General features: G+C 42.0%; 2 protein-coding genes across 2 annotated transcripts; both read right to left on the bottom strand.

Moving 5' to 3' along the window:
* Positions 1–17,442: 17,442 nt before the first annotated feature.
* On the bottom strand, positions 17,443–20,844 carry LOC306794291 (DNA-dependent protein kinase catalytic subunit-like; the record flags this gene model as incomplete). Its single annotated transcript, XM_079292330.1, has 11 exons — positions 17,443–17,703; positions 17,836–17,993; positions 18,077–18,107; positions 18,212–18,267; positions 18,370–18,469; positions 18,585–18,697; positions 18,821–18,929; positions 19,127–19,201; positions 19,453–19,557; positions 19,641–19,717; positions 20,682–20,844. 11 exons carry the CDS (start codon positions 20,842–20,844, stop codon positions 17,443–17,445), a joined length of 1,248 nt encoding a protein of 415 aa, XP_079148456.1.
* Positions 20,845–50,805: 29,961 nt separating this feature from the next.
* On the bottom strand, positions 50,806–55,644 carry LOC306794476 (DNA-dependent protein kinase catalytic subunit-like). The gene is made up of 11 exons (XM_079292552.1): positions 55,532–55,644; positions 54,489–54,565; positions 54,301–54,405; positions 53,975–54,049; positions 53,680–53,788; positions 53,444–53,556; positions 53,229–53,328; positions 53,071–53,126; positions 52,935–52,965; positions 52,694–52,851; positions 50,806–52,561 (listed from the first exon to the last, which is right to left on the bottom strand). The coding sequence occupies exons 1-11, from the start codon at positions 55,557–55,559 to the stop codon at positions 52,301–52,303; spliced, it is 1,113 nt and encodes a 370-aa protein (XP_079148678.1). The 5' UTR covers positions 55,560–55,644; the 3' UTR covers positions 50,806–52,300.
* Positions 55,645–72,089: the final 16,445 nt, after the last annotated feature.

Genomic DNA, 72,089 nt, shown 5'->3' with positions numbered 1-72,089 from the left:
GTTGTTGCGACAGTTAACACCGTTGTGTGGTACCTGCCACTACTTTTCGCGACAGTTTTCACTGTTTGCGACTGGTGCCACTAGCATCTTGTGGCAGCTGCCAGTGTTTCGGAGCGGATTCCGCCGTAGTTTAGCCTTTATTTGTCGTTATTTGACATTATATGACAATACATTAAGGTCATTGAAGGCATGACTGTTGGTAGTTGGAATTAGTTTCTTAAAAAAAGGCCGAATTATCATGGTATGGCCACTCGTTTTTGTCAACAAGCTAATTGCGGGCTAACTTCAGTTGATACCTGTTGGCCATGGCAACGATAAACACTTTCACGCTGCAGACTAAAGGAATGCAAATTATAAATATGGATGATATGCATTGTACTGTTTAGAATGATGGCAACCCATATAACGTGTGGGTTGTCACAAGTTTTGGGAAAGGTGACACGGCTGTTTGGTCGATGGTTTATTTTTTTTTAAATGTATTGAACAACAAACGATAACAATTTGACATATTGTCAATAATAACACAGCAAAATACAGACATTTAAACGAACATACATTGACAGTGTAAGGTTAGTGAGTGTTGTGAAAATAAAGCTATCTTTCACACTTAGAGCGGATTTAAGAATGAAACAGAAGCTCTCAAGAGGCGTATAGTTGTATCAAAAGCAATAGGTTTATTTATCAACAGTTATTCAGCCCAGCAATCAAACATGCATGGGTTAATAAGGCTTCACTCGCATTTGAGATCTGCCATAAGAACGCCTGAACACAGCAGCATGATAATTCATATAGTCACTTCTTATGGAAGCCCATTGGTCGAATTCAAAGATGCAGGCGTGGCACGTTTGTACGTGTATGACACCTGGGTGGAGGCCTGAACGTCCGTTCACATTGGCCCCTCCCAGAAGGCGTTTCTTCTGTCAGTGTGTGTGAGATTTTGAGGCGAGAGGACCTGGGAAAAGTGTGCTCTGCTGGGGCGTTGTCCCTGTATCTCACTGTCTATTGTTCCTTCCTTATCTCTCTAAAGATGGCGGCCTGTTCCTTGTGGCGCAGTTAAATCAGTAATCTCCCTCCTGCTTCTCCCTGGCCCTAGCGTGTACTGTGTGCATTGTATGAGTGGTTAATAGAGCTGCATAAGCTAATGGTTATTAAAACTACAAATATGCTAGTGATTAATTAAACTGTATATAAGCTAGTGGCTGATTAAGCTGTATATAAGCTAGCTGCTAATTAAAGCTGCATATAAGCTAATTTTATCAACAAATCCCTCTCTTGACGTCTGGAGGACGTCACTTTCTTAACCTTCCTACCCTGTTCACACGCTTGTGTCTGGCTCTGCCTCACCTGACCCTACCAGGCTGGTCTGCTCTTCCCATACTGGGTAAGCTCCATAAGGAGGGGGTGGTGGTGGTTCCTTGGAGAGGGCAGTGGTGATAAGACGGCCAACCAAAGAACGAATACAGGGTATTATACAACATCCACATGAGACCAGTATTGCAACGAACACTCCCGCTGACACTGCTATTGACAAGATCAGGTGCTTCCATTTTCCAAACATGTTTTCCAGCCAATCTCCAAATGGATTGTTTACACCTGATGCTTCCTGCATTTCTTTTGACAGTGCCTTCAGACTATTCAGTGCTTTTGTGACTGAACCGTCCGGCGCAGTGTTGTTGGGGATGATAGTGCAACACAGGTCTCCAAACATTGAGCAAACACCCCCTTTTTCAGCAAGCAACATGTCCAAAGCCATTCTGTTTTGCACAGCAATCAAAGAAGTTGGGGCCAGCTGCTCAGCCAGACCCTCTATTGCATCCCTAGTATGATTAGCCAAACGAAGAACATTGTAATGCACATAATTGATACGATCAACATTTTTATTCACTGTTATCCATGGAATTATACTCACGATACTCTCAAAACCTGCTGCAATTTGGTTTACCAATTTGTATTCATTAGGCACTCCTCTGGGCACTCCGATTGCATCTATGTAGGTTGGACCTTTGTCCAGACTGAACTCAGTTCCAGCTGCTCTTTTTGCTAAGATATGTCTGCGTCTGCGTTGGGTCAGGTTTTGTACTTTGTTTTGCTCCTGTAGTATTTTGTCTCCCACTAAGGTAAGTGGCATTGCTAGCCTCACCATAGCACACACTCCCATTGTAGATGCTGGTATGTTAGAGAATAAGCGCAGACCCCCACAGTAGTAGAATAGTCCTCCCCTAGCCCAAGAACCTATCGCTGAGCCTGGTCGTGTCATATTGCACCAGTCTTCTGGCACTCTGCCTAGGTTGGTTTGAGCTCTATCGTTGGTGAAATGGTAACAGACATATCTGGATCCTAGTCCTTTGTAAGCTTTGAAATAACCTACTGCAGTTTGGTTGTCAATTGGTGGAAATATGGATGCCAGAGTCGTGCAATTTGGTGGAGTAGCCATTTTAGTCATATTTGTCATGCACGCGTATCCTGTTGGGTCAGATTCAGGATATAGTGGTGCTGGTTCGGTGAACATAGCTGGTCTTGCTGCAGCACAAGCTACACAGCCACTCATTTTGTTTCTTATAGCATTATCAACAATCTAATTTAACCAAACATTGTCGTTTCCATGTCCTGTAGCTAATTGGATCACCTGTTGGTGGTTGCTGAAAAGTCAAATTACAAATTACAAAACAAATTACCCTGCATTTTGCGTCAGATCACCTCGGACCTCTGCTAGAGGTCTGGACGGCTCAGGTGCTGGGGCACAGTGTGACAGGTGGTGCCAAGGTGCTCCTGCTTTACCTATGACTTGGACCGAGTGTGAAGTAACCTCCTTCACTTCGTAAGGCCCTGTCCACCTGGGGTCAGTCCACTTTCTCTTATGAACTTTGACCCTGACCCAGTCACACACTCGGATGAGATTTTTTACCTCTTCCTGGTCAGCTGCACTGGTTCGCTGGACCTGTTTGGAGAGAGCCTCCGTGAGAATGATTAATGCAGTCATATATGCCTTCATTTCAACTTGCTGCACATCTAGGGCAGGAATATGACTACCGTCTCTTGGAGGACCAGGCATTTGCCTCCCTGTCATTAACTCATGTGGTGAAAGATGCGTCTCATTTCCTTGTGCGCTCCTCATTGCCATTAGAGCTAGTGGTAAAGCTTCAACCCATGTCAGCTTTGATGCTACACATGTCTTCGCTATTTTCGATTTTAGCGTCTGATTTGCCCTCTCTACCAGTCCTTGTGACTATGGATGATACACTGATCCATACCTATGTCTGATTCCTAGTCTGGCTTCCACTTCCTGCAAATGCTTATTACTGAAATGTGAACCATTATCGGACCTTATGCATCTAGGAACACCATAGCGAGGTATCAGTTGTGTTTGCAGCCACTTTATTACTGTCTGTGCGTCTTCTCTTTTAGTTGGGATTGCCTCCACCCACTTTGAGAATCTGTCCACCATTACCAAGATGTACCTTTTTCCTTGTACTCTGTTTTCATGTCCCATGTCAGTGAAGTCTATGCTGATGTCCTGGAAGCAGGCTGATGGTACAGGATAAGAGCCCATAGGTGTTTTGTACGGTTTCTTCACATTGTGATCCCCACAGGTGGTGCATTCGTCGCAGAAGAGGGACACCATACTTTCCATGTGTGGGTGCCACCACAGTGCTTGCATCCTTTGTAATGTTCCTTTCTTTCCTTCATGTGTTGGTCCATGTGCCTCTGGTATCAGTGAGACACACAATTCTGCCGGTGCTACCACTCTTCCATCATGGGATCTCCAAAGTCCACTTTCTCCTTTTGTTGCTCCTTTCCCTTGCCATACGGACCATTCGTATGGTCCAGCCTTCTTCTGTATGTCAATCAGTGTTTCTTCAGTGATTTCTGGCTCTTGTGTGGGTGTTTTCAGAACCATCTGTTTTGGTCTGTATCCTCCTTCTTCTTTAGCAGCTTCATCTGCCATGTCGTTTCTCGCACTTATTCTGTTCCTTGCTTTACCATCATGTCCTTTGCATTTCATGATTGCCACTCTTCTTGGTAGGCTCATAGCTTCCACCAGTGCCATGATTTCCTTCTTGTGTTTGATGGGTGCGTCCATTGATGTCGTGAATCCTCTTCTTCGCCACATGGGCCCATCAACGTGAGCTGCTCCATGTGCGTAAGCAGAATCTGTGAAGATGTTTTTACTGATTTTCCTTCTGCTATTTTAAGGCTTGTATGAGCGCTTCGACTTCTGCTAGCTGCGCAGATGCTGGTTGAGGTAGGATACCTGATGCTACTATTGAGTGTTCCATATCTTCGAATTGTCTCACCACAGCATAGGATGCTGTGTTTCCTTCATCTCCTTTGTAACAACATCCGTCCGTGTATAACCACATTTCTGCTCCTAGGATTGGTGTATTTCCTAAGTCTGGCCTTAGTTTGTTTTCAATGATTGCCCTTGCTTCGCAGCTGTGTGGTTGATCTCCTTGTTGTAGTGATGACGCCATATTGATACCTCCTGTTCCATAGACAATATGTGCTCTTGTGCATTCTTTTTGAATTTTCGATTTTCTTGCAGCTCCGAACGTGAATTCTTTGCTTAGGAGGAATGCAGCCACCCCATGATGTGTGTGGATTTTCAGAGGGTGGCACATGACAATGTGGGATGTTTTCTCGATCGCCTTTTTGCAATTGCCGCCATGTGTCTTGTACAGGTGGATTGGCCAATTTCAACTGGGTCCAGCTTTGATGAGTCTCTTTCTCCCCCTTTTTTCTGATACAAAACTGCATTTACCATCCCTCCTTTTTGTTCAGAAACATCTAGGTGGAAAGGGAGTGAATAGTCTGGAGCTTGAAGTGCCGATGCATGTGACAGAGTCTGCTTGAGAGTGGTGAACGCATCTTCTGCTTCTTGTGTCCAAACTAGTGGGGCTGAGGTGTTTCTAGTTCCTGGTTCCTTAAGCAGGCTTCTGAGACAGGTGGTGAGGTCCGCGTAGTCAGGAATGTGACTGCGAGAGTAGCCTGTTAGACCCAGGAATGACAGCATATGTCCCATGATGCTAGGTCTGTCATGATGAAGGATGCTTTCTCTGTGGGCTGTGGGCTGCGGGTCTGTGGGCTGCTTGATGAGAGAGTGCGACCCAGGAAAGTGACTTGTCTCCTACATGTTTGGACCTTGGTTTTCTTTTGAGGCTAATAGTTGCAGCAGTGTCTCTGTTGTTTCCAGGCATGTGGTGAAAGATATTGCTGTTCAGCTTGATTCTGGCTTCTTGGATCCTGATTGCCTCTCCCTCTCTGGTAATTTCCTCTTCTTCCACGTGGTGAGCCTTGTTGTTGTTGCTGACCACGCGAGCGGGAGTTTCGTGCGTAGTGACCTGGTTTTCCACAGTTGTAGCAGTAGAAAGTTCCTCCTTCCTGCTTCTTTTTGTCTTTAGCAGTCTTTTGAGCCACGTCAAGCTCTGCCATCTGTCTCTTCATTAGTGACACTTGAGTGCGTTCTTTGCCTGCCATGTCTGCAGTGTCTTCACTAATATGCAATATAAAACGTTTGGATTCAGTATTCCCAAATGTCCACCAGATGGAGCCAAAGCTCCTGTCCACTGTTCTTGTTGCAGTTCCTGAAGTGGCCACAGAAAGAGCCAAAACTCCTGTCAAATGTTCTTTTTTTTTTTGTTTCTCTCAGTTCGTGAAGTACCAACCGAGGGAGCCAAAGCTTCTCCCACATTTTCTTGTTCAGTTCAATTCAAATGGCCTGATGGAGCTCTGAACAGCTTCATTCACACTGGCTCACGTCCGAACCTGCCTTCTCTGGAACGTCAGTGTGTGTGAAATGTTGATCCACTTTATTATTATCACTTAAGGTGTAGAAAATGAAATCAGTACAGTTCTACACTTATTTCGAAGTCTCTGTGTGAATAGATAAAAAGAAAACTCTTCTCCTGCTTTAAGATGGCAGTTTTCTGCCCTAATCTGGTTGTTTAAGCAAGCGTTACTTTCAGGGCCACTGTATCTGTTCCTATCGTACGAACGGGTGACGGAATGCCCCATTCGGCGTTTTTGACCTACTTACAGTGACCTCACAACTCCGCAATATAAGCTTTACAAATATAGCGCATATTATTTAACAGTGTATGACTATATTTTATTTACAAATCCCCCTTTTCACCCCTGCTAGGTGTGAACTTCTATGTTTTTTGGAATTACTCATTCAATGGCTGTAACTCGATGTTTTAGGTCTCTATCTTCTGAATCGTCTGGATCAGAAGTTGGTGGATTAATATAACGGTCTTCCACGCGGTAGGCCCGGGTTCAAAACCAAATATGCTAGTGATTAATTAAACTGTATATAAGCTAGTGGCTGATTAAGCTGTATATAAGCTAGCTGTTAATTAAAGCTGCATATAAGCTAATTTTATCAACATGAGTTACAATACTTGTAAAGCACATGTAGAATAATTATTTCTCCTCAAAGCTCGAAAACACTTTAAAATTGTTTATCAATAAGCTCTGTGCAGAATTTGTCATAGTCCTTCTGTTTATCAAAAACAAAAGTGAAAAGCTCTGCTGGAGACTCTTCACTTGGGTCATCTTCGCAGTTGTGCAGCTCCTGGAGTGCTTCCTGTTGTTCCTTTTCATCCATGGAAAGGACAGCGGGAACTTTAAACCCTCCATCGAATTGTGTCTTGCGACACCAGTCAGCTGCAGCCAGGCTGTCTCTCAGAAGAACATTTACCTGCAGTAAAGAATAAAGTGTACTCAAAGTATTTATTGTATATTGGTGTTGTAACCAACGAATACTTCAAACTTATACAGCATTTACAGTACCTAATTAACAAATAGATGTTTTGTAACAACAAATGTTGTCTTTGTCAACATATGTGTCATTCAACATCTAAAAGTCAAATCTCTATTTAGAGAAATAAGCAACAAAGAACAAACAGTAATGCTGGATGGGTTCCATCGAGAGCCTTTCAAATTGAATGGCAGTATATAATAAGATTTACCTGTATGTATTTATTTATGTAAATTAATGCTGACAATAAATAGTTGCAAACCAATTCTAGCCAGAGCTTAATCCATGCACATAATTAAGTACCAATTGTATTAGATATCCTGTGAGTTCACAAAAGCTGCTTAATTTAAGTAGTGAAGTGATTCTATATCGGGCGACTGTGGCTAAGTGGATAGCAGGGCCGTCTTTCAATCAGAGGGTCGGCGGTTCAATCCCTGGCTCCGGTTCTGCTAGTCGCATGTCAATGTGTCCTTGAGCAAGACACTTAACCCCAAAATTGCTGTAATGACTTTAATGTAATATATTGTCTTATGATCATGCAACAGACAATACCTTCATGATGGATCTTATGTGAAAGGCTAAATGACATTCATTTATATTTACAGTTTTAGTATTTCATGCTAATCCATTTTTTTATTGTTTATCAGGCAGCCCAAAATCTATTATTTCTTATTTTTGGATTAAAGAATCTACTTCATTCATCTAATCGGTTTATATTCAGCTTAATTTTTATTCCTGTACATGCATGCAATACATAATATGAAGTTCTGATGTTTGTGAATGTGCTGCATGGTTTCCGCCATCAGGTGTCGCCCTTGAGCACATGAATCCGTTAAAAGTTATTTCAGCAAAAAATAGAATTTGTCTTGTGGATTACGGTAAATCAAATATACTCTGCTTTGTTGTTTAATGCAGAAATAAAGCCACTGTAAATCAAACTACGCACCAGCATCTGTGTCTCTGACTGCAAAGATTTTAACATTTCTTACCTCTTCTGTGCTTTCTCTGTCACTTGTTGACAACTCTGGAGCACTGAAAAAATATATATTATCTGTAAATGAACCACTCCCACATTCAGTCATTACAGTTATGTCAACTTCACATGCAAAACCACTCTTAGCCAGGATTGGCATAATGGTTTCGTGATGTTACACATATGCATGCTCACCCACAATTCAAACACAAGTCATGTGGTCTACCTTTTCTCTTTATATGTGTTCTCCAGCAGCACAGATTCTGCCTGGTATCTGCACATGTTGCTGGTCCTTTGCAACCACTGAATCACAACCTACAAAAATGTATCGATAATAATAATTATAAAGTATGTTAAATCAATTTGACAGTTTTTACCAAATGTTAAATGTCAGTCATTACATACATACATTTATATTTCATTTAAATTGATACTTACCTGTACCAGGTTACCCAATTAAGTTAGCACATTGATACTAAGTTATTCTTCCAGTTGTAGTTTTAGTTTATATTCTCCAAATGGTGTTCTCAAATGTCTATTGACACTTGTATCTCTCAGAGGCCTATGCCATTAATAACTCACTAATTTTCTGCTGTAAACGTAATTCTTAAACTACCGGTAATTGTTAATTTGGTACACATCCTCAATAGCTCACCTCTGGCAAAATGACCTCTGTGATGAATAGCTGCTTCTCAGCTACAGTTCCAGGCACTGACAGTAGTCTTTCCAGACGTTGGATAATCTGTTCTGTCTGGGAAAACAAGTAAATAAGAAACAAATAAAACACTTTTTGTATACCATCCTGAAAGAGGAGAACAAGAAAATGTCACGGTAACATTTCTCTATCAATCTATTCCTACCTTTTCCCCTCCTCTGCCTAAAATGCTGTGTGTACAAATAAGACAAAAAGAGCACACTCTACCTTCATGTCACTGAATAAAGTGAAATGTTCACTGTAATATTTTCGAAGGGCTGCATCCAATCCTCTGTTTCCACAGATACATTCTGTTGGAGAGAAAATGCCCACTCTACAGATTTCTTTCCAAGTCCTGAAATATAAGATGTATATGTAGTTGTAGATTCAGTGTTATGTATAATTAGTGAACACCATTTTATGTGAAAAACCTTTGTACAGCTCACTGGAGAAAATGTACGATGTATGTTATTACCTTTATTTCTTCATCCTTAAGAATTTCTTCTGCTTTAACAGACTCCAAGATGTTGTCTCTGTTTAAGACCGAAGCATTGCCTGAATTTGACGAAAATCTTTACATGTTGTAGTTTTACAACATACACCTTTAATTACCATGTATCAAATTTTACATTGGTTATACTGTATATATAACTAGCTTGTTGCCAGTATATACTGTAAATCGCTAAAGGCTATGAATGTTGTTTGGGTTATCGTATATTTATTTGTCATTAGTCTTTTTTACGTTGTCTATTTATTTATTTGTTAATTTTACAATGTTATTATGTGTTAACTCCAGTGATCCATGAATTATGTTAAATATATGACACCTTAATATAGAACATAAAACTGAAAATTATTGGAGACACTAAGGGAAATTCTTCCCTAATTTATATCAAACACAACTAAAACAATTGTCACTTTTATATCAATCAACGAATGAATGAGATGATTCTTACACATCTGGGACAATGTTGCATCCACAAAAGAAATCCTTTGATGTCCAGTCACCTTCCACACCAGCACACTCAAAATGCAGCCAATTTTTGCAAGTTGAGCATTGAACCCATTGGTAGTTCTTTATGTGGTCATGGAAACCCTATGAAAAAACAGAGGTGGGACAACTTCCAATATTCCACAATCATTTCATCAGGTTCGTCAATTGCAAATATTCCAAAATGTATTTTCCCTCGAATCATAAGTTACTTACATAAAACTGAACTTTTCACTGTGTTGTGTGTGAAGTGCTATATAAATAAAATAGAGTTGAGTTGCCACTCATGTTGCACATACCTGGTTGTCCCAGTTGCTCGCTGGAACAAACATGACTTTTTTTTGGGCAACAAGTACCAATTGAAGTTAGCCCGCAATTAGCTTGTTGACAAAAACGAGTGGCCATACCATGATAATTCTGCCTTTTTTTAAGAAACTAATTCCAACTACCAACAGTCATGCCTTCAATGACCTTAATGTATTGTCATATAATGTCAAATAACGACAAATAAAGGCTAAACTACGGCGGAATCCGCTCCGAAACACTGGCAGCTGCCACAAGATGCTAGTGGCACCAGTCGCAAACAGTGAAAACTGTCGCGAAAAGTAGTGGCAGGTACCACACAACGGTGTTAACTGTCGCAACAACTTGTTGCATACTGTATATATATCTATATACTGCGTATATATATATATCCAAGTCAATAGGTTATATGGATTGCTATCACTCTAAACAGTACAATGCATATCCATCAATATTTATAATTTGCATTCCTTTAGTCTGCAGCGTGAAAGTGTTTATCGTTGCCATGGGTAACAGGTTTCAACTGAAGTTAGCCCGCAATTAGCTTGTTGACAAAAACGAGTGGCCATACCATGATAATTCCGCCTTTTTTTAATAAACTACTTACAACTACCAACAGTCATGCCTTCAATGACCTTAATGTATTGTCATATAATGTCAAATAACGACAAATAAAGGCTAAACTACGGCGGAATCCGCTCCGAAACACTGGCAGCTGCCACAAGATGCTAGTGGCAGCTGCCACATACAGTGGCAATCACTTCCTGTTGCAGGCTCAGCTGCCACGGAAAGTCGTGGCAGCTGAGCTTGCAACAGGAAGTGCCTGTACTAGCTGCCGCTGCCACGATTTGAGCTTGCCCTTTCTCTAAATTCAACGACGCAGATCGGGAGCGAGTGAAGGCCTTTGAAAGTTACCGGAAAGATTAACGTGAGACATGAAACATCCTGTTTCTTCAGACGAACATCCGGTTTTCAGAATAAGATGCCAACAAAGTACACATATTGCATAATGGTAATTAGATTAAATTAATTATATTCACATTAAGTATTTGTAGTTAAAGGTAAAATACACCTAAACGTGATTTGAGGGTTGCTGGAAATGAATAATACCTGACTGACAGTCAATTAAGATATTTTACTCAGTAAAAACTGAACTGAATTTGTATCTTCAAAATGGCACATTTTGTTTATTTTCATGGTGATATAAAAATGTTTTTCTCAAATATTTCACACAATGACGAATGCATAAGTTCAGGACAAAAATGGGTAATATCACAATATTTGAGGTGCTACAAAAATATATTTTCTCAATAGTTCCATACAATGACTGATGTATATGTAATCAAGGCATCGTTGACTTAATAATTGTTAATAGTTGTTTAGAAAATTTAATAACAATAAATAACCACAACGAAATAAGAATAAAATTGAATATGATTGTCTGATTTATGTTTGTTTTTTGTTTAAACAAATCTAAGAAAACACTTTGAATCTGTAGGCCACTGCCTAATATTATTTCACAAGTTTCAAAAAGTGCCCCCAATCTTTTGAAAATGCCCCTGGATTTCAGTCAGTGGGGGCAAAAATTGCAACTTACAATTTACATGGATGTCTTATTTCAATTTAAATAAATAAAATAAAAAGATGACATCACAACTGTCATCTCTCTGACGGCAACATGAACACATCAGAAGGATCTACTGGTTGTCTTATTAGTGAAGGCTTTGTACAGGATGAGAGCTCATGTAACTGTAACCTTAAGTACAGGATCATGGTCAAATGGAGATATTACAAATGCACTAATGTCTTAATTCAAAGCTACGGTTGCTGAATGTTTGTCCATCGTTCTCTCCTCAGCTATTGGCTCTCTGTAACAAAACACGAACAGAATCAGCAAAATACTCATTCAGTGTATTCGTGTAGTTAATCTCAACATTTGTAACCTAACCGGTCTTAAAGTGATATTTCAGGTTCACAACCAGTCTACCTGAGCTCACGTTGGTCCGTTTATGTACATGATATGAAGTAGAAATAATCTGTAAAATCATCACAAACTCCGTAAGATATTACGGAGTAGTACCATCGAAAGTTGACGGGACAGACATTCTAATGAGACATCGCCACATGACTTATCGGATTATTTTAGCACACATGTGATGTTATAAGAGCTCTTATTTTGCTTTAACATTGGTATCGGTGACATTCGAGTGAGTTGAAACCCAGTACTTACATTTAAAAGTGAATCCTGCTACTTCTCCGGCTCCCGCATCAATCACCGCCATGTTGGATAAAATAACATTTTCATCGGCACGCAGTGCATCTTGGGATACGGTGGGCCGCGAAGGATACATCAGTTGTGTCCTCCGAATCTGGGGGCTGAAGGCCGCATTCGTCAGCTGCATTTGAAGGAGTCTTCGAAAACATGCGATATGGGACAGCCTAGTCGCAGCGCTGTGACGGAACTGGTCTACGAATGCCGCCTCCGAAGGATGCAGCCCCTGAACTGAGACACAGCTTGTGTTACTGTGTAAATGAGTCCAATGATCAGTGTTAAAGAAGCCCAGTCGTGTGGCTGTAAGCTCCTGAGGTGCTGCTCCCTCCGGACTCGCCTGGTTGACGCGCTCGCTGCAGGCTAAACTACCTGAGGTGTGGTGCATTCGACACATCACAGACCTTTGTATGATGATCTGTAGCTCATTTATTCTCGTCGTGGAAACAATTTACACGAAAGCCACTCTTTCCCACAATGCATTAAATGTGTAGCATATGCGGTCAAAACCGTTTGCCCTTCCGCGGTCAAACACCTGACAAACACAGCGATTTAGGGACTTACATACCTGAGCCCAGGACAGGAAATACAGCGCCACCCAATGCACAAAGAAAGAAATACAGTGGTATTTATGATCTCATATTTGGCTCTAACAATCAGTACAATAGGCCTGTACAGTAGACTGTGTCCCAAGACATTCAGTAATCACTAGTCCACCATGTGTTTAACATTTTGTAAAGCTGTCTGATTCTCTGGTTCTTGGGGACGACTGAGCCTCTCTGATAAATATAGACACAAATTAAAACCCTGCAGCACTTTAGAGCCCTATTTCACTGTTTGTCGTATTTGTAGACGAGCCGTGGACATTAGATAAGGACACTTGTATTTACAAATGAGAGAAAAACACTCCCACTACGTCTGTAGCGAGTGGAATACGGCTCTTAATAAAGTACTGCCATTCTTAAAGTAACCGTACATGAAATGGGGTATTGAACTGTTTTTTAACAGCAGGGTATTGCGACACTTCTTTAGTATCGGTATGATGTGTGACACTAGATCTCAGTAACATAATGTAATGATATCAGAGACATCAGTGTGACCTCACAGTTGTCTATAATGTTCTCCCTGCAGATGTTCAGCCGCTGTTGGTGATGAAGGAAGATATTCCCCCTGAGTGGAGCCCCAGCCTGGACCAGGAGGACCAAGAGCCCCTCCGCATAAAGGAGGAGCAGGAGGACCAAGAGCCCCTCCGCATAAAAGAGGAGCAGGAGGACCAAGAGCCCCTCCGCATAAAAGAGGAGCAGGAGGACCAAGAGCCCCTCCGCATAAAGGAGGAGCAGGAGGACCAAGAGCCCCTCCGCATAAAAGAGGAGCAGGAGGACCAAGAGCCCCTCCGCATAAAGGAGGAGCAGGAGGACCAAGGGCCCCTCTCCATAAAAGAGGAACCAGAGGAACTCTGGACCAGTCTGGAGGCAGAGCACCTCAAAGGGCTGGAGGAGGCAGATGTCACCAGGTTCCTATTCAATATTGTTCGTGTGAAGATTGAAGATGACGATGAGATACCTCAGTCTTCACAGCTTCATCATCGTCAAAAGGAGGATAACAGAGAGGCAGAGCCTCCAGCCAGCAGCTCAGCTACTGATGGAGAGGACTGTGGAGGATCAGGACCAGCCGGGAACCTAGATCCAGATCGTCTTGCACAACCGAATGCTAATGATGAAATGGTTTCTGACTCCTCTGAGATGGAAGTCCGTTTTGATGATTGGCAAAAGCCTTTGTTAGATTCTGGATCAAAAACAGAGAACAGTGATAGTGATTGGAAGGAGACCAGGGCACCAGATTCTGCTACACATGCTCTGAAAGTTAAGGAAACCATTGTTAGGGATGTAGTCTGTAACGCTGGCAAGAAATCCTTCAGCTTCTTCAAGTGTAGCAATAGATTTTTCGACAAGGGTTTTCATTCACAGAAAAAAATCCAAAAGGGAGGGAAACTATTTGGATGTGATGTTTGTGGGAAAAGATTTACAGAGCAGAGACGTCTGAAGACACACATGAGAGTTCACACAGGAGAGAAACCATTTGGATGTGATGATTGTGGGAAAAGATTTACAGAGCAGGGGTATCTGAAGACACACATGAGAGTTCACACAGGAGAGAAACCATTTGGATGTGATGTTTGTGGGAAAAGATTTACAGTGCAGGGGTATCTGAAGACACACATGAGAGTTCACACAGGAGAGAAACCATTTGGATGTGATGTTTGTGGGAAAAGATTTACAGTGCCGGTAAATCTGAAGACACACATGAGAGTTCACACAGGAGAGAAACTATTTGGATGTGATGATTGTGGGAAAAGATTTACAGTGCAGGGAAGTCTGAAGAAACACATGAGAGTTCACACAGGAGAGAAACCATTTGGATGTGATGATTGTGCGAAAAGATTTACAGAGCAGGGAAGTCTGAAGACACACATGAGAGTTCACACAGGAGAGAAACCATTTGGATGTGATGATTGTGGGAAAAGATTTACAGTGCAGGTAAGTCTGAAGAAACACATGAGAGTTCACACAGGAGAGAAACCATTTGGATGTGATGATTGTGGGAAAAGATTTACAGAGCAGGGAAGTCTGAAGAAACACATGAGAGTTCACACAGGAGAGAAACCATTTGGATGTGATGATTGTGGGAAAAGATTTACAGTGCAGGGAAAGCTAAAGAGTCACATGAGAGTTCACACAGGAGAGAAACCATTTGGATGTGATGTTTGTGGGAAAAGATTTACAGAGCAGGGAACTCTGAAGAAACACTCAAGAATCCACGCAGGATAAAATCTTCACTTTGCTGTGAAAGATGAATTACATAAATATGTTGTCTGGAACCACTGCAGTTTTCATTCTTATATTTTCGTCTTTGTTTGTAAATGAGAAGAAAGGGGAAGTGTTTCCAAACATTATATATATCTTAATTACATTCAAATCAATGATAACACACAGTAGGTCTGAGATGGTGGAAACTAAAACAGGAACCAAAGACTTTGTTCATCAGGGGCAATATATGTATTTGAATTGCAACATTTAGTTTAATGTCTAATCGATACATATTCAAACTGATTGTATTTTAAAAGTTTAATAGGTGTGTTAAAGAAGCCCAGTCGTGTGGCTGTAAGCTCCTGAGGTGCTGCTCCCTCCGGAGTCGCCTGGTTGACGCGCTCGCGGCAGCCTAAACTACCTGTGAGGTGTGGTGCATTCGACAGATCAGAGACCTTTGCTGTATGATCTGTAGCTCATTTATTTTCGTCGTGGAAACAATGCACACAAAAGCCACTCTTTCCCACACCGCAGTAAATGCGTAACGTATTGCGGTCAAAACCGTTTGCCCTTCCGGAGTCAAACACCTGACGAACACAGCAATTTCCGGACCTATATACCCGAGCCCAGGACAGAAATACAGCGCCACCCAATGTACAAAGAAAGAAATACAGTGGTATTTATAATGCCATATTTGGCTCTAACAAGGTGGAATAGGAGACCTTCTGTATTAGGCCATGTCCATACTACTCCGTTTTCGTTTGAAACCACATGTTTTGCTACGTTTACACTGAGCGCCCACACTACGCTGGCATTTTCAAGCACCGAAAACGGAGGAGTTTAAAAACGCCGGGATTGCTTATTCGTTTGGACGGTCTGAAACGGATACATTTGGAAACGATGACGCCCACACCCACGTTCGCTACTTGATTGGTTCTTAACAGTCATGACGTGTCCTTCCCTGATTCGTCACACACCTATCACGTGACCGATTCCCGGAAGTCAAACAACATTGATTACCGATCGACTACCAGGTTAATTTAACATGGACAACTGATTACAGGCGGTACTGACCTTGTTGTCTTTACTAGCAACTGTTCAGTTAAAGTCTGCATTATTACGGAGGAAGCAGCTACTATTGGAGCGATCAGTGAGCAGCGTGTCCAGCGGCGTTATAAGATCTACAGAGCGGACGTCTGAAGCCACAGTTGGCGGCTTTAGGGAGGGTGATGGACACAAAACGGAGGACTTTCCTGTCCTTATTAATGCTTATTTTGTTCTGCACAGCTGTTGTGAAGTCCGCAGATACAATGTAAAGGAACAAAAGCAGTAATTGCTCTCCAGTAGGACAGATACTTCAGCCACCAGCAGAGCTACGAGTGAGATCTACGGACAACAACAAAACCGAGAGGGAACGAGTGAGAGACGTGTGTTGACCACATTTATGGATCCATAAGCTAGTAAACTAATATGTGTAAGTGTTGATTTTGAAGTGAATTTGATGTGTGAGAAAGACCTGCAGCGCTGTAACTAACGTTAAGTCTGAAAATAAAACTTCTAAAACTTTCCACGAAATGTGTCTGTTTGAGTTCATAGAGAGATTTTAGAGAAGATCTTAAGTATCAAACACGACCTTTCATGATTAAAGACGAGTCATTACTCGGTCATATTTGTTTTAACTAAGCAACCAATCTACTTCCTGTTTACATAGACACCCACGTGCATGCCCAGTGTATGTGAAGAGTCACGTGATATTCGTTTTCAGTCGTTGGTATGGACAGAGATTTCGAAAACGGTGCTGAAACGTTGTGTGGACGGAGATCATTTTAGTTTTAAAACTCAGTTTTCAAATGTAGTGTGGATGTAGCCTTAAAGAAACTACATCAATGTTTGTTTTTTCTTTCTTTGTGTTACTGAAACTTTTGTAACATTTTATTTGACAGACTCATAACTTTTTGTATTTCCTAGAAATCTGATGAAATGTAATTCCTGTGATTCTTTAAACCAGTTTGTCTTTGGTGCAGAGCTTGTTACATTGTTTGGCTTTTGTTTTTGACTCTTTACTAAGCGTGTGTATTACGCTGGATCACATCACTCCAGTTATGATGTCTTTGCACTGGCTTCCTGTCCAACAAAGAATTGACTTTAAAATCCTGCTGTTGGTTTACAAAGCACTGAATGGTTTAGGGCCAAAATACATCTCTGATCTGCTGCTACCTTATGAACCATCCCGACCCCTCAGGTCGTCTGGGACTGGTCTACTTTCTGTTCCCAGAGTCAGAACTAAACATGAAGAAGAAGTGTTCCGTTTTTCTGCTCCACATATCTGGAACAAAGTCCCAGAAAGCTGCAGGTCTGCTGAGACCCTCAGCTCATTTAAATCAAGATTGAAGACTTTTCTGTTTGCTGCTGCCTTTAATTGAACCACATTCAATTCATATATTAATCAATTTCCTGCATTTCTGCATTTTACCACTGCATTTTATTTCTTGCATTGTTTTTTAATGTTTTAATGAATGTTCTTAATTGTTTTTAAATCTCCTTTTCTTTTGCCTTATGTTTTGATGCTTTTAATGGTTTTATGTGAAGCACTTTGAATTACCTTGTTGTTGAAATGTGCTATACAAATAAACTTGCCTTGCCTTGCCTTAGGCATCATGACTCTGACGCAGCAAAAACGCACGTCTGAAACGCATGTGCATACGTTTATTGTCAAATATGTTTTGGTTTCTACAGCTGTATTGAAAGCAAATAAAACGTACGGCGGCAAAGAATCCATATCCTCGTATAGCAATGGACAGCTCCTTATGTGTCGAGTCCATGGTTCTAATGATGCCGCAGAACTTCTGCATGAAGAACTTCAACTTGCTTTTGTGCTCCTCGATATTGTCCGCCACCAGCATTGCAACCTTAAAATAACAAAAAAACATGTGTTGGAATGACAACGAGTGTATCACAGGCGGTTTTATTCTCATCATGGTGCCGATAACCCGTCCCGACTTGTTTTCTTCGCCTGTGTGGAAAAGCCTCGGAGCTTTTACCTGTTTGAGGAAGGCCTCGAGTGCGTAGTAACTCGTCTTCTTCATCTCAGCGTTGATGTGTCCACAGAGCCTGGACATGACATCGAACAGAGCTCTGTAGTTGTCCATGAGGCAGCTGCTGAACTGGGACGCATGTCTGGCAAGTAATCTGAGGCCGGCTGTTCAAGAGACAAAGAGTCACAGACGCGTGAGTTTTCAGGGAGTTTCGTCTTCGTGTTGCTATGGAAATAACAGTCCTTACCAAATGTGACTGCGTAGCGTGTCATTGACATCTACAACAAAAGATGAGAAAACAAGCGTTTTTTTAAAATATATCAGTCAATTTCAATCGGGATGTTATATTTCGACAGTTGGACAGCAGAGACGGGATATTTACCTGGGGGCTGACGGCCTTCAGGGCGTACTGAAAAATGTCCTTAGACGTCGCTGGGTCTGCAAGTCAGAGACGCACACTAATCATGCACCATCACGCACGAATCATAGAAACGGCATGTTTGGTTGAAAATTGTGAAAGAAATAGATATAGCGTCCCACCTTCCTCCATTGTTTTAGTGAAGTTGACCATAAGAGCGGTGATTCCTCTCAAACATCCAGCTACAACAAAAAGGTTTGGTTCCTTTGTTGAAGAGGTCATCTGAAAGGAACAGATCGACAGACACAACTGATTACGGGAACGTTTGAAAATACAATAAGTGCAGAGGACAGCAGTTCTGCCCAAACACTCTGTGCCATCTCCCCTGTTGACACACCTGTTCTTTGAGCTCTCCTAGATAGGCTCTGTAGAGTTTGTCAGAGTTGTTGACCACCTCGCTGGGGTGAACCTCTGCGAGAACTCCCAGCAACTCGTAGATTTTGCCGAGGACTAAAACAAAAGATTTTTTTTAAATGCACGTAATTTACATTTTCATCTCCTGCATGAATTCCGGTCATCTCCATTCCAGCGTTAAACCAAACTTTGGCTTCGGGCCGTAAAACGAAGACTCACCTGAATCTGGCAGTTTGCTCCTCTGACAGAGCTCGCCGTAATATCTGTTGAATATATCACAGATTCGAAGCTCTGCCACCACACTGGAAGCCTTTGTTGTTTGGAGAACCTGAGGAGAGTAAGAACAAGAACAAGGTCCAGCCAGCAGATATATTCCATATTCACAAATATGTCAAACAGACTCTCGCAAGATCATATAAATAAGGAATTTTGTCAACAGTGGATCTTTTCTTTCGCTCAGTTCATGTTGCACAGCTAACACACTCGGCTGATGTCAAAGAACCCAGGAGGCCAAGAGAAACCAACCTTGATAAGGAGCTCCAGCACGAGAGTCCTACACTTGGCTGCTTTTTCCTTTGTATACACAGCCATGCATGTGTCCTGCACAAAGAAATGGAGAAAAACAACATGATTCATTTGAGGTATTACATGTACACAAACAAAAGTCAGTTTTATTTGTGGTACGTTTCACTTGTCTTGTGTTATACTGAGAGGTGTATGAAGAATACATATATAGAGGCTACTTTGCGTCAGTATCAGTATCAGTCGGACACTGAATTTACTTTGAGTGCACGGATGCAGCATTATGTGTAACGATTGTTCCTTTTCATGGTTCTAAAGGGGGAACTTACTCTTATGTCAGTGGCGTAAGTCTTCTCCCAACCTTTGACTCTTGGTGAGACCCTGTCCAAGAACTTCTCCAAAAAACCCAAGGTCTCAACTCGGGTGTCCCGGAACTGGAAAACAGATGTTTTCTGTCAACACGAGAACTTTTCAGTGTAGCGACGTCATTGTTCACTCGATGTTCCTAGATGCCTACCTCATCTGATGCCAGGGACTTCCTGAGGAAGCTGAGCAGTACACAGTCTTTTGAGAACAATAAGGACGTCTGTAAAGCTTCAAGACCAAAGATGCAAAGACGGAATCAGAAGGAAATGTTAATATTTGTTTTCGCAGTGTGTGTGTCACCAAACACAAAACTCTGCACATTTAGGAGCACTGTGAACTTTGATACATGAATACATCTGTGCAATCTTTAATTAAGCCTCTAATCATCAAATGTGTTATTCTGCCTCCAAACAACAACTAAACACCAACTGTGTTAGTAATGTGCTATAACTTTACTTCACACTTGATCAGTTTGAGGACCTAAAACAATAATCTAGATATCATGAAGAACACTTTAGTTGAATTGAAGTGAAGTGGAGAGCAAGCGAGAACACATGTTAGATAAACAGGGAGTGACTGTAGCTCTCACTGAGCGCAGAAGCTGATGCCAGGATGCTGAGTGGAGCCAAGAAAGAGAGATGGCCACGGTCATAGGTCGAGCATGCAGTATGAAAATATGGTCATAATGTTATGTTTTGCATGAGGTAAGAACTAACTGGTGAGTTCCCCTGAGGAAAAGGAGTCATGCATGGAGTCTGTGGCGTGCAGACTTTTGAATCCGTTGTTGCAAATCCACTTAAGTATTTTAATGCTGCCACACTTTATGCTTGGAGACTGTTTCACTCGTGTACTATTACAGACTTCCAATGGAGTAGCGTTAGGAGCGTTCACGCTTGGCTTATTGTCACGTGGTATTTATATTGCATTCTGACTGAGCGTTACCGCCCACCGCAGAGAGTTTTGGCGGAAGAGCCTGATGTGATGCAGGCAAGCAAAACAAAACAAAAGTAAATGCGCAATTATTGAAATAATTTATGCATTACGAATCAACAAGTAGCTTCTAAAGATCCACACACCACCTCACCCTACAAAGTGTTTAAGGCTCATGCACAGCAGAAGCATCGTCAACATTAAACTGCCAGATTGTTATTGGAGTTTGGCGCGGAGTATTTGACGGACTTTATGGTCTTACCAAGTTCGTTCTCGGTTGTTGTTAGCATGCACTCCTGTCCCAAGTCACCGATGATATCGTGACATCTCAAAGCTGCAGCTCGGGTGTCTTCGTCCGAGAGAGATTCGTGAAGTTTCAGAAGAAGCACTTGAATGCCTCCAGCAGGGTTCCTCTCGGAAGACATAACTGCAGCGCGGATCTAAGCTAACATTAGCATCCCATCAGCCACATTACTTTCTCTCATAAGTACAACAGTAAGTAGTCAGAAAGAGTACACTCTGGCAGACATGCTAGGGAAGAGCCATTACATTTCAAACAGTCACGCACATCAGGAAGAGTCAGGATGGGATGCATCTGTTTCAAAATAAAAGCTCCGATGGCGAAGGTCCCGTGAACTTCTGGTGAAATAAAGTATCCTCTAGTTCAGTGGACCCCAACCACCAGGCCGCGGACTGGTACCGTGCCGCACAGAAAGAATACATATTATATTATTTCCGTTTTATTGATTATCAACGTCTGAAAGAAGTTTTATTTTGAAAGATGACCGGATTCTCTCGCAATTTCATCCGTCTGTGGCTCTTGACATGTCAAGACGCTTTTCTCGGTCACGTGACCTCAAAAATTAAGCCCGCAAATTAGCGAAAATGAGTAAATCACTTTTGGAGAGCGTCTTTGCAAAGGGGAAAGGCCACTAAGGAGACAGAAGAGCCGACAACTTCCAAGAAAATTGAATCTTCATTTAACATGAGTGAAAGGATTGTCCCTGCCTTTTAGGGGTCACAGAACATATAATACCGCATTAATAAAATATGTAATAGAATACAATTTTTGACAAACAACGCTGTAGTTGTACACTATGACCACTGGGGGGCAGTGTACACTAATGATCTGTTAATGCTTTGTTTCTCAGCCATCAACAATCCATGGATATATGGTATCCGCAGACACAATATCGTGCTACGTTTTCCGGTGAATATTTCAAAGTAAAACTGTCGATGTGGTAGATGAATTGCTATCGTGCGCCAATGGGGCGTTTAGTTCATTGCAGGAAAGATTGCGTTTTCCTAAAACTATGCTGCTGATGTAAGTCAATGAAGATCAGTTCCAGTGTGTCTCTGTAACTTTATACGTAATAACGTTATCAATGACTGCATTGATATGAAGAGCATGTTTGTTGTACTAATCTATCTGTTTCTGTTTCAGCTGTTTGTCTGAGCAGAGCTACCAGGTCCACAGCAGCCCCACACCAGCCCCACACCAGTACCCCCCCCCCCCCCCCCCAGTACCCACCTCCCAGAGGACCCCCCCCCCCCCCCCCCCCCCCCAGCAGACCTGCACCCTTAATACTGCGTCTCTACAATCTAGCCCTTTGCACTATCATTCAGAGGAGCATCCTTTGCGGCCAAGTTCACTTATTTAACTATTATTGTGTCATTACTTGTGACATGACTTTCCCCGTGCATTATTACATTACATTACATTACAGTCATTTAGCAGACGCTTTTATCCAAAGCGACTTACAATTAGTGTATTCAACATCGGTTTTCGAGACAACTAGACACCAGAAGTAATAAGTGCATGTCCTTTCCTCAAACAAGCATCTAAGAGCATAACCAGAGCCAACGTACAGTGCAGAAACAAACGCAATAAGTGCCACAAACTAATATGAATAGAATAAGTGCAATAAGCTAGTATGAATACAATAGATGCTCAGTAAGTGCTTAGAGGAAGGCTAAGGGTAGGCCTTCTTGAAGAGGTGAGTTTTCATCCTGGTTACAAAACAACTGGTTACATTACGGTAATAATGTCCAATTGAGTAACATTTGCAACATTGACCCATATGTTTTAATAAAGTGAACACTTCCTGTATCCACATTCTGAAGAAATGCGATTTTATTTATCCATCACTTGTCAGTGTAGTGCTTTTTAACAGACATTTTGACATGTCAGCAGAAAAAGCGTTTAATGGACGTGAACCACGACTTTTCAAATTGATCTTTCAATCATCGACTTGCATGCAGCAAAACTCTTAATGTGCATCGAGGTTAAGGTGGTACAAATCCAAACATGTCAGTCAGTTGACAAAAGGAGAAATATCACACACATTACACACATTGTGAAACACGACAGCAGACCTGTGAGTGAGACAACGTGTGGATGGAAACAGCTTCACAGCTGATGAGAGCAGCTCTGCCCCGTGTGCTGTTTCTAGTGTAAAAACAACACTGTGCAAGATTAACACTCCCAGATCCTGCTACTTCTAAATAAATACTATTTTGTTGATTTTCATCATTGCTCAGTCTCCCTGTCCCCGGGAAATTAGCACCGTTACTCCCCGCATCCCTTAGATGCCAAAAAGGGGAATGTAACGGTCTGTTTATGTGATTTTTCTGTCTGTCTCTCTGACTTTCTGTCCGACATTCTCTCTGACATTCTGTCCATCTCTGTCTGTCCGTCTGTTACGCTGGCACGCAGCGGCCGGACTTCGGAAGCAGGAGGACGGACACAGAGAGTACGTGTAAACCAACCAGGTGTTTATTTCACCGACAAAAAACAAACAAATACATGGCATAACTCTTTCAGGGACCACGGGCAGCATGTGGTCCTGGCAGCGACAGCACTAGATGTAATGATTATGGCAGCCTTATATAGCCTGCCACTAACGAGGACAGGGGCGGACTGGCCATCGGGGATACCGGGGAAATCCACGGTAGGCTAACGGGGTTTGGGCCGGTCCAATACCGGACCACCTCCATCATCAACCGGCCCTCGCTCTGAGATCGCCGACCCCGAGTGTGTTCTATGCTTCACAGAACACGTTAAATTTACTCTAATACTTAAAGCTCATAGTCACTGACGAAGATTTATACTACTCCTCGCGATCTGTATTCACACTCGTGGTTTCCATCTGCGAGCCGGCAGCACCCCTACACACACACACACACACACACACACACCCAGCATGCAATCTGCCCCAAAGAGGCGGGTCTATGAAACAGTTTAGCCAATGATGCTTTAATGCTGATTAAAGATATAAATCAGTGAAATCCAATTTTGCCAATCAGCGTCCTCAAATAGATTTAGCGCCGTGGAGCGACGAGGGGTTTTCTTTCATTTAATTTTTCCAAATTGTGTGTGTTGTTGCGTTTGTTGTAAACTCGAATTAAAGGTAACCTGAATATAGTTAGATTGTATCGTTTCCTGTTAAAGGGAATTATTACGGTAACCCTCAAGTTATTAAAGGGAAATAGAAAACAGCCCTACCTACATGTGCACCAGCGCCACTGCGTATAACCATCTGATACTATCCCAGAGTTCAGCATATTCATCTAGCAAACGATACCTACCTTGGAGTGTTACAATAGCCAGTATCATTTTATTCAATGTGTCCATCCGGGCAAATTGGTGGATCCAAATGTTATAAAAAAAACATATATGATGCAATTTCTTTGTAATCATCCAAAATAATGTTAAGTGTATGGTATTTTTCCAAGTAGGCCACTGACTGGTCGATACATGCGATGCATTGAGTGGGCAACGCGCCGTGTATTGAGTGGGCCGGTCTGACAGTAACTCCCGGGCCACTTTTTTCCCCCAGTCTGCTCCTGAACGAGGACCTCCACATCACTGTAAGATAAGTGACTCTGCTCCTTACTCTACAACACAATCCCCTAATCTACAACAAATACATTAAAATACATGCCTAACATTCTAAGGTCAATTATCTATATGATCTCTATGGTGGTAAGACATCACCATAGAGATCATATCCGGCCCGAATAGAGAATTCAATTTTCCTACCACCCCTCTAGTAATTACCACATGGTACCTTCCCGGAACTATAAAATGGTGCTCTTGTACCCTGGGGACTCTTTTAGGGCGAACACCCTGGAGAGGAGACAGCAGAGGTAAGTGCTTTGAACATGCAGGTTATTTGACAGCACTATTAATATATTCAATCATTTTAGTTAAAGATAACTAAACTACTAGTGATGGCGAGATGAAGCCTCATGAGGCATCGAACCACTTCAGCCAATTGGTTCGAGAAAGGGTTAATTTCTCGAAGCTTCATGTGCACACGATACCACCTACTGGCCAAGTGTATAATCACAGGCAGCTGTATCTGAACCACATAATGTGATGCATTGAATTGTTGTGTCTGTTATGGCTGTTGGGAATGACTATGAATTACAAAAATGTATGACCAAATAATTTCTGTACATAAATGATCACATATGTGCATAATAAAATATTTTTAAAATGTATTCTGTGTAAATTTTCCCAAAATGGTAGTATCATATGATATGGCAGGTTGTGTAATAATGTTATTATGTCACTTTAGGAAAATGGCATGGGCTTCAGCAGGCAGAGGACAGTGAAAGTGCTTGTGGAACTAGGAAGAGGGGACTGAATATGCTTGTGGAACTTGGACAGTGATTTACAGGACAGGGGATATTTTATTCATTTTTATTCAGAAATAACAGTTTCTAAACAGTTTTTGGTTTTAAATACTGAAGGGCTGTGTGTCCTTCACTATCATGGAGACGAGGGCTTCATCCAGCTCTTGTTTTCTGGTGGCTGGTTAAAAGAGAATAAATACAGTGTCTGTTACCTGTCTTTATTTGCACAATAAACAAAAGTGAACAGGGAAAAATTGTGATGCTGCATTTGTAATATTGTAATGACTTACAATGGCTAGGTGAAGCTCCAGTTTCCTCCTTCTCATGCAAGGCACGGTGATGCTTTAGCATGGATGAGGTGTTGTTATTGTACCCCAACTCCTTGGAGCTCTATAAACACCTGACCTTTGAATAAAATAAGAAACTGTGAAAAATACAGTTCTTGATAAGCAAACCTAATGTGTCTGAAATAGAGTTAGATTTAGCTTACCTTATTAGGCGTGATCAAATCAAAGTGTTCCCACACAGGGGAAATCCTCCTCTTCCTAGCTGGCTCCATCTTATCACCTATCCTTCTCTCCTCACACTCCAAACTATCTCTCTCTCTAAACTCTCCAAACTATCCAAACTCTCAACTGACCGCAACTCTCCACCAACAACCCACATTTTGAATGGAGCCTGAGGGGTTTATATTGCTGTCAAACCTCCCGGCAAAATCTGGACCACTTCCCGACGCAGTCACGTGGTGCAGCCGGGCAGCGAGGCTTCAGACGTTATCATTTTTGGCTCCTCCCCTAAATGAAGCAAGCCTCGATACGCGCTTCGAGGAAACGCCCCCTCCATTACTCGACACACGCTTCGAAGCGTCGGCACATCTCGTAACATCACTAGTTTGCGTCTACAGGCCCGACCTTCAATAATTACTCCTGAGACCACATCAGAAATCATACAATAAACATTCAACTCTCAGTGTGTGTGAGTCTCTTATTGTCTCGAACAGTCCACAAATGCCTGCAATGGAGAGGGTCCTTGACTCTGTCTGTCTGACTTTCTGTGTGACTGTCTCTCTGACGCTGTCTGCCTATGAGCCTTACTGACTTTCTGTCTCACACTCTGACTTTTTTTCTGACTGACTCTGTCTGACACGATATCTTTAACACACATGCCTAACTTTGCGTCTTCCATGGAGTCGCTGTGCTTTCTCGCCTCGCAGGCTTCCGTGGATCCTAGTTATACCTGGACTATGGTCTTGCCTCCTGCTGTGGTTCTGTCATATGTGTTGTAACTCTGTTATGCTGTTCATTTTGTACACATGACATCTATTGCACTGTTGTCCATCCTGGGAGAGGGATCCCGCCTCTGTTGCTCTCCCACAGGTCTCTGCCTGTTCCGATGTGAGGGTTCCGGGACAGAGGATGTCGCATGTGTACTGATTGTAAAGACCTCTGAGGCAACTTTGTAATTTTGGGCGATACAAAAATAAATTGAATAAGGTAAAAACTGTCAACTGTGTAAAAATACTGAACAAGAGTAAACTAAATGGGAGAGCTGAAACCAGTTTTCGGAGAGTCCAACCATCCCTCTTTCTACTGTTCATTAACTATCTGTTCACTAGGCGAAGGTGGTGCAAGGTAATTAACAAAAATCAAAGGTTCCTAGAAAACCTTTATAGCCCTAGCCCTATTGTTAGGCCTCTGCTCGAAAATTGCATTCCCATACTCGGAGTCCCCAGCTCTAACTACAATGTCTATTTTAATAATTTTGATTGCAGACTACAGGTAACACTTGTGAGATGTGTTCAATTATGTAATTGTGTATATGTTACTGGTTAATAACTGATACACTTATGGCACAGCTCAAACTGAAAAAGTTTCATGTTCGCCTGAAAAACAGCACCTGCATTGAACATTTTTTATTTTTTTTATTTTTTAAATGCCTAATGAACCCTAAAATCACTCCAGTCATAGCACAAGAGGTTTGTAGTCTGTCCAAGCTAATTTTGCTTAGCAGGCCAGCATAAAATGAGGTCTGAGTACTGTTAAGATAGTATTTTTTACCTCATAACAAAGGGGAGGCCGAGCCAGCCATGTGGCCGGCTTCCTTGTGCCGTCGACACACGCTGCAATAATGACTACCAAAACTGGTTTACAATTATAAGGAATTTAATTCCACTGATGTAAGCACGATTACAGTTATACATTGGAGTATGTACTCCCATGACATATTAAATCAATAAAACCCCATTTGCAAAAAACCTCGCTCGGCTCCTCCGGTGAGAACACGTCTGTCGTCCTGGAGCCATGGCACAGAGAGCGAGGAAAAAGTCTTTTAAATTAAAACCTCCCACATCTGTTTGACACACCTCCCCTTCCGTCTATCTCAATTGCTATTGGCTACCTTCCAGGAGTGTATTCTACTGTCTGCCCCTGTGTTTACTATCACATTCAATGACTGTCAGTTACGTTTTAATCCCATCTATAATAATCCTTCAAAATGAAAGTTTATACTTCTGCAACTTGGCAGAAGTTTCATGCTTCTGCATGTTTGTTTATCTTAATTATGCATCCTCGAAACCCTTATGATTATGACTAACTATGAATTATTAATTATGAATTATTAAACACTTTTATTATATCTACTAACTACAGTTTTTTACTCAAATTTCTTACAATTCCCCCCTAACTCACAGTTCACTGTGAGTTAGCTACTCAAATGTAGGTAGTTATTCAAATGTCCCTGGAGACCTCCCCCCTACTCAATCCAGGGAAAGGCTCCCTATCTATCTAAACAGAGGCAAAGAATTCATGCACACAGATATCATTTCAAGTATTTCTGTTCAGTTCGTTTCAAGATAGAGTGCGTTGAAAGTCACTGCCTTCCATGTCTTGGGGCTGGCAGGATCAGGATACAGTCTGTAGGCTAGAGAACACATACTGAGAAGCCTTGACTGTTCTTTTACACGTGACAAAATTACATTTCTTAATCTTTACACCTTAAAATCCCTTTATAACCCAATTAAACAAAAAAAATTTAATCTCCAAATACTCATCCAAAACAATCCGTCTATTTTCCAAACTTCCAACATCTCACTGGATGTTTTAGAAGTCCATCTGGGCCTCTATCAGGTCCTTCAGGATCTCCGAGAGGATGGTCAGGAACCGCTCGTGAAGTCCCTCTGGTGGCCTCATCTAGACTGTGGCCATCAGAAGCTCCAATTCGTCCTCATCCTCGTCACATAACTGGTTGCCTGGACTGGTGTCTGGCTCATCGGTGAAGCAACAAACCCCTGTAGAGGTCCACGGATGCAAGGGAACCCCCATCCACAGACAACTCGGAGGCTTATGATGACAGCACACAGAATAATTACGATTGCCAAAAATGTATGTTTTCACTGGCTAAGCATACTTCCCAACCAGTCGGTGAACGGATTCGTGACACCAGAGTTGTCTGCTAGCTCTTGGCTGAGTGCTGTCAGTCCCTCCAGAGCCCTGGTCACCGATCCATCAGGAGCTGTGTTATTTGGAATGAAAGTACAGCACGCAGACCCAAACCTCTGGCACACGCCACTTTTCTCTGCTAAATCATATCTAATGCCATTCTGTTCTGCAAGGTCATTAAACTAGTCTTCGCCAGCTGTGCATGCAGTCCTGATATGGCGTCACTGGTGAAGTTTACTAAACGCTGTTGGTTATAGTAAATGTAGTTGATCCCATCGACATTTTTATTAGTCATCACCCTCTGAGAGAAAACAGATTCTAAATCTGCTGCTATTTGATTTCTGGCTTGAAAGTCATTAGACACCCCCCTTGGCAGTCTTATGACATCTTATGTACACTTGGTCATCAAAGGCTCCCTTCGGGCCACCGGCATCTCTTTTGGATCTTCTGTTAGCATGTGGGCGTGGAGAGATGAGTTCTCTATAAGTTGCATCAGTGACAGGCAGGATATAGAATGACAATATAAGTTGCATCAACGCACATCTACCGGTCCAATCTTTAGGCTGGATTGGATATATGGTTCTTCCTCCACACCACCATCATAAATCAGCTCTAGGTGCTGTCTGTCTTAACACACTGTTATATAGATAGTCGCTAGCGTTGTGACTGTTGCTACAATTTGCAATAATTTGCAATACTACTACCTACATTGGGCCCCTTAGCTGTATCTGAGACTATACAATCAAATGGACCCTCTGTAACCTTGAACAGAGGTGGGGTATTATATTCTACAGGTGGGTAATGCCAGTGTAGCCTCTAACAAGTGTGATGGAGGGGCAAAGTGTCATTAGTAAACAGAGTTAAAATACAACTAAATTCAGGACTTATGAGTCTGAATCTTGAAGGAACTGGTGTTGCTAGGGGTTGCTCGGTCCTGAACACACAATACAATCTGTACTACTGACTTGAAGCCGTATATTGTACCCACCATAAATTCCCATCTGCCATTCCAGTTTCCACCCCTTACCTCATTCTCTGCGTCAGTCGTATGTCGAACCTGGTCTTTTTACAGGCTTAACAATAATCCTAATGAGCCCTTGTGGGGCAGGACTATCAGTAGCCTTTCCCTGTATTACGTAAAGTCCTCAGTCAGTCAATTTAGGTAAGTCTTAAAGGATTACATCTACCCACCCCCTTTGTACACATCACAGGCATAGTATGATAACAGCTTCCCATACTTTTGTGTGGCAGGCCCACACTCGTCAGTTATGATGCACACGGTTTTGGTCATCCACCCGCAGGCGTGTTCATACTTGGGACTGGAAACTTCTTCACAGAAGTCGAACTGGACCGTTGATGTTGTACCTTCTTTGAACATAAGAGTGAGAGTTACATTTTCATAGGTGAGTGTCGTCAGAGAAGCCTCTCTACGTGGTCTAAGATCGGTTTGATTAGCTACTGAGGCTAAATGTCGAATCCTGATGTAGTCATGCATGTGTTCTGGTTCCTGTCTGTGGTTAATTTCACATACTAAGAGGGAAGCTACTGAACTCAGGAATAAAATAATTACAGACTTCCATAACCCACTGACCCTAGAGTCTCCTAATGGACGCCCTCGCTTAAACTGTGGGGGAAACGTCATCTTCAGTACTGTCTAACCCCTCTTTTGAGGTGTCTTTGGCTTCAAATTTTCCTGTCTGATGTTCACTCCTGTCTCTGCGAGTGTCACACTCGTTACCTTCGCTGCTGCACAGTGAGTGAGGTGGTGTCAAGTAGCTCCAGTTTTACCTTTCACCTTTACTGCATGTGAGGTTGCCAATACTACCTCCCATGGACCGGTCCACCTTGGTTCACTCCACCTGCGCTCATGGACTCTTATCCACACCAGACTGCCTGGTGACACATCAGCCTGCTTCCTTTCGTCAGCTGCTGCTTCTGCGTTTGTCACCTGAGGAAACAACACTCGGCTCATGTTAGTTAGAGCTCCCGTATATTTCTCAATTTCTAGAGTTAGCAAGTCTAGTTGTGGTTTATCATGACGTTATTAAATCTCAAAAATTTGTGAGTCCACCTTTACTGAAAACTATTCTAAATGTGGATCTACAAAAAATGTTTGACACCTTACCATAAATGTTTGACACCTTACCATATCCCCCCTTCACCTCGATATCTCTGCTGTAAGGGATCACATGGCAACCATCTATGTATCTTGGCTATACCCTGAACCTCCCCATGGTCCTGGTGACAGCATGGGCATCTGTTGATGTCTCATGGGAGGAGGTCCAGCTGGACCTGGTCGTAGGTGCTGCTGATGTTGTGGTGGGAACGGAGCATGTTGTGGTGCTGCACTGATCTGTCTTCCTCTCCTTTTATGTGGGCAATCTCTTACCCAATGACCCTCTCTCCCACATACGTAGCACTTCCCTCTACCTACAGGTCTTTCATAACCTCCTCTGTAGTTACCTCTCCCTCTGTTGGATGATCGTGCATGTCCTCTGCCTCTATAATGTGGTGGAGGTTGGTAGTACACCACTGTGTGGGCTGGTACTGCTGGATTTGGTTGGTATGAGGTCGGGGGTGCAGCTGGATATTGGGGCTGTTGTGAGGCCTGAGCCTTGGCTACGGCCATCTGTTTCTTGGCCAGATGTTTTCTACTTATTTCTCTGTCAGCCGCCGCTATTTGAAGTTTCAGCAGCCGCCGCTGCATGCTCTTTATATCCTCGTCTTCTTTACTTTCTGCTCGTCTTTCCTCTATCTGCTGTTGCAAATCTTTTCTGATGCATTCTACTTCTCTTACTTCACATTTTAGTCTTCTTACCAGTGCTCCTACTTCCTTACTCTGCTTCTTTAATGTAAACATTATGCAGCCTAGGAGTATTCAAATGTGTGTATTAAATGTGCATGCTTGTCATCACCTGAATCAAAGTCAACTCACCCTCTGTGCTGTATGGCGTGTGGCCGCTGACTCCAAAACTGGGATCCGCTGCTCCACTTCCCAGATCTGGACCCACTCAACCACGCACCTTGACTAAAACAAACACAGAACTGCCAAAAGTTCAGCAGTAAATGTTAGCATACGTCTGTAGTGTAAGAGAGGTCAACGATCTCTCAAATATGTTGCGCCGTCCGTGTCAAAATTGATTCTTAGGAACTGTGTAAATTAGTAAATGTACCAAAATTAGTCAATACTGGATATGTGAAGGAATCTCGAATCCAGAATTGAAGCTGGAATTCCGAAATCAAACTCAACATCTAAATCAGAATCACAATCACAATCCAGTTCCAAATCAGAATTCGAAAGGTTTAAAATTGGAAGTAAAATGAAATTAAAAAACAATGAATAATTAATCAATTAAATATTAAATTCAACTTTAAAAATCAATAACTGTGTTCAAAGATATTCAATCAGAAATACCAATGTAAGTCAAACTGTTGAACTGCACTTACACTCTGGTCTGCACAATAATGAGTCACAATTAAGTTCAAGAATTGAAGAAACACAACTGAAACCATTAATCTTTGTTAAAATGCTGAACTAAAACCAAAGTCAACGACTAAAGTTATAATGCTTAATTAAAACTAAGGTCAGGATATAAGCTCACAGCTCTTAGACAATGAATCTCTGAAAAATTCAGATTCTAAACACTTCTTTACGGTTACCTGCAGTTACTCCTTCTTCTGTTTAATTGTTTTTAAATCTCCTTTTCTTTTGCCTTATGTTTTGATGCTTTTAATGGTTTTATGTGAAGCACTTTGAAATGTGCTTATACAAATAAACTTGCCTTGCCGTCTGCGCCGAACCGGAAGTTGTTCTGCGCCGAACCGGAAGTTGTCATGAAACCGGCTTTTTTGTAACAGATATGCTAACCGCAATGCTAACGACAAAAACGGAGCTTCTAATAAAGCGTACGCACACACAAGTATCACCAAAATCCCACACTTTAATTCCACTCATACGCCTTCTGTCTCCTCTCTCAATCCAGCCGTTATTTTATTGTATAAGCACTTATTTTACATACAGAGTACCGCAACGCCGGAGCTACACGTAGCTAGCGTTAGCTCCCCACAGCGCGGTCATGCAATGTTAATCATTTTAAACGTATTTCCACGCTGCTAAAACACAGACTAGTCACACGTATTATTGGACTTATTTAGTCATAATTTTAAACGTATTTCCACGCTGCTAAAACACAGACTAGTCACACGTATTATTGTTTTATTAACCCTTAAACCTCCGGTTAACGGGCTTTAGCTCCTCCGGACCTGAGTTCACTGTTACGTATATGAAACGCGAGTTATTCACTGCCAACGCCACAAACCACTCACCCAGTCTGTCTAGTTTCACCAAAAGCCCTTATTCTACGTCTTCCGAATCATCCACACGATCCACTAATTATCCACGGCCAAAGCTAGCAAGAGTGTCTTTCCTGGAGCCTGCGGCCTCAGAAGCTAACTCCCGCTAGCCTAGCTCTCTAAGCAGCTTATGCGACGAGACCCGACATTCGTGGACAAAGCCCACAAAGGATTGCACTCCTAAGCCTCTCAAAGCCACAACATCTCAGTTCGCCTCGCTACATAACTGCTTTAAACTAGCTATCTGCAGGCCTAACAATACTTATGTTGGGCCGAAGGAGACTCCCAGCATGAGCAAAGCAGTTTCGCCTGTACCACAGCTTGTTTGATTCCAATGTGGTGATTTACTTACACAGCGCTGTCCGTCTTTAATTAATTCTTAGGATCCTTATACTCTTGACTAATCCCTTAAGTTCATCATACTTCAGACAGCAAATCGTACTTACCTCAGTGGAACATGGCCTCCCTCGTGGAACGGACCCACCGGCAACGGAGCGTTAGCCGTTAGCAGCGCTTAGCCAAGCAGAGATTCCCCTAAGGTTCCTAGACGCTAACTCACAGATTTCATGAAACGGCTCTGCCTACCGATATTGTGGGCCCGGGATTGTCTGCTTGACTAACGCCGCCGTCAGCACACACAGCGAGGCCGGCAAGAAAGTCTCCATCTGGGGTGCCAAATTTGTTAAGATAGTATTTTTTACCTCATAACAAAGGGGAGGCCGAGCCAGCCATGTGGCCGGCTTCCTTGTGCCGTCGACACACGCTGCAATAATGACTACCAAAACTGGTTTACAATTATAAGGAATTTAATTCCACTGATATAAGCACGATTACAGTTATACATTGGAGTATGTACTCCCATGACATATTAAATCAATAAAACCCCATTTGCAAAAAACCTCGCTCGGCTCCTCCGGTGAGAACACGTCTGTCGTCCTGGAGCCATGGCACAGAGAGCGAGGAAAAAGTCTTTTAAATTAAAACCTCCCACATCTGTTTGACACACCTCCCCTTCCGTCTATCTCAATTGCTATTGGCTACCTTCCAGGAGTGTATTCTACTGTCTGCCCCTGTGTTTACTATCACATTCAATGACTGTCAGTTACGTTTTAATCCCATCTATAATAATCCTTCAAAATGAAAGTTTATACTTCTGCAACTTGGCAGAAGTTTCATGCTTCTGCATGTTTGTTTATCTTAATTATGCATCCTCGAAACCCTTATGATTATGACTAACTATGAATTATTAATTATGAATTATTAAACACTTTTATTATATCTACTAACTACAGTTTTTTACTCAAATTTCTTACAGTACAGAATTTCAAACAAAATTCAGATTTTCGGAACCAGATTTTGCGCTGCTCTATTCCAATTTTATGTACTATATAACTACATATTAACTATATATTCACTTTCTTTATCACTAAGAGTGTTTTCACACGATATTTTACATGTATGGACCAATTTTCATATTTCTTGATGAAAAGTCCATTCGGAACCTCGGAACCGATACTAGTGCCCCATTTGGGGCATGCTCAGGCTTAAAAGGCTAGAAAAAGGTGAAGTTTTATTCTTCTGTTACTAGGCAACTCCGGTAACTCTCTTTCAAAAGTCCAAAACAAACAAAAGCTTTCAAGTGGGGAGACTGGTTCATTTAAACTGAACAGTATTAGAAAAACACTCAACTTAGAATGTCCTCTGTTTCACAGGCTAGCGGTCTTCTTTCAATCCTTCTCAGTCTGGTTCTGTACTGGACTTTATGCAGTTCTCCAGTCAGTTTGTTCTCGGAGCTCCTTCCAGCTGTGTGCTCTCTCCCCCTCTCCTTCTCTCCTCTGCCTGCTGCAGCTCTTTTGTCCTGCCTCAATTAGGTGGCTAAAACACCCACACCCTGTGTGAGTGTTGAGGCATTCTGGGAGCTGTAGTATGTAGATGGGAGGCCATTTTTATGGTGTGGCTGCTGATCTACAAAGGGAATGTAGCACCCCTCCGATACCTGGCCCCTTGTGATGCCACTATCTTATCCATCCTTTCAATCTGTGTCTCTTTCTTTCTGTGATGAGTTGCTTTGCCTCAAACTGCTCCTCTCCTATAGAGATCACAGTACACGAGGCATATTTACTTCATACATGGCTGAATTACTCACAAGGAATGTGCAACTGCCCCAGGTGTCTGTGTAACAAAAAGTTTGCTGTTATTTGAATAATTGCTTATCTGTATATATTAGACACATGGAGCCCATTACCTCCTTTACACAAAATATACACAATGATATGATTCCTCCTGGTGAGGCTCTGTGCATATATATCTATATGTCATACATTTCTCCATTAATAATTTGTCAGAAAAAAAAAACATTTATTTCAAAATGAAATGGTTTGCACTGTCAAATAATTTAACTGCACAAATGTGTTGACTTTCAACTCTTTCGTGAATATTAGTAAACTACAGAGAAAGCTAGGAAGTGGTCAGTGTTCAGAGTTTATATTGTTTTTTTAAACGACTATTCAAGGGGAAGAATGAACTTTCACACTTAGTGTTACAGAGAATGTGACATTTATCATTAAAGTGTTACGGACAGCATCTTAATGGTGATTATGTTACTAGCTAGCTTCTAAGCTAATTTTAACATTACCGCCAATGGGGAAATGCTAACCGCGATTAGCATGCGCGAATATAATATCTTCGTACATCCTTTCACGCTTCATACAGACATACTTACAGACTAAGGTCTCTCAAGGCTACCAAACGGAAAAAGTAAAACAAAGCAGCGTGTCTTCAATTTGAGCTGTGTGCCATCTTCATTCACGATTAACCAGTAACATATACACAATCTAAAAACAACAATGTTGAAATTAAACGCTGGTCGCCCTGCCTGTTTGTTTTCTTCCGGGTACGGGTCACGTGACATTGAGTGTGACGAATCAGGGACGGAGACGCCATGGCTTCTATTAACCAATCCAGTAGCGAGCACGGGTGTGGGCTAATTTTTTCTAACACACATCCATATCCGACGTCCACACTCAACCAAAACCCCGGAGTTTTCAAATACCTCCAACCTTGGCGGAGTTTTCAGGCTCCTCTGTTTAGGGTGCTCCAAAACTCCGGCGTAGTGTGGCTGCTCAGTGTAAACGTAGAAAAGATGGAGTAAAACTGGAGTAGAGGTTGGAGGTATTTGAAAACTCCGGGGTTTTGGTTGAGTGTGGACGTCGGATATGGATGTGTGTTAGAAAAAATGAGCCCACACCCGTGCTCAACTGTGACATCTATAAAGAGAGACTTCACAATTATAATTTGGAACTTAGAAATGCAAGGCAGTCATTCTTCTCTGACATCATAACCAAAAACAAGAACAATACACGCGCCTTATTTGCTACCGTCGACAGGCTAATAAACCCTCCAGTGTCGGTAGCTGCTGAACTCCAATCCACCTGGGCATGCAATCAATTTGCCTCCTTTTTTACTGACAAAATTCAGAAAATTAGACAAGCAGTCAGTGCCTCCACATCAACCACAGGATATGTGTTGTCCCGATCTCTGAATAACATCCATTCAAATATCATGACACAATTTCATTCAATCGACCGTAGAAGCCTAGAAGACATTATACAACATCTGAAGTCATCATCCTGCTACTTGGATATTCTACCAACACACTTTTTCAAAAATATTTCAAACTGCATGACCACTGATCTTTTACAAATTGTAAACACATCCCTTCTCTCAGGTGTCTTCCCACAAGCCAGAAAAACTGCAGTTATTAAACCACTCCTAAAGAAGGCTAGTTTAGACTCCGCAACAATGAAAAATTATAGGCCAATACCAAACCTCCCATTTTTGAGTAAAATAATTGAAAAAGCGGTTTTCCAACAGCTGACCAACTTCTTGACCGTAAATAACTGCTTTGATGTTTTCCAGTCAGGCTTTCGACAGCACCACAGCACTGAAACTGCTCTTGTTAAGGTTTTCAACGACATCCACTTAAACATAGACAATGGCAGAAGTTCAGTCTTAGTCTTACTAGATCTCAGTGCTGCATTCGACACGGTCGACCATGCCATACTCCTAGAAAGACTAAAAATCTGGGTGGGACTCTCTGGCACAGCACTTAACTGGTTTGAATCCTACTTGAAGGGCCGAGAATACTTTGTCTGTGGCTCATTACACATCAGAGCTGACTAAAATGACGTGGTGTTCCCCAAGGTTCAATACTGGAGCCTCTTCGGTTCAACATCTACATGCTTCCACTAGCTCAGATTATGGAAAACAACAAAGTGTGTTATCATAATTATGCAGACGACACACAAATCTACATAACTATGTCACCAGGGGACTATAATCCCATACAAGGGCTGGGTAACTGCATTGAACAAATTAACATCTGGATGTGCCAGAATTTTCTTCAATTAAACAAAGATAAAACAGAAGTAATTGTTTTCGGTACCAAGGACGAACAATTGAAAATCACCGCTCAGCTTCAGTCACTGATGTTAAAACCCACAAACCAAGCCAGAAATCTAGGTGTAGTTATGGATTCAGACCTCAACCTGAACAGCCATATCAAGACAATTACAAAATCAGCCTACTATCACCTGAAGAATATATCAAGGATTAGAGGACTTATGTCTCAACAGGATTTGGAAAAACTTGTCCACGCATTTATCTTCAGCAGACTGGACTACTGTAGCGGTGTGTTTACAGGTCTCTGTAAAAAGTCCGTCAGAAAGCTGCAGCTGATTCAGAACGCTGCAGCTCGAGTCCTCACTAGACCAGGAGGGTGGACCACATCACTCCAGTTCTGAGGTCTTTGCACTGGCTTCCTGTCCAACAAAGAATTGACTTTAAAATCCTGCTGTTGGTTTACAAAGCACTGAATGGTTTAGGGCCAAAATACATCTCTGATCTGCTGCTACCTTATGAACCATCCCGACCCCTCAGGTCGTCTGGGACCGGTCTACTTTCTGTTCCCAGAGTCAGAACTAAACATGGAGAAGCAGCGTTCAGTTTTTCTGCTCCACATATCTGGAACAAAGTCCCAGAAAGCTGCAGGTCTGCTGAGACCCTCAGCTCATTTAAATCAAGATTGAAGACTTTTCTGTTTGCTGCTGCCTTTAATTGAACCATATTCAATTCATATATTAATCAATTTCCTGCATTTCTGCATTTTACCACTGCATTTTATTTCTTGCATTGTTTCTTAATGTTTTAATGAATGTTCTTAATTTTTTTTAAATCTCCTTTTCTTTTGCCTTATGTTTTGATGCTTTTAATGGTTTTATGTGAAGCACTTTGAATTACCTTGTTGTTGAAATGTGCTATACAAATAAACTTGCCTTGCCTTAGGCATCATGACTCTGACGCGTCTAAAGAGGTGTCATAGTCTGGGATTGGCCAATCATAGGCTGACAAAAGCCTCACATACACACAGGCAGACGAGAATTGATCGGTGGTTCACAGACACAGACAGGGTTTAGAGAGGCCTCAGGCTCTCAAAATGATGCCAAACTGCTGTATTTGGATAGATTGAATACTATTAGTGATAAAACAAGTGAAATATATAGTTATAGTATGTAAAAGTACAATGGAACAGATGGAACAGCTGGTTCCAAAATGACAAATCATCTCGACCTCCCGTGACACCTCAATACTAAAACCTCATTTTTTTTGCTTCACTTTATCAAAGCAAGATAATTTGCAGAGAGACTTCTGACATGTTGTGCTATGATTTGGGAGTTTTTAGCTTTCACCTGCATCATTAAAAAATGATATTCATGCTTTCAGTGCTTTTTTTTCAGGTAAACCTGAAACTTTTCAATTTGAGCTGTGTGCCATTTCATTCACGATTAACCAGTAACATATACACAATATGTACACATCTGAACACATCTCACAAGTGTTACCTGTATTATACCATCAAAATTATTAAAATACATCTTGTAGTTACAAATGTACGTCTTTTTAGTATGGGTATGCAATTTTCGAGCATAGGCCTAAAAATAGGGCTAGGGCTTATTAGTTAATGTAGAACACTATTTTTGACCGAGTACATTTAAAATATATCTTTTAAATAGCTTTTTATTCCGACTTTTATATAAATGATCCAGTAAATATCTTATTCTGATTTTAGTGATTTTTATTCAAGTTGTTTTTTTTTCTGTGGGATGACGACGGCATGTTCAGGGAATTTTAGGGAAACAATAATAGTAGTTACGGAGACTGGGAAATATGAGAAAAACCTTAAATAAAAGATGTATATTTATTGAAAAAAGTAAATATTCTCTGAGATTTAATTTGTACATTTACAGAAAAAAAACTTGAAAATTCTCTGAGATTATAAAATCATAAATTTGCAAGAATGTTGTTCCCCCTGGCCCTGTAAACTAATTTTGGAGATTTTAAGATAGATATTTTATATATTAATTATTAAAGTATTAATTATCATTTATTTATTTTCTATTTTAGATTTATTCATTTTTGAAATGATGTATTCATTCTAGAGTTTTTATGTATTTATTCATAATAATTATTCTTTTTTTTATTTATTCATAAATTTTATTTTTGTATTTACTTACTACTTATTTATTAATTTCTTATTAAATTGTTTTAAATTATTCATTAATGATTATTATTTTACTATTTGATTACTTATTTACTTATTTACTTTACTCAGATCTGCTTACATATAAACATATAAAATATGTTTTCCTGCTCTGTGACCAGACACCTGAGGTCTCTCCTCTCTGTGACCAGACACCTGAGGTCTCTCCTCTCGGTGACCAGACACCTGAGGTCTCTTCTCTCTGTGACCAGACACCTGAGGTCTCGTCTCTCTGTATTTACCTGCTGAAGGTTCCCATGTAATCAACCGACGTCGTGGCCGAGCAGGACTGAGACCCAGCAGGTCTCTGCAGACCATGAAGGTCTTCACTGCTGCTCTGAGGATCCTCTCCGCTCTGAAACAACAATTTAAAGTTCACATCTCACATTTTAACGATCGGCCAGTTTCTCTTCATTAATTTTTTTCCTGAAATCACAGTCTCTGTTCTCATCTTTGACATTCTGACTTTTTTGAATTGGAAATGACAGTAAAAAAGATTATTGTGGTCCCACAGACCCACTGGTCTCATTTAATTTCCATTTAAGGTCGATTAAATTAAATTTCAACTGAATGTCCATTAAATTACATTGAATTAAAAAGTGCACATTAGATCAACATTTCAGTTTGTATCTCAATGTTCCACCGTCAGCTAGAGAGACAATTTTCTACCCTATAGTAGTACACAGACAAGAGGAAACTGTGTATGGAGTGGTCTCGTGTGACGTCACAGTTTAGCTGTCGGCCATGTTGGAGTACACACAAAGCCACTGGCATGCACGGCTGAGTCGCATAACCTATCGGTGGTGAACTTTTGTGCTGTCTTTGGTTGTGGCAGCAGAGCTGATAGACAAGAAATCATTCTTTCGTTTGCCAGCGGTCATTACACATCAAGGAAATGACACGAAGGAGCTATCCAAGCGACGTCGCGAGAAATGGCTGTCACGCATCTCTCGAGATATAAAGGATGGAATTTGGCGTACACTAGAGTATGTGCGGATCACTTTATAAGTGGTCAGTGATTTTATTTACTAATTTGTTTGTGAACAGTATTTAATAAAGGAAATATAAATTAAACTTGGACATGAGAAGGTTACCGAAGCTTCATCGGCCCGTGACAGCAGTCGGTACCAGAGACGTGTCGAGTGTGTACAACAGGCGAAACACAGAGATGCAGCCTCAGCATTGCTTGATATGAGTTTAACGTCAGATCATATATATATATATATGTATATATATGTATATATGTGTGGGGGGGGGGGTGAAGTTAGGAGTTAGTTGAAAGTGAATTCCTACACACACGCACACAATGACATGCATGTACAATGTAAACAAACACACGTGTCTGTTTGCACTGAGTAAACATTGAATATTGCTAAATATCTGACCAGATCTGTATATATTTACCCTTCCAATGACGAGATGAGAATTCTCGACGACCGTTGCTTTGACGTCTCGGACCCATCCACTGACAAACTGATTATAAGCGTCGAGCCCTTTGTAGCACTCCAACTCGTCTTTTGTGTAAGGACTGGGGGTGTTCACGAGATACGTGTAGATGTTGGCGTAGTTTACCGATGGAAGATAAGTAGGATCGGCACTGAAACCATCTGCACTCATCGTATAGGGATCCAAGTTACCAATAACCTTCAATTTGGCCAGGTAGCGAACCTTTGATGCACTATCCAGTGATTCAAAGTATTGTATTTTCGCCGCACTTCCTTGTTTACTCGCCGCCATGTAGGATCTGTATGTACTCCAACATGGCGGACAGACCTCGTAACTAAGGAGATCGTGACGTCGGTGAGACCACTCCATATGTATGTGTATTAACTGTAACATTTATGTGTGTTAAACAATACCATCGCTGCTGTATTTATGTCTAGATTAAGTTATTTTGAGTGTTGTTGGAGCTGCTACAATGTTTCCTAAGCATAGCACGGATCAAACTAACTCCATTCAGAAAACAACCAGTTTAAAAGTTGTTTGCTTGTCGTGTTGCGTACAGACGCTTCAAAACATCAATTCAGACTTTTAACAAATCAACATCATTATGTTGTTATTTCTGCATCTTTTTGATCTGCTTATTGTGATTTAATTACAGCTAAATCTTCATATGTTTTCGTAAACCAGCTGACTCGTGACTCACCTTCAGGGCAGAGTTTCCTCCCCCGGAGAGCCGGATGCTCCTGCAGATCTCCTCAGGCGTGAGCGTCTCCACCCTCAGAGGCTGGAACGTCTTCGTCTGGTCCGACATGAAGACGTCAAATGGTCTCTAATCTGCCAGCCGAGGGAACGTGGACCTCAGCAGGTCCAGGAAGTCCTCCTCCTGGAGTCCTCGAGGACACCTTACCTCCTGAACCGGGACTTCTTAAAAACCGAAGAAGATATAAAAACACATTTTTAACTTTTATCACCACGGCTGTAAAAAATAAGACGCTCTGCTGTCTTTTTGAAGCGAACCGGTGTTCGAGAGCACGACGGTCCAAGAGTCCTCCAGGACGCAGACCCTCAGGACCAGCTGGATCTATGTGTCAGTGCGCCGAGGTCTGCCGGGCTTTCTCCTGTCAGACCGGCCTCTGGGGAAAATTAACCTTCGACTGAACAACAAAATAAAAGACTGTGAACTTATTTCAATATACATTAAAACTAGCATGCTAAGCTTACTGAAATAGTAATATGGTGCTAGGCTAACTAGCATGCTAAGCTAACTAGCATGCTACATACTGAGTGGTTTGGTAGTCCGGGTCCTTTAGGTCTTCTCGTCTCCGTCTGGAGGTCGTCTTCCTTATCGAACCACAGGAGGCCCAGACTCCCAGTGTGCTCCACAGCTGGACCAGTTCAGACCACCACTCCCAGTTCAGTTCATCACAGACACTTCAACCCCTTTCACTGTTTCAAAACGCTTCTACTGTACATTTTAAGTGAGGGTCCGAGTACTTATACTGTGACAAAGTACTTTTACTGTGAGAGAGTACTTTTAAAGTGTGGTTTTTGAACTTTCACTGCAACAGAGTACCTTAGATGTGTGGTATTAGTAGTTCTACTGTGACAGAATATTTGTACAGTGTAGTACTAGTACTTCTACTTTATAGTGTGTTATTTGTACATTTACTGCAGTAAAGGACCTGAATACTTCCTGCATCACTGGGCTCTGTACGTCAAGTCCACCAGACACAGGAACAGCTTCTTTCCACTGGCCGTCACTCTCATGAACAATAAATATATATGAACAATATAAAAAATACTCCTGTATTTTGTATATGTCTACATACACTTTTTGTGGTGGATATAGTTGTACTTATATTGTATATAGCTGTTAAATGTCCTTGTTTTTCTTACATTTCTCTTGTTTATTGTATATATTTCATATGTGTGTATGTACGATGAGAGTAATGTGTAACCGGAGTCAAATTCCATGTATGCGCACACATACATGGCCAATAAAGCTGATTCTGATTCTGAAGGAACATGATATATTATTTATATTTTCATAGTTTCACTAATACTTATAAAGTAACTCACGTGACTGCCGTGACTCCTCCCCTTCCTCACTCACTCAGAACAACCACCTCATCCGGAAACAGAGCTTCGTGTTTCCAACCGGAAGTAAAAGAGAGTGAGACACACACGACGGTCCCGCAAAGATATTTCACCGTATTAGCACATTGATTCGTGGAAAACGGGCTTACTTTGTTCAACTGTATGTGTTCCGAGTTGTGAACCACATCATCACAAAGTGTGTACGCGTTTTATTTGATGTACTCTGAAGTCTGCAGCTTCGTCAGGAAGCAAACAAAGTGAAATGATGAACGGAGTTCCGCCACAGACCTCTCCTCTCCAGAGAGACACGAGGCTGCAGGAGGACCGCCAGCTGCTTCTTCTGCCGGTCGATCTCCCGCCTGAAGCCCGACGCCTCCTCCTCGTAGCCGGCCACGGTCCTCTCCACCACCGCCAAGATCTCCTGCGCGGACATGGTGAGTTTCTCGGTAACTATTCCTCTCAGAATCTCGGCTTTAGACATGACGAGCGTCTCGGAGTCGCTGCTCCTCTTCATACAGTAAAACATATTTTAAACGTGTCCCACGTACACTGGTAAGATGTAGTTCCGGGTTGTGGAGCGGTGCGGCTATAAATGATGTCTGAAAAGAAACAAAAACAAAGGGAACATTTCATCTGAAAGGTGAATTAAGACAGATAGATACTTTATTAATCCCAAAAGCTGAAATTTGTTCGCTAAAGCAGAATTTATGATAAAAGTAAGCAATCAAAAATGCATAATACATACAATAAAATATAATAATATTAAATACACTAAACAGTAGTGCAAAGTTTAAATGAACGAACTAATAATTGGTAGTATTGCCTGAACAGATGTCATTAGTGGTCGGAACACTCTGTGGCTCAGTCAGTGTAGTGTCCGCCTCATTTCTCGATGTCGAAACGCACGAAGCCTCCGACAAACCCGCGGTGCTCCCGGCCGTCAGTTTAGCTTCCAGGCTCGGCTCCAGCGCTGGTAGTCCCTCCAGGGCATGCTGCGGCTCGGCCTGCAGGCAACCGTAAAACCCTGTCTGGGAAAACTAGCGATGGCCCATCGGCCGCTGCACTAGCCCCTCCATTCCGAGAAGGCAGCGCTCTCCAAACAGCGTCAGGTGAGACGGATGTAATCCGTGTATCATCCGCTTTGGAGTTGGCTTCCTTTCCTGGTGTTTCAGATATCCACATTTGACCATGTCGTGATTTGTCAGTTGGTTTTCCACAGCTATAAAAGTTTAGGGGTGAGACAAGCTGTGTCCCAATTCAGGGGCTGCATCCTTCGGAGGACCCGCCTTCACGCTCTACGTCGGCCGCGTCCGTTCATAGTTCTTTCTCATAATATTGTTTTTCTAAATTAATTATTAAATCAGTTACTATGTTAAATAACTCATTTTCAATCAGTTCTAGTTCTAGTAATTAAAACAATGTATTTATCAATAACTTTATTTTATTTCATTCACAGATACATAACGTTATATGTTTACATCAGTGTTGGAAATACATGAGGGCAAAACTGCCCCTAAGAAATTAAATTTTGCCCCTGATATCACCAGGAGAGGGGCAAAAAATGCTTTCTAAACGAATAAAAAAATGGAGCGCTTCTTAATCAGACCTGTGACTGCGAGACTGCGGTCAACTCAGTAGACACTTACATGTTAGTGCACCTATATCCTGAAATTCACGGTAAATTCAACGGCGCAGATCGGGAGCGAGTGAAGGCCTTTGAAAGTTACTGGAAAGATTAACGTGAGACAACATCCTGTTTCTTCAGACGAACATCCGGTTTTCAGAATAAGATGCCAACAAAGTACACATATTGCATAATGGTAATTAGATTAAATTAATTATATTCACATTAAGTATTTGTAGTTAAAGGTAAAATACACCTAAAAGTGATTTGAGGGTTGCTGGAAATGAATAATACCTGACTGACAGTCAATTAAGATATTTTACTCAGTAAAAACTGAACTGAATTTGTATCTTCAAATGGCACATTTTTTTATTTTTATGGTGATATAAAAATGTTTTTCTCAAATATTTCACACAATGACGAATGCATAAGTTCAGGACAAAAATGGGTAATATCACAATATTTGAGGTGCTACAAAAATATATTTTCTCAATAATTCCATACAATGACTGATGTATATGTAACCAAGGCATCGTTGACTTAATAATTGTTAATAGTTGTTTAGAAAATTTAATAACAATAAATAACCACAACGAAATAAGAATAAAATTGAATATGATTGTCTGATTTATGTTTGTTTTTTGTTTAAACAAATCTAAGAAAACACTTTGAATCTGTAGGCCACTGCCTAATAGTCTTATTATTGCCATTTGATGACAATTGCTCATATACTGTAAGCCTAATTAAGTATATTTATTATTTTGAACAACGGTTAAATATTATTTCACAAGTTTCAAAAAGTGCCCCCAATCTTTTGAAAATGCCCCTGGATTTCAGTCAGTGGGGGCAAAAATTGCAATTTACAATTTACATGGATGTCTTATTTCAATTTAAATAAATAAAATAAAAAGATGACATCACAACTGTCATCTCTCTGACGGCAACATGAACACATCAGAAGGATCTACTGGTTGTCTTATTAGTGAAGGCTTTGTACAGGATGAGAGCTCATGTAACTGTAACCTTAAGTACAGGATCATGGTCAAATGGAGATATTACAAATGCACTAATGTCTTAATTCAAAGCTACGGTTGCTGAATGTTTGTCCATCGTTCTCTCCTCAGCTATTGGCTCTCTGTAACAAAACACGAACAGAATCAGCAAAATACTCATTCAGTGTATTCGTGTAGTTAATCTCAACATTTGTAACCTAACCGGTCTTAAAGTGATATTTCAGGTTCACAACCAGTCTACCTGAGCTCACGTTGGTCCGTTTATGTACATGATATGAAGTAGAAATAATCTGTAAAATCATCACAAACTCCGTAAGATATTACGGAGTAGTACCATCGAAAGTTGATGGGACAGACATTCTAATGAGACATCGCCACATGACTTAACGGATTATTTTAGCACACATGTGATGTTATAAGAGCTCTTATTTTGCTTTAACATTGGTATCGGTGACATTCGAGTGAGTTGAAACCCAGTACTTACATTTAAAAGTGAATCCTGCTACTTCTCCGGCTCCCGCATCAATCACCGCCATGTTGGATAAAACAATATTTTCATCGGCACGCAGTGCATCTTGGGATACGGTGGGCCGCGAAGGATACATCAGTTGTGTCCTCCGAATCTGGGGGCTGAAGGCCGCATTCGTCAGCTGCATTTGAAGGAGTCTTCGAAAACATGCGATATGGGACAGCCTAGTCGCAGCGCTGTGACGGAACTGGTCTACGAATGCCGCCTCCGAAGGATGCAGCCCCTGAACTGAGACACAGCTTGTGTTACTGTGTAAATGAGTCCAATGATTAGTGTTAAAGAAGCCCAGTCGTGTGGCTGTAAGCTCCTGAGGTGCTGTTTCCTCCGGACTCGCCTGGTTGACGCGCTCGCTGCAGGCTAAACTACCTGAGGTGTGGTGCATTCGACACATCACAGACCTTTGTATGATGATCTGTAGCTCATTTATTCTCGCCGTGGAAACAATTTACACGAAAGCCACTCTTTCCCACAATGCATTAAATGTGTAGCGTATGCGGTCAAAACCGTTTGCCCTTCCGGGGTCAAACACCTGACAAACACAGCGATTTAGGGACTTATATACCTGAGCCCAGGACAGGAAATACAGCGCCACCCAATGCACAAAGAAAGAAATACAGTGGTATTTATGATCTCATATTTGGCTCTAACAATCAGTACAATAGGCCTGTACAGTAGACTGTGTCCCAAGACATTCAGTAATCACTAGTCCACCATGTGTTTAACATTTTGTAAAGCTGTCTGATTCTCTGGTTCTTGGGGACGACTGAGCCTCTCTGATAAATATAGACACAAATTAAAACCCTGCAGCACTTTAGAGCCCTATTTCACTGTTTGTCGTATTTGTAGACGAGCCGTGGACATTAGATAAGGACACTTGTATTTACAAATGAGAGAAAAACACTCCCACTACGTCTGTAGCGAGTGGAATACGGCTCTTAATAAAGTACTGCCATTCTTAAAGTAACCGTACATGAAATGGGGTATTGAACTGTTTTTTAACAGCAGGGTATTGCGACACTTCTTTAGTATCGGTATGATGTGTGACACTAGATCTCAGTAACATAATGTAATGATATCAGAGACATCAGTGTGACCTCACAGTTGTCTATAATGTTCTCCCTGCAGATGTTCAGCCGCTGTTGGTGATGAAGGAAGATATTCCCCCTGAGTGGAGCCCCAGCCTGGACCAGGAGGACCAAGAGCCCCTCCACATGAAAGAGGAGCAGAAGGATCAAGAGCCCCTCCACATAAAGGAGGAGCAGGAGGACCAAGAGCCCCTCCGCATAAAGGAGGAGCAGGAGGACCAAGAGCCCCTCCGCATAAAGGAGGAGCAGGAGGACCAAGAGCCCCTCCGCATAAAGGAGGAGCAGGAGGACCAAGAGCCCCTCCGCATAAAGGAGGAGCAGGAGGACCAAGAGCCCCTCCGCATAAAGGAGGAGCAGGAGGACCAAGAGCCCCTCCGCATAAAAGAGGAACCAGAGGAACTCTGGACCAGTCTGGAGGCAGAGCACCTCAAAGGGCTGGAGGAGGCAGATGTCACCAGGTTCCTATTCAATATTGTTCGTGTGAAGATTGAAGATGACGATGAGATACCTCAGTCTTCACAGCTTCATCATCGTCAAAAGGAGGATAACAGAGAGGCAGAGCCTCCAGCCAGCAGCTCAGCTACTGATGGAGAGGACTGTGGAGGATCAGGACCAGCCGGGAACCTAGATCCAGATCGTCTTGCACAACCGAATGCTAATGATGAAATGGTTTCTGACTCCTCTGAGATGGAAGTCCGTTTTGATGATTGGCAAAAGCCTTTGTTAGATTCTGGATCAAAAACAGAGAACAGTAATAGTGATTGGAAGGAGACCAGGGCACCAGATTCTGCTACACATGCTCTGAAAGTTAAGGAAACCATTGTTAGGGATGTAGTCTGTAACGCTGGCAAGAAATCCTTCAGCTTCTTCAAGTGTAGCAATAGATTTTTCGACAAGGGTTTTCATTCACAGAAAATAATCCAAAAGGGAGGGAAACGATTTGGATGTGATGTTTGTGGGAAAAGATTTACAGTGCAGGGGTATCTGAAGACACACATGAGAGTTCACACAGGAGAGAAACCATTTGGATGTGATGTTTGTGGGAAAAGATTTACAGTGCAGGGGTATCTGAAGACACACATGAGAGTTCACACAGGAGAGAAACCATTTGGATGTGATGTTTGTGGGAAAAGATTTACACAGCAGGGAAGTCTGAAGAAACACATGAGAGTTCACACAGGAGAGAAACCATTTGGATGTGATGTTTGTGGGAAAAGATTTACAGAGCAGGGAAGTCTGAAGAAACACATGAGAGTTCACACAGGAGAGAATCTATTTGGATGTGATGTTTGTGGGAAAAGATTTACAGTGCCGGGAAATCTGAAGACACACATGAGAGTTCACACAGGAGAGAAACCATTTGGATGTGATGTTTGTGGGAAAAGATTTACAGAGCAGGGAAATCTGAAGACACACATGAGAGTTCACACAGGAGAGAAACTATTTGGATGTGATGATTGTGGGAAAAGATTTAAAGTGCAGGTAAGTCTGAAGAAACACATGAGAGTTCACACAGGAGAGAAACCATTTGGATGTGATGATTGTGGGAAAAGATTTACAGAGCAGGGAAGTCTGAAGAAACACATGACAGTTCACACAGGAGAGAAACCATTTGGATGTGATGATTGTGGGAAAAGATTTACAGTGCAGGGAAAGCTAAAGAAACACATGAGAGTTCACACAGGAGAGAAACCATTTGGATGTGATGTTTGTGGGAAAAGATTTACAGAGCAGAGAAGTCTGAAGAAACACATGAGAGTTCACACAGCAGAGAAACTATTTGGATGTGATGATTGTGGGAAAAGATTTACACGGCAGGGAAGTCTGAAGACACACATGAGAGTTCACACAGGAGAGAAACCATTTGGATGTGATGATTGTGGGAAAAGATTTACACAGCAGGGAAGTCTGAAGAAACACATGAGAGTTCACACAGGAGAGAAACCATTTGGATGTGATGATTGTGGGAAAAGATTTACACAGCAGGGATGTCTGAAGAAACACATGAGAGTTCACACAGGAGAGAAACCATTTGGATGTGATGTTTGTGGGAAAAGATTTACAGAGCAGGGAAGTCTGAAGAAACACATGAGAGTTCACACAGGAGAGAAACCATTTGGATGTGATGATTGTGGGAAAAGATTTACAAAGCAGGGAAATCTGAAGACACACATGAGAGTTCACACAAGAGAGAAACCATTTGGATGTGATTGTGGGAAAAGATTTACAGAGCAGGGAAATCTGAAGAAACACATGAGAGTTCACACAGGAGAGAAACCATTTGGATGTGATGATTGTGGGAAAAGATTTACAGTGCAGGGAAAGCTAAAGAGTCACATGAGAGTTCACACAGGAGAGAAACCATTTGGATGTGATGTTTGTGGGAAAAGATTTACAGTGCAGGGAAATCTGAAGAAACACTCAAGAATCCACGCAGGATAAAATCTTCACTTTGCTGTGAAAGATGAATTACATAAATATGTTGTCTGGAACCACTGCAGTTTTCATTCTTATATTTTCGTCTTTGTTTGTAAATGAGAAGAAAGGGGAAGTGTTTCCAAACATTATATATATCTTAATTACATTCAAATCAATGACAACACACAGTAGGTCTGTGATGGTGGAAACTAAAACAGGAACCAAATACTTTGTTCATCAGGGGAAATATATGTATTTGAATTGCAACATTTAGTTTAATGTCTAATCGATACATATTCAAACTGATTGTATTTTAAAAGTGTAATAGGTGTGCTAAAGAAGCCCAGTCGTGTGGCTGTAAGCTCCTGAGGTGCTGCTCCCTCCGGAGTCGCCTGGTTGAGGCGCTCGCGGCAGCCTAAACTACCTGTGAGGTGTGGTGCATTCGACAGATCACAGAGACCTTTGCTGTATGATCTGTAGCTCATTTATATTCATCGTGGAAACAATGCACACAAAAGCCACTCTTTCCCACACCGCAGTAAATGCGTAACGTATTGCGGTCAAAACCGTTTGCCCTTCCGGAGTCAAACACCTGACGAACACAGCAATTTCCGGACCTAGAGCCCAGGACAGAAATACAGCGCCACCCAATGTACAAAGAAAGAAATACAGTGGTATTTATAATGCCATATTTGGCTGTAACAAGGTGGAATAGGAGACCTTCTGTATTAGGTCATGTCCATACTACTCTGTTTTCGTTTGAAAAGCACATGTTTTGCTACGTTTACACTGAGCGCCCACACTACGCTGGCATTTTCAAGCACCGAAAACGGAGGAGTTTGAAAACGCCGGGATTGCTTATTCGTTTGGACGGTCTGAAACGGATACGTTTGGAACCGATGACGCCCACACCCACGTTCGCTACTTGATTGGTTCTTAACAGTCATGACGTGTCCTTCCCTGATTCGTCACACACCTATCACGTGACCGATTCCCGGAAGTCAAACAACATTGATTACCGATCGACTACCAGGTTAATTTAACATGGACAACTGATTACAGGCGGTACTGACCTTGTTGTCTTTACTGGCAACTGTTCAGTTAAAGTCTGCATTATTACGGAGGAAGCAGCTACTATTGGAGCGATCAGTGAGCAGCGTGTCCAGCGGCGTTATAAGATCTACGGAGCGGACGTCTGAAGCCACAGTTGGCGGCTTTAGGGAGGGTGATGGACACAAAACGGAGGACTTTCCTGTCCTTATTAATGCTTATTTTGTTCTGCACAGCTGTTGTGAAGTCCGCAGATACAATGTAAAGGAACAAAAGCAGTAATTGCTCTCCAGCAGGACAGATACTTCAGCCACCAGCAGAGCTACGAGTGAGATCTACGCACAACAACAAAACCGAGAGGGAACGAGTGAGAGACGTGTGTTGACCACATTCATGGATCCATAAGCTAGTAAACTATTATGTGTAAGTGTTGATTTTGAAGTGAATTTGATGTGTGAGAAAGACCTGCAGCGCTGTAACTAACGTTAAGTCTGAAAATAAAACTTCTAAAACTTTCCACGAAATGTGTCTGAGTTCATAGAGAAAGATTTTAGAGAAGATCTTAAGTATCAAACACGACCTTTCATGATTAAAGACGAGTCATTACTCTGTCATATTTGTTTTAACTAAGCAACCAATCTACTTGCTGTTTACATAGACACCCACGTGCATGCCCAGTGTACGTGAAGAGTCACGTGATATTCGTTTTCAGTCGTTGGTATGGACAGAGATTTCGAAAACGGTGCTGAAACGTTGTGTGGACCGAGATCGTTTTAGTTTTAAAACTCGGTTTTCAGATGTAGTGTGGATGTAGCCTTAAAGAAACTGCATCAATGGGTTTGTTTTTTCTTTGTGTTACTGAAACTTTTGTAACATTTTATTTGACAGACTCATAACTTTTTGTATTTCCTAGAAATCTTATGAAATGTAATTCCTGTGATTCTTTAAACCAGTTTGTCTTTGGTGCAGAGCTTGTTACATTGTTTGGCTTTTGTTTTTGACTCTTTACTAAGCGTGTGTATTACGCTGGATCACATCACTCCAGTTCTGAGGTCTTTGCACTGGCTTCCTGTCCAACAAAGAATTTACTTTAAAATCCTGCTGTTGGTTTACAAAGCACTGAATGGTTTAGGGCCAAAATACATCTCTGATCTGCTGCTACCTTATGAACCATCCCGACCCCTCAGGTCGTCTGGGACCGGTCTACTTTCTGTTCCCAGAGTCAGAACTAAACATGGAGAAGCAGCGTTCAGTTTTTCTGCTCCACATATCTGGAACAAAGTCCCAGAAAGCTGCAGGTCTGCTGAGACCCTCAGCTCATTTAAATCAAGATTGAAGACTTTTCTGTTTGCTGCTGCCTTTAATTGAACCACATTCAATTCATATATTAATCAATTTCCTGCATTTCTGCATTTTACCACTGCATTTTATTTCTTGCATTGTTTTTTAATGTTTTAATGAATGTTCTTAATTTTTTTTAAATCTCCTTTTCTTTTGCCTTATGTTTTGATGCTTTTAATGGTTTTATGTGAAGCACTTTGAATTACCTTGTTGTTGAAATGTGCTATACAAATAAACTTGCCTTGCCTTGCCTTAGGCATCATGACTCTGACGCAGCAAACACGCACGTCTGAAACGCATGTGCATACGTTTATTGTCAAATAGGTTTTGGTTTCTACAGCTGTATTGAAAGCAAATAAAACGTACGGCGGCAAAGAATCCATATCCTCGTATAGCAATGGACAGCTCCTTATGTGTCGAGTCCATGGTTCTAATGATGCCGCAGAACTTCTGCATGAAGAACTTCAACTTGCTTTTGTGCTCCTCGATATTGTCCGCCACCAGCATTGCAACCTTAAAATAACAAAAAAACATGTGTTGGAATGACAACGAGTGTATCACAGGCGGTTTTATTCTCATCATGGTGCCGATAACCCGTCCCGACTTGTTTTCTTCGCCTGTGTGGAAAAGCCTCGGAGCTTTTACCTGTTTGAGGAAGGCCTCGAGTGCGTAGTAACTCGTCTTCTTCATCTCAGCGTTGATGTGTCCACAGAGCCTGGACATGACATCGAACAGAGCTCTGTAGTTGTCCATGAGGCAGCTGCTGAACTGGGACGCATGTCTGGCAAGTAATCTGAGGCCGGCTGTTCAAGAGACAAAGAGTCACAGACGCGTGAGTTTTCAGGGAGTTTCGTCTTCGTGTTGCTATGGAAATAACAGTCCTTACCAAATGTGACTGCGTAGCGTGTCATTGACATCTACAACAAAAGATGAGAAAACAAGCGTTTTTTTAAAATATATCAGTCAATTTCAATCGGGATGTTATATTTCGACAGTTGGACAGCAGAGACGGGGATATTTACCTGGGGGCTGACGGCCTTCAGGGCGTACTGAAAAATGTCCTTAGACGTCGCTGGGTCTGCAAGTCAGAGACGCACACTAATCATGCACCATCACGCACGAATCATAGAAACGGCATGTTTGGTTGAAAATTGTGAAAGAAATAGATATAGCGTCCCACCTTCCTCCATTGTTTTAGTGAAGTTGACCATAAGAGCGGTGATTCCTCTCAAACATCCAGCTACAACAAAAAGTTTTGGTTCCTTTGTTGAAGAGGTCATCTGAAAGGAACAGATCGACAGACACAACTGATTACGGGAACGTTTGAAAATACAATAAGTGCAGAGGACAGCAGTTCTGCCCAAACACTCGGTGCCATCTCCCCTGTTCACACACCTGTTCTTTGAGCTCTCCTAGATAGGCTCTGTAGAGTTTGTCAGAGTTGTTGACCATCTCGCTGGGGTGAACCTCTGCGAGAACTCCCAGCAACTCGTAGATTTTGCCGAGGACTAAAACAAAAGATTTTTTTTAAATGCACGTAATTTACATTTTCATCTCCTGCATGAATTCCGGTCATCTCCATTCCAGCGTTAAACCAAACTTTGGCTTCGGGCCGTAAAACGAAGACTCACCTGAATCTGGCAGTTTGCTCCTCTGACAGAGCTCGCCGTAATATCTGTTGAATATATCACAGATTCGAAGCTCTGCCACCACACTGGAAGCCTTTGTTGTTTGGAGAACCTGAGGAGAGTAAGAACAAGAACAAGGTCCAGCCAGCAGATATATTCCATATTCACAAATATGTCAAACAGATCATATAAATAAGGAATTTTGTCAACAGTGGATCTTTTCTTTCGCTCAGTTCATGTTGCACAGCTAACACACTCGGCTGATGTCAAAGAACCCAGGAGGCCAAGAGAAACCAACCTTGATAAGGAGCTCCAGCACGAGAGTCCTACACTTGGCTGATTTTTCCTTTGTATACACAGCCATGCATGTGTCCTGCACAAAGAAATGGAGAAAAACAACATGATTCATTTGAGGTATTACATGTACACAAACAAAAGTCAGTTTTATTTGTGGTACGTTTCACTTGTCTTGTGTTATACTGAGAGGTGTATGAAGAATACATATATAGAGGCTACTTTGCGTCAGTATCAGTTTCAGTCGGACACTGAATTTACTTTGAGTGCACGGATGCAGCATTATGTGTAAAGATTGTTCCTTTTCATGGTTCTAAAGGGGGAACTTACTCTTATGTCAGTGGCGTAAGTCTTCTCCCAACCTTTGACTCTTGGTGAGACCCTGTCCAAGAACTTCTCCAAAAAACCCAAGGTCTCAACTCGGGTGTCCCGGAACTGGAAAACAGATGTTTTCTGTCAACACGAGAACTTTTCAGTGTAGCGACGTCATTGTTCACTCGATGTTCCTAGATGCCTACCTCATCTGACGCCAGGGACTTCCTGAGGAAGCTGAGCAGTCCACAGTCTTTTGAGAACAATAAGGACGTCTGTAAAGCTTCAAGACCAAAGATGCAAAGACGGAATCAGAAGGAAATGTTAATATTTGTTTTCGCAGTGTGTGTGTCACCAAACACAAAACTCTGCACATTTAGGAGCACTGTGAACTTTGATACATGAATACATCTGTGCAATCTTTAATGAAGCCTCTAATCATCAAATGTGTTCTTCTGCCTCCAAACAACAACTAAACACCAACTGTGTTAGTAATGTGCTATAACTTTACTTCACACTTGATCAGTTTGAGGACCTAAAACAATAATCTAGATATCATGAAGAACACTTTAGTTGAATTGAAGTGAAGTGGCGAGCAAGCCAGAACACATGTTAGATAAACAGGGAGTGACTCTGTAGCTCTCACTGAGCGCAGAAGCTGATGCCAGGATGCTGAGTGGAGCCAAGAAAGAGAGATGGCCACGGTCATAGGTCGAGCATGCAGTATGAAAATATGGTCATAATGTTATGTTTTGCATGAGGTAAGAACTAACTGGTGAGTTCCCCTGAGGAAAAGGAGTCATGCATGGAGTCTGTGGCGTGCAGACTTTTGAATCCGTTGTTGCAAATCCACTTAAGTATTTTAATGCTGCCACACTTTATGCTTGGAGACTGTTTCACTCGTGTACTATTACAGACTTCCAATGGAGTAGCGTTAGGAGCGTCCACGCTTGGCTTATTGTCACGTGGTATTTATATTGCATTCTGACTGAGCGTTACCGCCCACCGCAGAGAGTTTTGGCGGAAGAGCCTGATGTGATGCAGGCAAGCAAAACAAAACAAAAGTAAATGCGCAATTATTGAAATAATTTATGCATTACGAATCAACAAGTAGCTTCTAAAGATCCACACACCACCTCACCCTACAAAGTGTTTAAGGCTCATGCACAGCAGAAGCATCGTCAACATTAAACTGCCAGATTGTTATTGGAGTTTGGCGCGGAGTATTTGACGGACTTTATGGTCTTACCAAGTTCGTTCTCGGTTGTTGTTAGCATGCACTCCTGTCCCAAGTCACCGATGATATCGTGACATCTCAAAGCTGCAGCTCGGGTGTCTTCGTCCGAGAGAGATTCGTGAAGTTTCAGAAAAAGCACTTGAATGCCTCCAGCAGGGTTCCTCTCGGAAGACATAACTGCAGCGCGGATCTAAGCTAACATTAGCATCACATCAGCCACATTACTTTCTCTCATAAGTACAACAGTAAGTAGTCAGAAAGAGTACACTCTGGCAGACATGCTAGGGAAGAGCCATTACATTTCAAACAGTCACGCACATCAGGAAGAGTCAGGATGGGATGCATCTGTTTCAAAATAAAAGCTCCGATGGCGAAGGTCCCGTGAACTTCTGGTGAAATAAAGTATCCTCTAGTTCAGTGGACCCCAACCACCAGGCCGCGGACCGGTACCGTGCCGCACAGAAAGAATACATATTATATTATTTCCGTTTTATTGATTATCAACGTCTGAAAGAAGTTTTATTTTGAAAGATGACCGGATTCTCTCGCAATTTCATCCGTCTGTGGCTCTTGACATGTCAAGACGCTTTTCTCGGTCACGTGACCTCAAAAATTAAGCCTGCAAATTAGCGAAAATGAGTAAATCACTTTTGGAGAGCGTCTTTGCAAAGGGGAAAGGCCACTAAGGAGACAGAAGAGCCGACAACTTCCAAGAAAATTTAATCTTCATTTAACATGAGTGAAAGGATTGTCCCTGCCTTTTAGGGGTCACAGAACATATAATACCGCATTAATAAAATATGTAATAGAATACAATTTTTGACAAACAACGCTGTAGTTGAACACTATGACCACTGGGGGGCAGTGTACACTAATGATCTGTTAATGCTTTGTTTCTCAGCCATCAACAATCCATGGATATATGGTATCCGCAGACACAATATCGTGCTACGTTTTCCGGTGAATATTTCAAAGTAAAACTGTCGATGTGGTAGATGAATTGCTATCGTGCGCCAATGGGGCGTTTAGTTCATTGCAGGAAAGATTGCGTGCATTCGTCTAAAGAGGTGTCATAGTCTGGGATTGGCCAATCATAGGCTGACAAAAGCCTCACATACACACAGGCAGACGAGAATTGATCGGTGGTTCACAGACACAGACAGGGTTTAGAGAGGCCTCAGGCTCTCAAAATGATGCCAAACTGCTGTATTTGGATAGATTGAATACTATTAGTGATAAAACAAGTGAAATATATAGTTATAGTATGTAAAAGTACAATGGAACAGATGGAACAGCTGGTTCCAAAATGACAAATCATCTCGACCTCCCGTGACACCTCAATACTAAAACCTCATTTTTTTTGCTTCACTTTATCAAAGCAAGATAATTTGCAGAGAGACTTCTGACATGTTGTGCTATGATTTGGGAGTTTTTAGCTTTCACCTGCATCATTAAAAAAAGATATTCATGCTTTCAGTGCTTTTTTTTCAGGTAAACCTGAAACTTTTCAATTTGAGCTGTGTGCCATTTCATTCACGATTAACCAGTAACATATACACAATATGTACACATCTGAACACATCTCACAAGTGTTACCTGTATTATACCATCAAAATTATTAAAATACATCTTGTAGTTACAAATGTACGTCTTTTTAGTATGGGTATGCAATTTTCGAGCATAGGCCTAAAAATAGGGCTAGGGCTTATTAGTTAATGTAGAACACTATTTTTGACCGAGTACATTTAAAATATATCTTTTAAATAGCTTTTTATTCCGACTTTTATATAAATGATCCAGTAAATATCTTATTCAGATTTTAGTGATTTTTATTCAAGTTGTTTTTTTTCTGTGGGATGACGACGGCATGTTCAGGGAATTTTAGGGAAACAATAATAGTAGTTACGGAGACTGGGAAATATGAGAAAAACCTTAAATAAAAGATGTATATTTATTGAAAAAAGTAAATATTCTCTGAGATGTAATTTGTACATTTACAGAAAAAAAACTTGAAAATTCTCTGAGATTATAAAATCATAAATTTGCAAGAATGTTGTTCCCCCTGGCCCTGTAAACTAATTTTGGAGATTTTAAGATAGATATTTTATATATTAATTATTAAAGTATTAATTATCATTTATTTATTTTCTATTTTAGATTTATTCATTTTTGAAATGATGTATTCATTCTAGAGTTTTTATGTATTTATTCATAATAATTATTCTTTTTTTTATTTATTCATAAATTTTATTTTTGTATTTACTTACTACTTATTTATTAATTTCTTATTAAATTGTTTTAAATTATTCATTAATGATTATTATTTTACTATTTGATTACTTATTTACTTATTTACTTTACTCAGATCTGCTTACATATAAACATATAAAATATGTTTTCCTGCTCTGTGACCAGACACCTGAGGTCTCTCCTCTCTGTGACCAGACACCTGAGGTCTCTCCTCTCTGTGACCAGACACCTGAGGTCTCTTCTCTCTGTGACCAGACACCTGAGGTCTCTTCTCTCTGTGACCAGACACCTGAGGTCTCTTCTCTCTGTGACCAGACACCTGAGGTCTCGTCTCTCTGTATTTACCTGCTGAAGATTCCCATGTAATCAACCGACGTCGTGGCCGAGCAGGACTGAGACCCAGCAGGTCTCTGCAGACCATGAAGGTCTTCACTGCTGCTCTGAGGATCCTCTCCGCTCTGAAACAACAATTTAAAGTTCACATCTCACATTTTAACGATCGGCCAGTTTCTCTTCATTTATTTTTTTCCTGAAATCACAGTCTCTGTTCTCATCTTTGACATTCTGACTTTTTTGAATTGGAAATGACAGTAAAAAAGATTATTGTGGTCCCACAGACCCACTGGTCTCATTTAATTTCCATTTAAGGTCGATTAAATTAAATTTCAACTGAATGTCCATTAAATTACATTGAATTAAAAAGTGCACATTAGATCAACATTTCAGTTTGTATCTCAATGTTCCACCGTCAGCTAGAGAGACAATTTTCTACCCCATAGTAGTACACAGACAAGAGGAAACTGTGTATATGTATGTGTATTAACTGTAACATTAATGTGTGTTAAACAATACCATCGCTGCTGTATTTATGTCTAGATTAAGTTATTTTGAGTGTTGTTGGAGCTGCTACAATGTTACCTAAGCATAGCACGGATCAAACTAACTCCATTCAGAAAACAACCAGTTTAAAAGTTGTTTGCTTGTCGTGTTGCGTACAGACGCTTCAAAACATCAATTCAGACTTTTAACAAATCAACATCATTATGTTGTTATTTCTGCATCTTTTTGATCTGCTTATTGTGATTTAATTACAGCTAAATCTTCATATGTTTTCGTAAACCAGCTGACTCGTGACTCACCTTCAGGGCAGAGTTTCCTCCCCCGGAGAGCCGGATGCTCCTGCAGATCTCCTCAGGCGTGAGCGTCTCCACCCTCAGAGGCTGGAACGTCTTCGTCTGGTCCGACATGAAGACTCTAATCTGCCAGCCGAGGGAACGTGGACCTCAGCAGGTCCAGGAAGTCCTCCTCCTGGAGTCCTCGAGGACACCTTACCTCCTGAACCGGAACTTCTTAAAAACCGAAGAAGATATAAAAACACATTTTTAACTTTTATCACCACGGCTGTAAAAAATAAGACGCTCTGCTGTCTTTTTGAAGCGAACCGGTGTTCGAGAGCACGACGGTCCAAGAGTCCTCCAGGACGCAGACCCTCAGGACCAGCTGGATCTATGTGTCAGTGCGCCGAGGTCTGCCGGGCTTTCTCCTGTCAGACCGGCCTCTGGGGAAAATTAACCTTCGGCTGAACAACAAAATAAAAGACTGTGAACTTATTTCAATATACATTAAAACTAGCATGCTAAGCTTACTGAAATAGTAATATGGTGCTAGGCTAACTAGCATGCTAAGCTAACTAGCATGCTACATACTGAGTGGTTTGGTAGTCCGGGTCCTTTAGGTCTTCTCGTCTCCGTCTGGAGGTCGTCTTCCTTATCGAACCACAGGAGGCCCAGACTCCCAGTGTCCTCCACAGCTGGACCAGTTCAGACCACCACTCCCAGTTCAGTTCATCACAGACACTTCAACCCCTTTCACTGTTTCAAAACGCTTCTACTGTACATTTTAAGTGAGGGTCCGAGTACTTATACTGTGACAAAGTACTTTTACTGTGAGAGAGTACTTTTAAAGTGTGGTTTTTGAACTTTCACTGCAACAGAGTACCTTAGATGTGTGGTATTAGTAGTTCTACTGTGACAGAATATTTGTACAGTGTAGTACTAGTACTTCTACTTTATAGTGTGTTATTTGTACATTTACTGCAGTAAAGGACCTGAATACTTCCTGCATCACTGGGCTCTGTACGTCAAGTCCACCAGACACAGGAACAGCTTCTTTCCACTGGCCGTCACTCTCATGAACAATAAATATATATGAACAATATAAAAAATACTCCTGTATTTTGTATATGTATACATACACTTTTTGTGGTGGATATAGTTGTACTTATATTGTATATAGCTGTTAAATGTCCTTGTTTTTCTTACATTTCTCTTGTTTATTGTATATATTTCATATGTGTGTATGTACGATGAGAGTAATGTGTAACCGGAGTCAAATTCCATGTATGCGCACACATACATGGCCAATAAAGCTGATTCTGATTCTGAAGGAACATGATATATTATTTATATTTTCATAGTTTCACTAATACTTATAAAGTAACTCACGTGACTGCCGTGACTCCTCCCCTTCCTCACTCACTCAGAACAACCACCTCGTGACCTTCCTCATCCGGAAACAGAGCTTCGTGTTTCCAACCGGAAGTAAAAGAGAGTGAGACACACACGACGGTCCCGCAAAGATATTTCACCGTATTAGCACATTGATTCGTGGAAAACGGGCTTACTTTGTTCAACTGTATGTGTTCCGAGTTGTGAACCACATCATCACAAAGTGTGTACGCGTTTTATTTGATGTACTCTGAAGTCTGCAGCTTCGTCAGTAGTGATGGCGAGATGAAGCCTCATGAGGCCTCGCAACACTTCAGCCAATTGGTTCGAGAAAGGGTTCATTACTCGATGCTTCATGTGCACACGATACCACCTACTGGCCAAGTGTATAATCACAGGCAGCTGTATCTGAACCACATAATGTGATGCATTGAATTTTTGTGTCTGTTATGGCTGTTGGGAATGACTATGAATTACAAAAATGTATGACCAAATAATTTCTGTACATAAATTATGACATATGTGCATAATAAAATATTTTTTTTATGTATTCTGTGTGTGTACATTTTCCCAAAATGGTAGTATCATATGATATGGCAGGTTGTGTAATGATGTTATTATGTCACTTTAGGAAAATGGCATGGGCTTAAGCAGGCAGAGGACAGTGAAAGTGCTTGTGGAACTAGGAAGAGGGGACTGAATATGCTTGTGTAACTTGGACAGTGATGTACAGGACACGGGACATTTTATTAATTTTTATTCAGAAATAACAGTTTCTCAACAGTGTTTGGTTTTAAACGATTCCTTTTTTTTGACACAACCTCTCCGGCCTTTGAAAACACCCTTTCACAGGCTACAGAAGATGCTGGCGTGCACAAAAACGCAAGAGCAAGTCTATATACATTTTGATACAGGAATTTTTGTTCTTGATTAGCAAACCTAATGTGTCTGAAATAGAGTTAGATGTAGCTTACCTTATTAGGAGTTATCAAATCAAAGTGTTCCCACACAGGGGAAATCCTCCTCTTCCGAGCTGGCTCCATCTTATCACCTATCCTTCTCTCCTCACTCTCTAAACTCTCCAAACTATCCAAACTCTCAACTCACCGCAACTCTCCACCAACAACCCACATGTTGAATGGAGCCTGAGTGGTTTATATTGCTGTCGAACCTCCCGGCAAACTCTGAACCACTTCCCGAAGCAGTCACGTGGTACAGCCGGGCAGCGAGGCTTCGGACGTCATCATTTTTGGCTCCTCCCCTACATGAAGCAAGCCTCGATACGCGCTTCAAGGAAACGCCCCCTCCATTACTCGACACACGCTTCGAAGCGTCGGCACATCTCGTAACATCACTATTCGTCAGGAAGCAAACAAAGTGAAATGATGAACGGAGTTCCGCCACAGACCTCTCCTCTCCAGAGAGACACGAGGCTGCAGGAGGACCGCCAGCTGCTTCTTCTGCCGGTCGATCTCCCGCCTGAAGCCCGACGCCTCATCCTCGTAGCCGGCCACGGTCCTCTCCACCACCGCCAAGATCTCCTGCGCGGACATGGTGAGTTTCTCGGTAACTATTCCTCTCAGAATCTCGGCTTTAGACATGTCGAGCGTCTCGGAGTCGCTGCTCCTCTTCATACAGTAAAACATATTTTAAACGTGTCCCACGTACACTGGTAAGATGTAGTTCCGGGTTGTGGAGCGGTGCGGCTATAAATGATGTCTGAAAAGAAACAAAAACAAAGGGAACATTTCATCTGAAAGGTGAATTAAGACAGATAGATACTTTATTAATCCCAAAAGCTGAAATTTGTTCGCTAAAGCAGAATTTATGATAAAAGTAAGCAATCAAAAATGCATAATACATACAATAAAATATAATAATATTAAATACACTAAACAGTAGTGCAAAGCTTAAATGAACGAACTAATAATTGGTAGTATTGCCTGAACAGATGTCATTAGTGGTCGGAACACTCTGTGGCTCAGTCAGTGTAGTGTCCGCCTCATTTCTCGATGTCGAAACGCACGAAGCCTCCGACAAACCCGCGGTGCTCCCGGCCGTCAGTTTAGCTTCCAGGCTCGGCTCCAGCGCTGGTAGTCCCTCCAGGGCATGCTGCGGCTCGGCCTGCAGGCAACCGTAAAACCCTGTCTGGGAAAACTAGCGATGGCCCATCGGCCGCTGCACTAGCCCCTCCATTCCGAGAAGGCAGCGCTCTCCAAACAGCGTCAGGTGAGACGGATGTAATCCGTGTATCATCCGCTTTGGAGTTGGCTTCCTTTCCTGGTGTTTCACATATCCACATTTGACCATGTCGTGATTTGTCAGTTGGTTTTCCACAGCTATAAAAGTTTAGGGGTGAGACAAGCTGTGTCCCAATTCAGGGGCTGCATCCTTCGGAGGACTATGGAGCTAAATCCAGGTCAAAAGTTTCGTTCACTTGAAAAAAAATGTGAACCTGAAAGTCCAAAAATACAGCAATGTATTCAAAATAAAAATAAGTGAATGAAAATTTTTTTTGGGTTGAATGGAGTGGTCTCGTGTGACGTCACAGTTTAGCTGTCGGCCATGTTGGAGTACACACAAAGCCACTGGCATGCACGGCTGAGTCGCATGACCTATCGGTGGTGAACTTTTGTGCTGTATTTGGTTGTGGCAGCAGAGCTGTTAGAGACAATAAATCATTCTTTCGTTTGCCAGCGGTCATTACACATCAAGGAAATGACACGAAGGAGCTATCCAAGCGACGTCGCGAGAAATGGCTGTCACGCATCTCTCGAGATATAAAGGAATGGAATTTGGCGTACACTAGAGTATGTGCGGATCACTTTATAAGTGGTCAGTGATTTTATTTACAAATTCGTTTGTGAACAGTATTTAATAAAGGAAATATAAATTAAACTTGGACATGAGAAGGTTACCGAAGCTTCATCGGCCCGTGACAGCAGTCGGTGCCAGAGACGTGTCGAGCGTGTACAACAGGCGAAACACAGAGATGCAGCCTCAGCATTGCTTGATATGAGTTTAACGTCGGATCATATATATATATATATGTATATATATATATGTATATATATGTGTGGGGGGGATGAAGTTAGGAGTTAATTGAAAGTGAATTCCTACACACACGCACACAATGACATGCACGTACAATGTAAACAAACACACGTGTCTGTTTGCACTGAGTAAACATTGAATATTGCTAAATATCGGACCAGATCTGTATATATTTACCCTCCCAATGACGAGATGAGAATTCTCGACGACCGTTGCTTTGACGTCTCGGACCCATCCACTGACAAACTGATTATAAGCGTCGAGCCCTTTGTAGCACTCCAGCTCGTCTTTTGTGTAAGGACTGGGGGTGTTCACGAGATACGTGTAGATGTTGGCGTAGTTTACCGATGGAAGATAAGTAGGATCGGCACTGAAACGATCTGCACTCATCGTATAGGGATCCAAGTTACCAATAACCTTCAATTTGGCCAGGTAGCGAACCTTTGATGCACTATCCAGTGATTCAAAGTATTGTATTTTCGCCGCACTTCCTTGTTTACGCGCCGCCATGTAGGATCTGTATGTACTCCAACATGGCCGACCGACCTCGTAACTAAGGAGATCGTGACGTCGGTGAGACCACTCCATATAATTTTGATTCAGTTCTGGAATTTTTTCGAATACATTTTATTTTTTTCAGTTTTCACGTTCATATATATTTTGATATTTGAGTTCTTATATTTTTCAGTTTCAGATTTTATATTTTCAGATTCAAATCTTTTTTTTTTGGGTTTCAAATCTTTTTTTCATGTTCAGGTTTTTTTTTCAGTTCAGGTTTTTTTTTTCAGTTCAGACTTTTGACCCAGATCTAACGTGGGGGGCGTGGTATCAACTGAGAGGGGCGTGTCATCATGAGTGACAGCATAACAACGAGGGCTGAGGAGTTCCTCAACCACGTTGCCTTCAGGTAACGTGGGCACCGCGAGAATTATGATTCAACACTTTCTATTCACCATATTCACGTGATTGAAAGTTTAAAAAATGACGCTAGTGCCAAAATTCTGTTTAGCAAGCTGTTTTAGCTTCTACTTGGGACGAATCACAGTAAAAGAGCAATAAACTATGCCATATTGGGCCGTTCAACTACCACACTTAATATCTGACGTTTCGCACTTCCACACACCACTGTGAACGCAGCGTAGTATCCTTGTGATGGCGTCCGCTCCACCTGGACCGCCTGCTGGCGCCAGCGCGCAGGTAAGAAATCGAATACATTGGCTATTGGCTCTCTGTAACAAAACACGAACAGAATCAGCAAAATACTCATTCAGTGTATTCGTGTAGTTAATCTCAACATTTGTAACCTAACCGGTCTTAAAGTGATATTTCAGGTTCACAACCAGTCTACCTGAGCTCACGTTGGTCCGTTTATGTACATGATATGAAGTAGAAATAATCTGTAAAATCATCACAAACTCCGTAAGATATTACGGAGTAGTACCATCGAAAGTTGACGGGACAGACATTCTAATGAGACATCGCCACATGACTTAACGGATTATTTTAGCACACATGTGATGTTATAAGAGCTCTTATTTTGCTTTAACATTGGTATCGGTGACATTCGAGTGAGTTGAAACCCAGTACTTACATTTAAAAGTGAATCCTGCTACTTCTCCGGCTCCCGCATCAATCACCGCCATGTTGGATAAAATAACATTTTCATCGGCACGCAGTGCATCTTGGGATACGGTGGGCCGCGAAGGATACATCAGTTGTGTCCTCCGAATCTGGGGGCTGAAGGCCGCATTCGTCAGCTGCATTTGAAGGAGTCTTCGAAAACATGCGATATGGGACAGCCTAGTCGCAGCGCTGTGACGGAACTGGTCTACGAATGCCGCCTCCGAAGGATGCAGCCCCTGAACTGAGACACAGCTTGTGTTACTGTGTAAATGAGTCCAATGATCAGTGTTAAAGAAGCCCAGTCGTGTGGCTGTAAGCTCCTGAGGTGCTGCTCCCTCCGGACTCCCTGGTTGACGCGCTCGCTGCAGGCTAAACTACCTGAGGTGTGGTGCATTCGACACATCACAGACCTTTGTATGATGATCTGTAGCTCATTTATTCTCGTCGTGGAAACAATTTACACGAAAGCCACTCTTTCCCACAATGCATTAAATGTGTAGCGTATGCGGTCAAAACCGTTTGCCCTTCCGGGGTCAAACACCTGACAAACACAGCGATTTAGGGACTTATATACCTGAGCCCAGGACAGGAAATACAGCGCCACCCAATGCACAAAGAAAGAAATACAGTGGTATTTATGATCTCATATTTGGCTCTAACAATCAGTACAATAGGCCTGTACAGTAGACTGTGTCCCAAGACATTCAGTAATCACTAGTCCACCATGTGTTTAACATTTTGTAAAGCTGTCTGATTCTCTGGTTCTTGGGGACGACTGAGCCTCTCTGATAAATATAGACACAAATTAAAACCCTGCAGCACTTTAGAGCCCTATTTCACTGTTTGTCGTATTTGTAGACGAGCCGTGGACATTAGATAAGGACACTTGTATTTACATATGAGAGAAAAACACTCCCACTACGTCTGTAGTGAGTGGAATACGGCTCTTAATAAAGTACTGCCATTCTTAAAGTAACCGTACATGAAATGGGGTATTGAACTGTTTTTTAACAGCAGGGTATTGCGACACTTCTTTAGTATCGGTATGATGTGAGACACTAGATCTCAGTAACATAATGTAATGATATCAGAGACATCAGTGTGACCTCACAGTTGTCTATAATGTTCTCCCTGCAGATGTTCAGCCGCTGTTGGTGATGAAGGAAGATATTCCCCCTGAGTGGAGCCCCAGCCTGGACCAGGAGGACCAAGAGCCCCTCCACATGAAAGAGGAGCAGAAGGATCAAGAGCCCCTCCACATAAAGGAGGAGCAGGAGGACCAAGAGCCCCTCCGCATAAAGGAGGAGCAGGAGGACCAAGAGCCCCTCCGCATAAAGGAGGAGCAGGAGGACCAAGAGCCCCTCCGCATAAAGGAGGAGCAGGAGGACCAAGAGCCCCTCCGCATAAAGGAGGAGCAGGAGGACCAAGAGCCCCTCCGCATAAAGGAGGAGCAGGAGGACCAAGAGCCCCTCCGCATAAAGGAGGAGCAGGAGGACCAAGAGCCCCTCCGCATAAACGAGGAGCAGGAGGACCAAGAGCCCCTCCGCATAAAAGAGGAGCAGGAGGACCAAGAGCCCCTCCGCATAAAGGAGGACCAGGAGGACCAAGAGCCCCTCTCCATAAAAGAGGAACCAGAGGAACTCTGGACCAGTCTGGAGGCAGAGCACCTCAAAGGGCTGGAGGAGGCAGATGTCACCAGGTTCCTATTCAATATTGTTCGTGTGAAGATTGAAGATGACGATGAGATACCTCAGTCTTCACAGCTTCATCATCGTCAAAAGGAGGATAACAGAGAGGCAGAGCCTCCAGCCAGCAGCTCAGCTACTGATGGAGAGGACTGTGGAGGATCAGGACCAGCCGGGAACCTAGATCCAGATCGTCTTGCACAACCGAATGCTAATGATGAAATGGTTTCTGACTCCTCTGAGATGGAAGTCCGTTTTGATGATTGGCAAAAGCCTTTGTTAGATTCTGGATCTGAAACAGAGAACAGTAATAGTGATTGGAAGGAGACCAGGGCACCAGATTCTGCTACACATGCTCTGAAAGTTAAGGAAACCATTGTTAGGGATGTAGTCTGTAACGCTGGCAAGAAATCCTTCAGCTTCTTCAAGTGTAGCAATAGATTTTTCGACAAGGGTTTTCATTCACAGAAAATAATCCAAAAGGGAGGGAAACGATTTGGATGTGATGTTTGTGGGAAAAGATTTACAGAGCAGAGAAGTCTGAAGACACACATGAGAGTTCACACAGGAGAGAACCTATTTGGATGTGATGTTTGTGGGAAAAGATTTACAGAGCAGAGAAATCTGAAGACACACATGAGAGTTCACACAGGAGAGAAACCATTTGGATGTGATGTTTGTGGGAAAAGATTTACACAGCAGGGAAGTCTGAAGACACACATGCGAGTTCACATAAGAGAGAAACAATTTGGATGTGATGATTGTGGGAAAAGATTTACAGTGCAGGGAAGTCTGAAGAAACACATGAGAGTTCACACAGGAGAGAAACTATTTGGATGTGATGTTTGTGGGAAAAGATTTACAGAGCAGGGAAGTCTGAAGAAACACATGAGAGTTCACACAGGAGAGAATCTATTTGGATGTGATGTTTGTGGGAAAAGATTTACAGAGCAGGGAAATCTGAAGACACACATGAGAGTTCACACAGGAGAGAAACTATTTGGATGTGATGATTGTGGGAAAAGATTTACAGTGCAGGGAAGTCTGAAGAAACACATGAGAGTTCACACAAGAGAGAAACCATTTGGATATGATGATTGTGGGAAAAGATTTGCAGAGCAGGGAAGTCTGAAGAAACACATGAGAGTTCACACAGGAGAGAAACCATTTGGATGTGATGTTTGTGGGAAAAGATTTACAGAGCAGGGAAATCTGAAGAGACACTCAAGAATCCACGCAGGATAAAATCTTCACTTTGCTGTGAAAGATGAATTACATAAATATGTTGTCTGGAACCACTGCAGTTTTCATTCTTGTATTTTCGTCTTTGTTTGTAAATGGGAAAGGGGAAGTGTTTCCAAACATTATATATATCTTAATTACATTCAAATCAATGACAACACACAGTAGGTCTGTGATGGTGGAAACTAAAACAGGAACCAAAGACTTTGTTCATCAGGGGCAATATATGTATTTGAATTGCAACATTTAGTTTAATGTCTAATCGATACATATTCAAACTGATTGTATTTTAAAAGTGTAATAGGTGTGTTAAAGAAGCCCAGTCGTGTGGCTGTAAGCTCCTGAGGTGCTGCTCCCTCCGGAGTCGCCTGGTTGACGCGCTCGCGGCAGGCTAAACTATATATGTTTTCGTAAACCAGCTGACTCGTGACTCACCTTCAGGGCAGAGTTTCCTCCCCCGGAGAGCCGGATGCTCCTGCAGATCTCCTCAGGCGTGAGCGTCTCCACCCTCAGAGGCTGGAACGTCTTCGTCTGGTCCGACATGAAGACTCTAATCTGCCAGCCGAGGGAACGTGGACCTCAGCAGGTCCAGGAAGTCCTCCTCCTGGAGTCCTCGAGGACACCTTACCTCCTGAACCGGAACTTCTTAAAAACCGAAGAAGATATAAAAACACATTTTTAACTTTTATCACCACGGCTGTAAAAAATAAGACGCTCTGCTGTCTTTTTGAAGCGAACCGGTGTTCGAGAGCACGACGGTCCAAGAGTCCTCCAGGACGCAGACCCTCAGGACCAGCTGGATCTATGTGTCAGTGCGCCGAGGTCTGCCGGGCTTTCTCCTGTCAGACCGGCCTCTGGGGAAAATTAACCTTCGGCTGAACAACAAAATAAAAGACTGTGAACTTATTTCAATATACATTAAAACTAGCATGCTAAGCTTACTGAAATAGTAATATGGTGCTAGGCTAACTAGCATGCTAAGCTAACTAGCATGCTACATACTGAGTGGTTTGGTAGTCCGGGTCCTTTAGGTCTTCTCGTCTCCGTCTGGAGGTCGTCTTCCTTATCGAACCACAGGAGGCCCAGACTCCCAGTGTCCTCCACAGCTGGACCAGTTCAGACCACCACTCCCAGTTCAGTTCATCACAGACACTTCAACCCCTTTCACTGTTTCAAAACGCTTCTACTGTACATTTTAAGTGAGGGTCCGAGTACTTATACTGTGACAAAGTACTTTTACTGTGAGAGAGTACTTTTAAAGTGTGGTTTTTGAACTTTCACTGCAACAGAGTACCTTAGATGTGTGGTATTAGTAGTTCTACTGTGACAGAATATTTGTACAGTGTAGTACTAGTACTTCTACTTTATAGTGTGTTATTTGTACATTTACTGCAGTAAAGGACCTGAATACTTCCTGCATCACTGGGCTCTGTACGTCAAGTCCACCAGACACAGGAACAGCTTCTTTCCACTGGCCGTCACTCTCATGAACAATAAATATATATGAACAATATAAAAAATACTCCTGTATTTTGTATATGTATACATACACTTTTTGTGGTGGATATAGTTGTACTTATATTGTATATAGCTGTTAAATGTCCTTGTTTTTCTTACATTTCTCTTGTTTATTGTATATATTTCATATGTGTGTATGTACGATGAGAGTAATGTGTAACCGGAGTCAAATTCCATGTATGCGCACACATACATGGCCAATAAAGCTGATTCTGATTCTGAAGGAACATGATATATTATTTATATTTTCATAGTTTCACTAATACTTATAAAGTAACTCACGTGACTGCCGTGACTCCTCCCCTTCCTCACTCACTCAGAACAACCACCTCGTGACCTTCCTCATCCGGAAACAGAGCTTCGTGTTTCCAACCGGAAGTAAAAGAGAGTGAGACACACACGACGGTCCCGCAAAGATATTTCACCGTATTAGCACATTGATTCGTGGAAAACGGGCTTACTTTGTTCAACTGTATGTGTTCCGAGTTGTGAACCACATCATCACAAAGTGTGTACGCGTTTTATTTGATGTACTCTGAAGTCTGCAGCTTCGTCAGTAGTGATGGCGAGATGAAGCCTCATGAGGCCTCGCAACACTTCAGCCAATTGGTTCGAGAAAGGGTTCATTACTCGATGCTTCATGTGCACACGATACCACCTACTGGCCAAGTGTATAATCACAGGCAGCTGTATCTGAACCACATAATGTGATGCATTGAATTTTTGTGTCTGTTATGGCTGTTGGGAATGACTATGAATTACAAAAATGTATGACCAAATAATTTCTGTACATAAATTATGACATATGTGCATAATAAAATATTTTTTTTATGTATTCTGTGTGTGTACATTTTCCCAAAATGGTAGTATCATATGATATGGCAGGTTGTGTAATGATGTTATTATGTCACTTTAGGAAAATGGCATGGGCTTAAGCAGGCAGAGGACAGTGAAAGTGCTTGTGGAACTAGGAAGAGGGGACTGAATATGCTTGTGTAACTTGGACAGTGATGTACAGGACACGGGACATTTTATTAATTTTTATTCAGAAATAACAGTTTCTCAACAGTGTTTGGTTTTAAACGATTCCTTTTTTTTGACACAACCTCTCCGGCCTTTGAAAACACCCTTTCACAGGCTACAGAAGATGCTGGCGTGCACAAAAACGCAAGAGCAAGTCTATATACATTTTGATACAGGAATTTTTGTTCTTGATTAGCAAACCTAATGTGTCTGAAATAGAGTTAGATGTAGCTTACCTTATTAGGAGTTATCAAATCAAAGTGTTCCCACACAGGGGAAATCCTCCTCTTCCGAGCTGGCTCCATCTTATCACCTATCCTTCTCTCCTCACTCTCTAAACTCTCCAAACTATCCAAACTCTCAACTCACCGCAACTCTCCACCAACAACCCACATGTTGAATGGAGCCTGAGTGGTTTATATTGCTGTCGAACCTCCCGGCAAACTCTGAACCACTTCCCGAAGCAGTCACGTGGTACAGCCGGGCAGCGAGGCTTCGGACGTCATCATTTTTGGCTCCTCCCCTACATGAAGCAAGCCTCGATACGCGCTTCAAGGAAACGCCCCCTCCATTACTCGACACACGCTTCGAAGCGTCGGCACATCTCGTAACATCACTATTCGTCAGGAAGCAAACAAAGTGAAATGATGAACGGAGTTCCGCCACAGACCTCTCCTCTCCAGAGAGACACGAGGCTGCAGGAGGACCGCCAGCTGCTTCTTCTGCCGGTCGATCTCCCGCCTGAAGCCCGACGCCTCATCCTCGTCGTAGCCGGCCACGGTCCTCTCCACCACCGCCAAGATCTCCTGCGCGGACATGGTGAGTTTCTCGGTAACTATTCCTCTCAGAATCTCGGCTTTAGACATGTCGAGCGTCTCGGAGTCGCTGCTCCTCTTCATACAGTAAAACATATTTTAAACGTGTCCCACGTACACTGGTAAGATGTAGTTCCGGGTTGTGGAGCGGTGCGGCTATAAATGATGTCTGAAAAGAAACAAAAACAAAGGGAACATTTCATCTGAAAGGTGAATTAAGACAGATAGATACTTTATTAATCCCAAAAGCTGAAATTTGTTCGCTAAAGCAGAATTTATGATAAAAGTAAGCAATCAAAAATGCATAATACATACAATAAAATATAATAATATTAAATACACTAAACAGTAGTGCAAAGCTTAAATGAACGAACTAATAATTGGTAGTATTGCCTGAACAGATGTCATTAGTGGTCGGAACACTCTGTGGCTCAGTCAGTGTAGTGTCCGCCTCATTTCTCGATGTCGAAACGCACGAAGCCTCCGACAAACCCGCGGTGCTCCCGGCCGTCAGTTTAGCTTCCAGGCTCGGCTCCAGCGCTGGTAGTCCCTCCAGGGCATGCTGCGGCTCGGCCTGCAGGCAACCGTAAAACCCTGTCTGGGAAAACTAGCGATGGCCCATCGGCCGCTGCACTAGCCCCTCCATTCCGAGAAGGCAGCGCTCTCCAAACAGCGTCAGGTGAGACGGATGTAATCCGTGTATCATCCGCTTTGGAGTTGGCTTCCTTTCCTGGTGTTTCACATATCCACATTTGACCATGTCGTGATTTGTCAGTTGGTTTTCCACAGCTATAAAAGTTTAGGGGTGAGACAAGCTGTGTCCCAATTCAGGGGCTGCATCCTTCGGAGGACT

The sequence above is a fragment of the Melanostigma gelatinosum genome, assembly GCF_949748355.1.
Source record: "Melanostigma gelatinosum genome assembly, chromosome: 20".
NCBI classification, from domain to species: Eukaryota; Metazoa; Chordata; class Actinopteri; order Perciformes; family Zoarcidae; genus Melanostigma; species Melanostigma gelatinosum.
The sequence above is the reverse complement of the archived record's forward strand: the minus strand, read 5'-3'. Positions and strand labels throughout refer to the sequence as shown.

Excerpts from the sequence above, each read along its gene's own strand:
- LOC306794476 (XM_079292552.1), bottom strand. The coding sequence starts at position 55,559 with ATGCTAACAACAACCGAGAACGAACTTG. Across the intron at positions 53,789-53,974 it reads TGCTGGAGCTCCTTATCAAG|GTTCTCCAAACAACAAAGGC; the intron begins GTTGGTTTCTCT and ends TACTCTCCTCAG. Across the intron at positions 52,966-53,070 it reads TGAAGGCCGTCAGCCCCCAG|ATGTCAATGACACGCTACGC; the intron begins GTAAATATCCCC and ends CTTTTGTTGTAG.